The 72,089-nt window shown below is 45.8% G+C and overlaps 1 protein-coding gene across 3 annotated transcripts; it reads left to right on the top strand.

Annotated features, from left to right (window-relative positions):
* The first annotated feature begins 29,180 nt into the window (after nucleotides 1–29,180).
* Nucleotides 29,181–53,832, top strand: LOC144611554 (serine/arginine-rich splicing factor 3-like). 3 transcript variants are annotated; one of them, XM_078430705.1, is made up of 6 exons: nucleotides 29,181–29,250; nucleotides 35,430–35,645; nucleotides 37,055–37,198; nucleotides 47,428–47,520; nucleotides 49,519–49,560; nucleotides 50,029–53,832. In XM_078430705.1, exons 2-6 carry the CDS (start codon nucleotides 35,437–35,439, stop codon nucleotides 50,054–50,056), a joined length of 516 nt encoding a protein of 171 aa, XP_078286831.1. In that variant the 5' UTR covers nucleotides 29,181–29,250; nucleotides 35,430–35,436; the 3' UTR covers nucleotides 50,057–53,832. The 3 variants fall into 3 exon arrangements, with proteins under 3 accessions (XP_078286831.1, XP_078286833.1, XP_078286832.1); XM_078430706.1 differs by lacking the exon at nucleotides 29,181–29,250 and adding an exon at nucleotides 30,566–30,704; XM_078430707.1 differs by lacking the exon at nucleotides 49,519–49,560.
* The last annotated feature ends 18,257 nt before the right edge of the window (nucleotides 53,833–72,089 follow it).

The following is a 72,089-nucleotide window of genomic DNA, read 5'->3' as shown; positions in this document are numbered from 1 at the left end:
GATTGATTGAAAGATCCAGAATGGAAACAGGCTCTTCAGCCCACCGTGTCCACGCCAGCCATCGATCATCTGCACACTCGTTCTTTGTTATCCCACCTTCTCATCCACTCCCTCCAGACCAGGGGGGATTTCCAGAGGCCAATAAACCTGCAAACCCACATGTCTTTGAGATAAATTCATATGTTCTAGGAGCAGAATTGGGCCATTAGGCTCATCATGTCCACTCTGCCATTCATTCATGGCTGGTCTATCATTCCATCTCAACCCCATTCTCCTGCCTTCTCCCCATAACCCCTGACACCCGTATCAATCATGAATCTATCAATCTCCGCCTTAGAAATGCCCAATGACTTGGCCTCCACAGCCTCCTGTGGCAATGAACTCCACAGATTCACCACCCTCTGACTAAAGAAATTCCTCCTCATCTCCTTTCTGAAGGTAAGTCCTTTCATACTGAGCCTATGACCTCTGGTTCTAGACTCTCCCACTAGTGGAAACATCTTCCCCACATCCACTCTATCCAGGCCTTTCACTGTTCGGTAAGTTTCAATGAGGTCTCCCCTCATCCTTCTAAACTCCAGCGAGTACAGGCCCAGTGCCGACAAACGCTCGTCAGATGTTAAGTGTTACAGGTGAGGTACTAAGGGATGTATCACAGTGTGCATTTAATGGGAACAAAACCATTTTAAAAGGTTTCAATGACCTGATTATCATGAGACACCAATCATCTCTCCCTTCAGCCTTGTTTTAGTGCGGTGTGATGTGTGATTGGAATTTCTCCTCTGAACAAGTTCCATTTCACTTTTATTAGCTCCGACACCCTCTCTACATTCCCGATTGGGGGATGCGTCATTCATAGGGAACAGTGAATTAATCCTCAGAAGCTCTGCCTTTCTCTTTCGCACTCCCACGGTGCAAATTATTTGGCTACAAAACGGTGTACCATTAATCAACAGGCAGAGAGAGGGAGAGAGGCGAGGAGTGAGAAATTGCAGTGAATTGTGGACGCAGCCCAGACTATCAGACGCACAAACCTCCCTCCCTCCCATTGACTCCATCTACACCTCACGCTGCCTCGGCAAGGCCAGCAGCATCATCAAGGACCAGTCTCACCCCGGCCACTCCCTCTTCTCCCCTCTCCCATTGGGCAAAAGGCACAGAAGTGTGAAAACACACACCTCCAGATTCAGGGGCAGTTTCTTCCCCGGCTGTTATCAGGCAACTGAACCATCCTACCACAGCCAGAGAGCAGTGCTGAACTACTATCAACCTCATTGGTGACCCTCGGACTATCCTTGATCGAACTTTGCACTAAACATTTGTTCCCTTATCATATATCTATAGACTATAAATGGATCAATTGTAATCAAGTATTGTCTTTCTTCTGACTGGTTAGCACGCAACAAAAAGATTTTCACTGCGGGTGTATGTCTGTGTTTCAATGTGTGTTTCAGTGTGTGCATGTGTGTGTGTGTGCATGTGTGTGTGTGCATGTGTGTGTGTGCATGTGTGTGTGTTCATGTGTGGGTATGCATGTGCATGTGTGTGTGGTTTTTTGTGTTTGTGTTCATGTGTATGTTAGTCTGTGTGTGTGTGTGCGTGTGTTAATGTGTATGTCAGTGGTGTGTGTACATGTGCGTCTGTTCACGTGTGGGTATGTGTGTGTACACATGTGCATATGTGGGTGTTTATGTGTATGTCAGAGTATGTGCATGTGTGTATGAGTTTATGTGTATGTCAATGTGCGTGCATGCGTGTGCGTGTGTGCGGTGCATGTGTGTGTGTGTGTGTGTTTGCATGTGCGTGTGTAGGCTTCGAACCCGACGGACGAACAACAACCACAAAGTCCTTCCCTATCAAAATGTGTAGGAAGGAACTGCAGATGCTGGTTTAAATCGAAGATAGACACAAAATGCTGGAGTAACTCAGCGGGTCAGGCAGCATCTCTGGAGAGAAGGAATGGGTGACGTTTCGGGTTGAGACCCTTCTTCAGTCTGAGTTACCCCAGTATTTGGTGTCTATCTTCTTTCCCTATCAAAGTGAGTGTAATCATTCTAATTCCTTTACACTGGCCATTTCCCTTCCACTCTTGCAGTCCAGAAGAAGAGTCCCAACCTGAAACATTGTCTGGCCATTCTCTCCACAGATGCTGCCCGACCTGCTGAGTATCTCCAGCACTTTGTGTGTTGCTATGATAACGTCCAAGTTGGCTGTTGCTCATGAAGCCAATAATTTGGCAACCAGAACTGCATGCAGCACTCCAACTGTGCCCGAACTAATGTTTTATAAAGTTGTTCCTTAGAATGCTGCAACTTGTTCTTGCCCACAAATGCCCATCAACTCCCCATTTAATTACTTTTGCTGTTCACCTGCACTGAGAGGTGATGTATAGTTGTTAATTAAGCTACCAGCATGTTATTTGGGACGTGGAAGCAAACCGGAACAGTGATGATATAGAGAATGGATCCAAGTCATTGAGTTGAGCCATACAGCACAGAAACAGTGGTCCAACTCATCCACGCTGAGCAAGATGCCCCAACTAAGCCAGTCCTGCGGCACGGTGGCGCAGCGGTAGAGTTGCTGCCTTACAGCGAATGCAGCGCCGGAGACTCAGGTTCGATCCCGACTACGGGCGCCGTCTGTACGGAGTTTGTACGTTCTCCCCGTGACCTGCGTGGGTTTTCTCCGAGATCTTTGGTTTCCTCCCACACTCCAAAGACGTACAGGTATGTAGGTTAATTGACTGGGTAAATGTAAAAATTGTCCCTAGTGTGTGTAGGATAGTGTTAGTGTGCGCGGATCGCTGGGCGGCGCGGACTCGGTGGGCCGAAGGGCCTGTTTCCGCGCTGTATCTCTAAATCTAAATCTAAAAAAAAAAGTCCCATTTGCTCTATCTCTAAACTGAACTAAACTCGACTAAACTAAACCCAACACACACACACACACACACACACACACACACACACACACACCTTTTAGAGGTTCATAAGTGATAGGAGCAGAATTAGGCCATTCGGCCCATTAAGTCTACCCTGCCATTCAATCATGGCTGACCTATCTCTCCCTCCTGAACCCATTCTCCTGCCTTCTCTCCATAACCCTTGACACCCGCACTAATCAAGGTGTATAAAATCATGAGGGAAATAGGTGGGTGAGTGCATAGAGACTATTACCCAGGAAGACGAACAAGAACCAGAGGGTACAGGTTTAAGGTGAGAGGGGAAAGATTTAATTGGAATCTGAGGGACAAGTTTTGCACACTGGGGGTGGTGAATGAGATGCCAGAGGAGATAGTGGAGGCAGGTACTATAACAACATTTAAAACACCAGGTTTAGAGGGATATGGGCCAAATAAGGGCAAATGGAAATAGCTTAGATTGGGCATCTTGGTCAGCACAGGTGAGATGGGCTGAAGGGCCTGTATTTGTGCTGTATGACTATGACTCTATCATGCACGCGCACGCATGCACACATACACACACACACACATACACAAAATGCTGGAGTAACTCAGCAGGTCAGGCAGCATCTCGGGAGAGAAGGAATGGGTCTCATTCCTTCTCTCCCGAGATGCTGCCTGACCTGCTGAGTTACTCCAGCATTTTGTCAATAAATTGATTTGTACCAGCATCTGCAGTTATTTTCTTACACACACACACATACACACTGGATCAATGGATATTTGTAAGGTGAAGATTGATAGGTTCTTAATTAGTAAGGGTGTCAAGGGTTATGGGGAGAAAGGTGGGAGAATGGGGTTGAGAGGGAGAAATAGACCAGCCATGATTGAATGGCGGAGTAACTTGATGGGCCGAATGGCCTAATTCTGCTCCTACAACTTATGAAGTTATGGACACACATACCCACACATACACACACACACATTTTTCAGAACTGGGGTATGACAGACAGGACCAGCTGTCCATCACGCATGGACTTTGAGAGGCATCTTGAGAAGGCGATGCCAGCACTGAGTAGCAACAAGGCCAAATCACCGGGCCATTTTACAGCACATTCTATTGATGGATCTGGAGTCTTGTCAAAGCCGAGCGACAGAATTCTTTTCCTGAAGAACATTACTGAACCAGCTGGATTTTTCCAACAATCTGTTACTATTTCAGTCATCAATTCTGAGACTCGCTGGTGGGTTTTGCAAATTGCAGATTGTTAACTCGATCTAATTTCCACAGCTGCCTGTGCTAGGAATTGTCACAGCCACTGCAGTGTATACTGTTCTGGTGCCCAGTCCTTGGTGCTGGCTTGGAGGAGAGACGAAGGTCCTTGCAATCTCCTCAGCCTGGCGGAGGGCAAGCCTAATAGCTCTTGCTGGAGGTGCAAATCCATCTTGTCCGCCCACCTGGGTAAAAGATGACTTGTCCACTTCAGGTTCAAGTGCCCCTCTCCAACTTGCCAAACGCAACCACTCAGCATTGCAACAAAGAGAACTAAGGGAAGAGACCCCAACCTGCCTGAATTTTCTTTCGCCTTAAGGTGGGCATAGTGGTGCAGCAGGTGGAGCTGCTGCCTCACAACGCCAGAGACCCGGGTTAGATCCTGACCTCAGCTGCTGTCTGCGTGGAGTTTGCGCGTTCTCCCAGGGTTTCCCTGGGATGCTCCAGTTTCCATAAAGACATGGGGGTTTGAGGGTTAATTGGCCCTCCGTGAGTTGGCCCGAGCATGCAGGCAGTAGAGGGAAAGTGGGTAACATAGAACTAGTGTGTGAAGGTAATTGACGGTCAGTAGGGGTTGCCAACTTCCTCACTCCCAAATACGGGACAAGGTGAAGTCACCGCCCAGCGCCCCACGTGACCTCGCCCAGCCAGCGGCAGCCATTGGTGGAGCGGGAGCACGTGGCCGCTGGCTGGGTGAGGTCACGTGGGGCGCGGGGTGGTGACATCACCCTTTGTCCCTTATTTGGGAGTGAGGAAGTTGGCAACCCTACTAATACGGGACAAGGGCGGTCCCTTACGGGACAAACCAATTAAGCCCAAAATACGGGACGTCCCGGCTAATACGGGACAGTTGGCGACAGTGTAGACTCGGTGGGCCTAAGGGCCGATTTCCATACCGTATCTCTAAAACTGAAAACTAAAACCATCATAACTCACCCTACAGCACTACCCCGAACACTAATATATTGAATGATTACGGCTGCATGGAATCTAAAATAAGGAAATCATGGAGGGTAAAAAGAGTGCAGAAGATGGCTCTGGCATTAACATTAAGGATAAACCCAAGGGATGTTACTTATACTTAAAGGAGCGACTAGGTTTGTATACACTGGAATTTAGAAGGATGAGAGGAGATCTTATCGAAACGTATAAGATTATTAAGGGGTTGGACACGTTAGAGGCAGGAAACATGTTCCCAATGTTGGGGGAGTCCAGAACAAGGGGCCACAGTTTAAGAATAAGGGGTAGGCCATTTAGAACTGAGATGAGGAAAAACCTTTTTCGGTCAGAGAGTTGTAAATCCGTGGAATTCTCTGCCTCAGAAGGCAGTGGAGGCCAATTCTCTGAATGCATTCAAGAGAGAGCTGGATAGAACTCTTAAGGATAGCGGAGTCAGGGGGTATGGGGAGAAGGCAGGAACGGGGTACTGATTGAGAATGATCAGCCATGATCACATTGAATGGCGGTGCGTACAGGCTCGAAGGGCCGAATGGCCTACTCCTGCACCTATTGTCTATTGTCTATTGTCTACATAAAGGGAAAAAGGGTAACCAGTGTCAGAATGGAACTTCTCCACGTGGAGTCTAAGGTAATGGTTAAGGTCCTCATTGAGGTATTTCTCCTCTGTTTTTAACGTGGAGAGAGTCATGAGGACCGAGGAACTTGGGCCAGTCAATGGAAGTGTCTCGAGAGCAGTCAGAGAAGGTGTAGACGGACAAATCTCCCGGGCCTGATCTGAGGACGCTGTGGGAAGCTAGAGAGGAAATTACAGGTGCCCTGGCTGAGATTTATGTGTCGTCAGTAAATATGGGTGAGGTGATGGAAGACTGGAGGGTGACAAATATTGTACCTCTATTCAAGAAGGGCTGCAGGGGAAAGCCTGACAACTACAGGCCAGTGGTCAGGAAGTTACTAGAAAGTATTCTGAGGGACCCAACATTTTGCTTTAATAATGAAGAGAGAGAGAGTCTCCATAGAGTTTTCAAGAACAGAATCGTGTCCTTTCACTCACTGAGTCTATGTTGAATATTACAGTAAGTGCCCACTTAAACGCATCCCACACTACTCTCCTCACTAAGGGCTACTGACTATCCCGCGGTCTAGGCTTAAGCTCAGGGGTGACCGCGCTTTTGCGGTTGCAGCTCCTAGACTGTGGAACAGCATCCCTCTCCCCATCAGAACTGCCCCCTCCATCCACTCCTTTAAGTCCAGGCTCAAAACCTATTTCTACTCCCTAGCGTTTGAGGCCCTCTGAGGGGGCGCTGTGAACTGTTTATGTATGTGCTGTTATGTTTGTGTGCCATTGTATGTTCGTTGTTAGTACCTGAACTGATGTACAGCACTTTGGTCAACGTGGGTTGTTTTTAAATGTGCTACACAAATAAAATTGACTTGACTTGACTTTCCCATCAACTCACCTTCAAAGACGTAGGGTGCGTTACAGTGGCCAATAAAGCTGCCAACCAAGAAGTCTCCGGAAACCAGAGCACCTGGAGGAAACCCACGAGGTCACACAGAAAACCTTTTCAGTCAGAGAGCTGTGAATCTGTGGAATTCTCTGCCTCAGAAGGCAGTGGAGGCCAATTCTCTGAATGCTTTCAAGAGAGAGGTGGATCGAGCTCTTAAGGATAGCGGTGTCAGGGGGTATGGGGAGAAGGCAGGAACGGGGTACTGATTGAGAATGATCAGCCATGATCACATTGAATGGGGGTGTTGGCTTGAGGGGTCGAATGGCCTCCTCCTGCACCTATTGTCAATTGTCTATTGTCCAAACTCCGTACAGACAGCACCCGCGGTCAGGATCAAAGCTGTGAGGCAGCAGTTCTAACAGCTACGCCCCCCATCCCGTGATGTTAGGTAAGGGGCAGGTATTGGTTGGGGTGTACTGAATATCAGCATGCTCCTCTGCGAATGATACCATGGGCCTTTTCAAAGCTGGTAAACAACGATTGTAAAACATAAGCTTCTATGTTTCAGCAAGGCAATTTTGGTTTCAAATAATGTCAGTGGGTGTTCGAGTCATTTTATAAAGTTTTGGAGAGATGTTAATATAATTCAGTCTGACTCCAGGGAAGACGATTGGCAAATTAACACACAACACACTCATTTCGAGAAAATCTAATTTCATCAGCAGAATGAATTAGTGTAATTGTGAAGGCTCACTCCGATTAATTCTGGTCGCTTGCTGTTTCATTCATTTACGGAAAATGAATGTCACTTGCAAGATTGCCATTTACTGCCTTCGTTTATTGCCCTTGAGGTGCCGATGGTCAATGGTCTTCTTGACCTCTTAGGGCGGCACGGTGGTGCAGCGGTAGAGCTGCTGCCTCACAGCACCAGAGACCCGGGTTCGAACCTGACCACAGGTGCTTGTCTGTACGGAGTTTGTACGTTCTCCCCGTGGGTTTTCTCCGACATCTTCGGTTTCCTCCCACACTCCAAAGATGTGCAGATTTGTAGGTTAATTGGCTTGGTATAAGTGTAAATTGTTCCTAGTGTGTGTAGGATAGTGTTATTGTGCGGGGATCGCAGGTCGGTACGGACTCGGTGGGCCGAAGGGCCTGTTTCTCCGCTGTATCTCTAAACTAAACTAAACATTGCCATTGTCTGTGTTACACATAATGCCCAAGTTAGACTAATATCCTTTGCCTGCACATGATCCATATTTCTCCATTCCCTGCATATCCATTTGCTTATCCAAAAGCTTCTTAAGCACCACTATCGTATCAGCCTCCACCACTACCTCCGGCAGCGTGTTCCAGGCACCCAGCATCCTCTGAGTGAAAAAACTTGCCCCGCACGTCTCCTGCAGCCTTTCCCCTTCTCACCATAACGCTACGCCCTCTAGTCTTTGACATTTCCACCCTGGGTAAAGGTTCTGACTGTCTACCCAATCTGTGCCCATCATAATTTTACATTCTTCTATCAGTCCTTGTAGTGATGGTGCTCCCCCAGTGATGATGTAGTGGAAAGTTTAATTTAGTTTTAGTTTTAGTTTTAGTTTAGAGTTGAAAGACTGGATCGACTAGGCTTGTATACACTGGAATTTAGAAGGATGAGAGGAGATCTTATCGAAACGTATAAGATTATTAAGGGGTTGGACACGTTAGAGGCAGGAAACATGTTCCCAATGTTGGGGGAGTCCAGAACAAGGGGCCACAGTTTAAGAATAAGGGGTAGGCCATTTAGAACTGAGATGAGGAAAAACTTTTTCAGTCAGAGAGTTGTGAATCTGTGGAATTCTCTGCCTCAGAAGGCAGTGGAGGCCAATTCTCTGAATGCATTCAAGAGAGAGCTGGATAGAGCTCTTGAGGATAGCGGAGTCAGGGGGTATGGGGAGAAGGCAGGAACGGGGTACTGATTGAGAATGATCAGCCATGATCACATTGAATGGTGGTGCTGGCTCGAAGGGCCGAATGGCCTCTTCCTGCATCTATTGTTTATTGTCTATTGAGATACAGCATGGAAACAGTACCTTTGGCTCATTATGTCCATGCCAATCAGCAATCCCTGCACACTTACACTATCCTACCCAGCCTTGGATAGTTTCAAGATTTCAAGAGAGAGTTAGATTTAGCTCTTAGGGCCAACGGAATCAAGGGATATGGGGAAAAAGCAGGAACGGGGTACTGATTTTGGATGATCAACCATGATCACATTGAATGGTGGTGCTGGCTCGAAGTGCCGAATGGCCTACTCCTGCACCTATTTTCTATGTTTCAATAATCTGGTAAAAGACCCTTTCACCTGCTGTTCCTCCCCCACACAATAACATGGCTGCAAAAATGTAGATTTCTTTGTTTGAAACAGCAATCACGGCGCTGTGCGCTGACGACAGGTGTTGGGAATCGTTTCATCAAGCTTCAGAGAAGTGTAGAACTGCATCAGGCAGACTCCAGGGAAGGAGGTTGGCAAATTGACACACAACACACTAATTTCACAAAATCTAATTCCTTCAGCAGAATGAATTAGTGTAATGGTGAAAAACCTTCCCTAATTAATTCCTGTTAAAGTGCCAATTACTGGTGGCAACCTCTGTGTTATTTAACCCATGGTCCAGTTTCATCTTCACCTCCTGACTTCTCACTCCATTTGCAATATTCCCTTTGTCTCCACTTGCCTGTCAACCCAAAACTCTATCCTTGACCCATTACCCATTCCTTCCCACCATGTGGCGGCACGGTGGCGCAGCGGTAGAGTTGCTGCCTTACAGCGAATGCAACGCCGGAGACTGAGGTTCAATCCTGACTACGGGAGCCGTCTGTACGGAGTTTGTACGTTCTCCCCGTGACCTGCGTGGGTTTTCTCCGAGATCTTCGGTTTCCTCCCACACTCCAAAGACATACAGGTATGTAGGTTAATTGGCATGGTACAAGTGTAAAAATTGTCCCTAGTGGGTGTAGGATAGTGTTAAGGTGCGGGGATCGCTGGGCAGCGCGGACCCGGTGGGCCGAAGGGCCTGTTTCCGCGCTGTATCTCTAAATCTAAAAAATAAATCTAAAAAATATCAAATCCCCACGATTAGGTCACAAAATATAGTCATTGGAATAGACACAAAAAGCTGGAGTAAGTAACTCAGGGGGTTAGTTAGACAGCATCTCTGGAGAGAAGGAATGGGTGACGTTTCGGGTTTAGATTTAGAGATACGGCGCAGAAACAGGCCCTTCGGCCCACCGGGTCCGCGCCGCCCAGCGATCCCCGCACACTAACACTATCCTACACACACTAGGGACAATTTTTACATTTGCCCAGCCAATTAACCTACAAACCTGTACGTCTTTGGAGTGTGGGAGGAAACCGAAGATCTCAGAGAAAGCCCGCGCAGGTCACGGGGAGAACGTACAAACTCCGTACAGACGGCGCCCATAGTCAGGATCGAACCTGAGTCTCCGGCGCTGCATTCGCTGTAAGGCAGCAACTCTACCGCTGCGCCACCGTGAAGGGGAAACGAAAGATAGAGATGGTGATGCAGAGAGATGCAGAACAAATGAATGAAAGATATGGAAAAAAGTCTTGGAGTCGGGGAGTGAGGAATCACAGAGGGGGAGCAGCGAGTAATGGATGTTCCAGGACTCTCTACGGAGAGATATCCTTCCATATCTCTACATCACTGTCTATATCCCTCGTTTCCCTTTCCCCTGACTCTCACTCTGAAGAAGGGTCTCGACCCGAAATGCCCCCTATTCCTTTTCTCTGGAGATGCTGTTTGACCCGCTGAGTTACTCCAGCTTTTTGTGACTATCTTCTGTTTAAACCAGAATCTGCAGTTCCTTCTTATACATAGAAGGTTAAGTTGCTACTTTTTAAAATATTGATTAGATTGGAACATTGTGTACAGTTCTGGTCAAGGTTGTGATTGCACTGGAAAGTGTACGGAGGAGATTCACCAGGATTTAGCCTGGATTGGAGGACTTTAGTTAAGGGGACAGATTGAAACGTCCTCTTCTTCTTTTTTCGTGTCCATCATCCATGTTTCAAATGTTACATCACCGTCATTGTCATCCTGAAAAGGATGCAAGCTTCCGGTGACAATCAGTGGGAGCCATCACTTGTACAGTAGAAGATGGTGGTAGCAGAATTAGCTCAGGACACTTCTAGTTTCCAGTCCCGCGATGTGGATGCTTCTGCTATGGGGCCATTTCTACACTAAACAAGACCCATAGTACATGACACAGTCGCTGAGGTCACTGTTGTCCCGTGTTCAAGTAACGGATGGTTGTTGGGAAGAAGTTGTTCTTCAATCTGCAGGTCACGGTTTTCAGGCTCCTGTACCTTCTTCCCGATGGTAGCAGCGAGATGAGAGCGTGGCCAGGATGGTGTGGGTCAGTGATGATATTAGACAATAGACAATAGGTGCAGGAGGAGGCCATTCAGCCCTTCGAACCAGCGCCGCCATTCAATGTGATCATGGCTGATCATTCTCAATCAGTACCCTGTTCCTGCCTTCTCCCCATACCCCCTGACTCCGCTATCCTTAAGAGCTCTATCTAGCTCTCTCTTGAATGCATTCAGAGAATTGGCCTCCACTGCCTTCTGAGGCAGAGAATTCCACAGATTCACAACTCTCTGACTGAAAAAGTTTTTCCTCATCTCCGTTCTAAATGGCCTACCCTTATTCTTAAACTGTGTGGCCCCTTGTTCTGGACTCCCCCAACATTGGGAACATGTTTCCTGCCTCTAACGTGACCAACCCCTTAATAATCTTATACGTTTCGATAAGATCTCCTCTCATCCTTCTAAATTCCAGTGTATACAAGCCTAGTCGCTCCAGTCTTTCAACATATGACAGTCCCGCCATTCCGGGAATTAACCTAGTAAACCTACGCTGCACGCCCTCAATAGCAAGAATAGCAAGATTGTTGGGAAGAAGCTGTTCTTGAATCGGGAGGTCACGGTTTTCAAGCTCCTGTACCTTCTTCCCAATGGATGGGAAGCGAGATGAGAGCGTGGCCAGGGTGGTGTGGGTCTTTGATGATATTGGCTGCCTCTTTTAGGTAACGCCTGCTATGGATTCCTTTGATGGTGGGGAGGGCAATACCCTTGATTGACCGGGTAGTGACCCCATTCTCTGTAATCTCTTACATCCCTGAGTGTTTGAGTTACTGAACCGGGCTGTGATGCAACCAGTTAGTGTACTCATAGCAGTCAGTCAGTCATACAAATGTGGTTTCAGACAGTCCCAGAAGCACATCTGTGGCTAGTTCATTGTGTTCCATCTTCTACTCACACAAACCTCAAGAGCTTTAGATGAGACTGGTAATTTAGCATCTGTCAGGGGCAAATATTAAATATTCATCAGGCTCAGTTATAACTTACACAATAAAAAGAATTATGTTCAGAGACATGTGGAAGATAATCGTAAAGCCTAATCTTGTGTACGAGCGGACAAAAATGCTTTGATATTCTTCCCCAAAGCTCAGAAGAGTGGTGGAGGGTGGTCAAAGGGATAGTGATGAAGAGTTCATGTTAGGACAGTCAAGCAGGCATAAAACGGGAGGTTTTTATCCTGAGATGTTTGTCAATCCCTCACACGGTGGCACAGCAGGTAATGCCACTGCCAGAGGCACTGGCTCAGTCCCGACCTCCGGCACTGCTTGTGTGGAGTTTGCATGGTCTCCTTGTGGGGTTCCTCTGGGTGCTGCGGATTCCAAAAGACAGCAGGTAGTTTGGCCGTTGTAAATTGCCCTTCGTGTGTGTGCGAGGGGTAAAATCTGGGAAGAGTCGATGGGCGTGAATGGGTCGAGAGGTTAATTGGCTGGTATGAATTGACCCTCGCCTGAGGTTGATTGGCAAGCGGATGGAGCAAGTGACAAAGATTAGGGGTGTCAAAGTGAGTGAAGATTGCATGTTTCCAAACTAATTATCCAATCTCTCAGCAAATCCAACATATCATGTCTTCCTAATTCAAGTCATGTCGAGTTTATTATCGTATGCACTGGTACAGTAGGGTTCAAGTACAAGGAAAATCTTGCTTCACAGGGACATAAAAACATAAATTATACCTGAAATTCTGTAAAACACTTAAAACATTAAAAATCTATATACTAGAACTCTCGTTTGTTTGTCTGTTTGTTCCTGAACTACATCCAAAACGGTACACGATAGCGCGACAATTTTAGGCCCACCTCACTCACCGTCGTCCCTTTGGTAGTAATGGAAGAAGCTTCATTGAAATCAGCGTTATGTTTTTAAAGTTATCACATTTTAAAGTTTAAATCTATCTCCTTTGGAGGGAGGGGGGAGGGAGGGGGGAAGGGGGAGAGGTTTGGGCCCAACGGGTCCACTTGGTCTAGTGTGTTTTAAAAAAACAGTATTAATAAATTTCCATAATGGTGCAAGAGGTGGCCCCTAGTCAATAGTTCTTTTTATTGTCACATATGTCGATTGTTAACAGAGTGAAATTCCTTTTAAACAGTCCAGTAGAGTATCACCATACCCCCGATTAGCAAGTGTACAGGAATAATCTACTGAGCTGCATTCAGGAGGCATTATGTTTTGGCGCCAAGCTCTGGTTCCTATGAGCGGTGCCAGTTCCAGGCAAGTCCCAGGCTGTTGTGGGCCTCCAGCAGTCTCCTTGCGCTGACACCCCTTCCCTCTCCTTTCCTCCCCCTTTGTTCCCCAGGGAGCCGATCTTCAATCTACATTGTTGAGGTAGGATTCGGTTGTACAGATTAGTTCAAGAGCCGGTGGTTTAGAAGGATGAGAGGAGATCTTATCGAAACGTATAAGATTATTAAGGGGTTGGACACGTTAGAGGCAGGAAACATGTTCCCAATGTTGGGGGAGTCCAGAACCAGGGGCCACACAGTGTAAGAATAAGGGGTAGGCCATTTAGAACTGAGATGAGGAAAAACTTTTTCAGTCAGCAGAGATCAGCCATGATTGAATGGCAGAGTAGACTCGATGGGCCGAATGGTCTAATTCTACTCCCATAACTTGGGAACTTATGAAGTCACCCAGTTATAGAAAGGACGTCATTAAGTTGGAAAGTGTGCAGAAGAGATTCACCAGGATGTTGCCTGGGCTTGCATAATAAGAACATAGAACATAGATTTTTTAGTTTAGTTTAGAGATACAGCACGGAAACAGGCCATTCTGCCCACCGAGTCCATGCCAACCAGTGATCCCCGCACGCTAATGCTATCCTACACACACTAGGGACAATGAGGGGAAACTTTTTCAGTCAGAGAGTTGTGAATCTGTGGAATTCTCTGCCTCAGAAGGCAGTGGAGGCCAATTCTCTGAATGCATTCAAGAGAGAGCTAGATAGAGCTCTTAAGGATAGCGGAGTCAGGGGGTATGGGGAGAAGGCAGGAACGGGGTACTGATTGAGAATGATCAGTCATGATCACATTGAATGGCGGTGCTGGCTCGAAGGGCCGAATGGCCTCCTCCTGCATCTATTGTCTATTGTTTGTAGTCCCTGGTGCTGTTAGGCAGCAACACTATCAGCTGTGGCATTGTGCCAACGTACTGTGTGTGCATGTATGTAAGACGGTTTGTGTGAAAGGATGAGCATGTGTGTGGGTGAGGTACAGCACTGAGAGATACAGCACTGAAACAGGTCCTTCAGCCCACCCATTCACACTAAATTTATTCTACCCACATTCCCATTAAACTCCCCCAGACTCGACATCTCACCCTCACAACAGGGGCAATTAATATCAGCCAATTAACCTCCCAACCTGCTAATGTAACCCCACTTTTTAAAAAGGGAGGGAGAGAGAAAACGGGGAATTGTAGACCAGTTAGCCTAACATCGGTAGTGGGGAAAATGCTAGAGTCAGTTATTAAAGATGTGATAGCATCACATTTGGAAAGTGGTGAAATCATCAGACAAAGTCAGCATGGATTTACCAAAGGCAAATCATGTCTGACGAATCTTATAGAATTTTTCGAGGATGTAACTAGTAGAATGGATAAGGGAGAACCAGTCGATGTGTTTTTCTGGACTTTCAGAAGGCCTTCGACAAGGTCCCACATAGGAGATTGGTGTACAAATTTAAAGCACACGGTATTGAGGGTTCAGTTTTGAGGTGGATAGAAAATTGGTTGGCGGACAGGAAGCAAAGAGTAGGAATAAACGGGTCCTTTTCGGAATGGCAGGCAGTGACTAGTGGGGTACCGCAAGGCTCAGTGCTGGGACCCCAGTTATTTACAGTGTATATTAATGATTTGGACGAGGGAATTGATTGCAACATCTCTAAGTTTGCGGATGACACGAAGCTGGGTGGCAGTGTTAGCTGCGAGGAGGATGCTAGGAGGCTGCAGAGTGACTTGGATAGATTAGGCAAGTGGGCAAATGCATGGCAGATGCAATATAATGTGGATAAATGTGAGGTTATCCACTTTGGCGGCAAGAACAGGAAAGCAGAGTATTACCTGAATGGTGACCGATTGGGAGAAGGGGAGATGCAACGTGACCTGGGTGTCATGGTGCACCAGTCATTGAAAGCAAGCATGCAGGTGCAGCAGGCAGTGAAGAAAGCGAATGGTATGTTGGCATTCATAGCAAGAGGATTTGAGTTAGAGGGAGTACAGAGAAGGTTCACCAGATAAATCCCTGGGATGGCGGGACTTGCATATGAGGAAAGACTGGATAGACTGGGCTTGTACTCGCTGGAATTTAGAAGACTGAGGGGGGATCTTATAGAAACATATAAAATTCTTAAGGGGTTGGAGAGGCTAGATGCGGGAAGATTGTTCCCGATGTTGGGGGAGTCCAGAACCAGGGGTCACAGCTTAAGGATAAGGGGGAAGTCTTTTAGGACCAAGATGAGAAAACATTTCTTCACACAGAGAGTGGTGAGTCTGTGGAATTCTCTGCCACAGAAGGTAGTTGAGGCCAATTCATTGGCTATATTTAAGAGGGAGTTAGATGTGGCCCTTGTGGCTAAAGGGATCAGGGGGTATGGAGAGAAGGCAGGTACGGGATACTGAGTTGGATGATCAGCCATGATCATATTGAATGGCGGTGCAGGCTCGAAGGGCCGAATGGCCTACTCCTGCACCTATTTTCTATGTTTCTATGTTTCTATGTTTTCTATGTATATCCCCATCACTCTACACACTAGTGTTAGCTTACACAGACCATTTAACCCTGCGACCACATGCCTCTCGGATGTGGTAGGAAACCGGAGCATACAAAACCTACTCGGTCGCAGGGAGAAGGGGCAAACGCACACACACACAGCACCCGAGGTCAGGTTTGAACCCGGGTCTCTGATGCTGCGAGGCAGAGTCTCCCGGCTTCACCACTGTGCCGCCCATTCTGGTGACCGTCAATCAGTCCAGGGACTCTTGTTTCCATAGTTTCCCGACGTGGCAACTCCAACAGCCTGACCGCGGGAGAAGACGGCATGGGAAGAGAAAAAGACATTCTGGCCTTCCATCACAGCGAGGAGAGGAGACTCACTGTGATGGATGTTTCTTTTGTTTGGTGTTGGTTTATGATTGTATGTGTTATTGCATTTTAATTGATTATTCTTATTGGTCTTATTGTTGAACTGCGGGTAATTTTTCATTTCACTGCACATTTACGTGTATGTGACAAATAAATTGACTATTGTGAATCTCAGGGTGAGATGGAGGCCATCTTGTACTAGCCAACCCCATGGTTTGGAGAGAGGGAGTAATCCCTAAGATGGAAAAGATACTGGGTATCCAAACACCTCCAGCCAACGTCACGGTGTACCTTTGTTTGGCATCCTCTCTGCAGCATGTATGGAGTGGCAGAGTGTTATCGAGTCATTTATTGCTATGACATGATGATCAATGCCTCTATTACCTGAATGGTGGCCGATTAGGAAAAGGGGAGGTGCAACGAGACCTGGGTGTCGTGGTACACCAGTCATTGAAAGTAGGCATGCAGGTGCAGCAGGCAGTGAAGAAAGCAAATGGTATGTTGGCATTCATAGCGAAGGGATTTGAGTATAGGAGCAGGGAGGTTCTGCTGCAGTTGTACAGGGCATTGGTGAGACCACTCCTAGAGTATTGCGTACAGTTTTGGTCTCCTAATCTGAGGAAAGACATTCTTGCCATAGAGGGAGTACAGAGAAGGTTCACCAGATTGATTCCTGGGATGGCAGGACTTTCATATGAAGAAAGACTGGATAGACTCGGCTTGTACTCGCTGGAAAAGGACAACTTTTTCCTCACAGAGGGTGGTATGTAATGCAACAAGCTGCCAGAGGAAGTAACTGAGGTGGATGATCAGCCATGATCATATTGAATGGCGGTGCAGGCTCGAAGGGCCGAATGGCCTACTCCTGCACCTATTTTCTATGTTTCTATGTTTCTAACTTGGGATTAGGTCCACAGGAACAAAAGAAACAGAACGCTGGAAGAACTCAGCAGGTCAAGCAGCACCTGTGGAGACAAATGGCGTAGGTCGACGTTTTGGATCAAAACTCTGCATAGTTCCTCAAGCATTGACCTTCAATGTCTACTCCAGTGCGAATCAATGTTGGTAGTGTGAAAGGATGCTGTTCTCTTCTCGATCCTTGCCTTGAGACTGCAGCCGGTGTCAAAGGACAAATGATGAACATCACGCTACTTGGACGCTGTTGGCCTGTGAGGAACAATGCTGCCCTCTCCTGGTTGGGCAGTCAGCAGCAAACTGACCACAGTCCTGGTCAACCTCCGATACTTAACTTTTCTTAATACTTCAGGAGCAAACTCTGCAGATGTCGAAATTGTGAAATAAAATGCCGGAACTACTCTTCAAGGTAGGCAGCATCAGTGGAGGGTGGAACAGGTGTGCAGGAAGGAACTGCAGATGCTGGTTTACACCGAAGAAAAACACAAAATGCTGGAGTGACTCAGCAGGTCAGGCAGCATCTCTGGATAGAAGGAATGGGTGACGTTTCGGGTTGAGACCCTTCCTCAGACAGTGAAGCAGACGTTTGGTTTTGCAATAATCTGTTATGAGTGATGTCCTCAGTTACACTCCAAGTCATAGAGTCATACAGCATGAAAGCAGGTCCTTCATAAGGTAATAGGTGCAGAATTAGGCCATTCAGCCCATCAAAATTGATCCACCATTCAATCATGGCTGATCTATCCCTCCCTCCTCACCCCATTCTCCTACTTTCTCCCCATAATCTCTGACACCCGTACTAATCAAGAATCTATCTCTGCCTTAAAAATATCAATTGACTTGACCTCCACAGCCTTCTGTGGCAATGAATTCCACAGATTCACCACCCTCTGACTAAACAAATTCCTCATCATCTCCTTCCCAAAGAAATGTCCTTTAATTCTGAGGCTATGACCTCTAATTCTAGACTCTCCCACTAGTGGAAACATCCTCTCCACATCCACTCTATCCAGGCCTTTCACTATTCGGTAAGTTTCAATGAGGTCTCCCCACATCCTTCTAAACTCCAGCGAGTACAGGCCCAGTGCTGTCAAACGCCCCTCGTATGTTAACCCACTCATTCCTGGGATTATTCTTGTAAACCACCTCTCATTCTTGTAAACCTCCTCTGGACCCTCTCCAGGGCCAGCACATCCTTCCTCAGATATGGTGTCCAAAATTACTCACAATACTCCAAATACGGCCTGACTAGCGCCTTATAGAGCCTCAGCATTACATCCGTTTTTGTATTCAAGCCCTCTTGAAAAAAATGCTAGCAAACCAACTCATCCATGCCTGCCCAGATACTCCATCTGAGCTAATCCAATTTGCCCCATATCCTTCTAAATGTTTCCTATCATTTATCTTATGGATGTAGTCTTGTGGGAATGCGTTGACTGACAACATATCTGAACTGCTGTTGTGAAGCGTGTGGTCTTAGCCAGATTTAGCAGTCAAGTCAAGTCAAGTCTTCTTTCGTGTCCATCATCCATGTTTCAAATGTTACATCACTGTCAATCGTCTGTCCTGAAAACGGGGCAAGCTTCCGGCGACAATCAGCGGGAGCCATCACTTGTACAGTAGATGATGGTGGTAGCAGAATTAGCTCAGGACACTTCCAGTTCCAGCCCCGCGATGTGGACGCTTCTGCCATGGGGCCGATTTAGCAGTCAGAAGTCATGCATAGATCTGATCCGAGAGGATCAGTGAGAGTCAGTGGAACCAAAATTAAACTTTTCCTCGATTCCTGGCCAACATTCTCCCTCAACCATCAATAGCATAACATTAATTATGGAGTGGTACAGCATGGAAAATGGCCCCTTGGCCCACCTCATCCATACTAACTAAGGTGCCCTCCGAGTACCATATGCAATAACAACATTTAAAATATTCAGAAAATCTTGTGTATGAAATCATGAGGAATTGGCCCTTATCCCTCTAAACCTTTCCTATACATAAACCATTTAGTCATAGAGTGATACAGCGTGGAAACAGGCCCTTCAGCCCAACTTGCCCACACCCAGCTGCACTAGTCTCACCTGCCTGCGTTTACTCCATATCCCTTCAAACCTGTCCTATCCATGTACCTGTCTGTTTCTTAAACATTGGTATGCTCCAAGCCTTAACTACCTCTTCTGGCAGCTTGTTCCATACACCCACCACCCTTTTGCGTGAAAAGGTTACCCCTCAGATTCCCATTACATCCTTCCCCCTTCACCTTAAACCTATGTCCTGTGGTCCCTGATTCCACTGGGCAAGAGACTCGGTGCATCTACCCGATCTATTCCTCTCATGATTTCATACACATGATTTTCTGAATGTATTTTAAATGTTGTTATTGCACTCGCCTCTACCACCCCCTCTGGCAGCTCGTTCCATATACCCACCACCATGTGTGTGTAAAACGTTCTCCTCATTGTTCCCTTTAAATCTCTCCCCTCTGACCTTAATCCTGTGTCCTCTAGTTTTAAACTCTCCTTTCCTTGGAAAAAAGGATGTGACCATCCACCTTATCTGTGCCCCTCGTGATTTTATAATCCTGATTAGTTAGTAATAATGAACTGCACCTTATAGTATTGGCAGTTTATGAGATCACGCTGTGAAAATAATGATAGGCCCATTATCCTAAACTACAACAACTCATTATATTTGAAGATATATTTACGAAAGATTTTAAGTGTGATATTAATTGGGACTTGAGATGAGAAATATTTTTCAATGTAATAACAAGAAATTGCAAATGCTGGTTTATACCAAAGATAGACACAAAATGCTGGAGTAACTCAGCGGGTTTAGTTTATTAGTTTATTGTTTAGTTTATTACTTTATTGTTACGTGTACTGAGGTACAATGAAGAGCTTTTGTTGCGTGCAAACCAGTCAGGGTTAGGCAGCATCCCAGGAGAAACATGGATAGATGACATTTTGGGTCAGATGAAGGGTTCTGACCCAAAGCGTCACCTATCCATGTTCTCCAGAGATGCTGCCTGACCCGCTGAGTTACTCCAGCACTCTGTGAAACGTCACCTATCCATGTTCTCCACAGATGCTGCCTGACCCGCTGAGTTACTCCAGCACTCTGTGAAACGTCACCTATCCATGTTCTCCACAGATGCTGCCTGACCCGCTGAGTTACTCCAGCACGCTGTGAAACGTCACCAATCCATGTTCTCCACAGATGCTGCCTGACCCGCTGAGTTACTCCAGCACGCTGTGAAACGTCACCTATCCATGTTCTCCACAGATGCTGCCTGACCCGCTGAGTTACTCCAGCACTCTGTGAAACGTCACCTATCCATGTTCTCCACAGATGCTGCCTGACCCGCTGAGTTACTCCAGCACTCTGTGAAACGTCACCTATCCATGTTCTCCACAGATGCTGCCTGACCCGCTGAGTTATTCCAGAACTTGGTGTCCATCTTTAGAAATATTTCCTCCCTTATTTCAACGGCGGTGCAGAGCTCAGTGCTGCCATCTGGTGTTCAAATCCTCTCTGCTTCTGGCGACACAAGAGAATGAAGATGCTGCAAACTAGAGAAACATACTGGTGGAACTTAGCGGATCAGGCTCTGGACAGACAACATTTCGGATCTGCACCCAAAATATTGACTGTCCACTCCCCCACAGATGCTGCCGGACCCGCTGAGTTCCACCAGCAGTTTATTTGTTGCTCTTCCCTGCTTCTTTCAGATACAAATATATACAACTTCTGATAGTGTAAGAAAAAGATAGTCTGAAGAAGGGTCTCGACCAGAAACATCACCCATTCCTTCTCTCCTGAGATGCTGCCTGACCCGCTGAGTTACTCCAGCATTTTGTGAAATAAATACAACTTTTGATAAGCGAGCACCCTTGGGTCTTCGGTGGTGCAGTTTTGTGCTACTGGACATTATACATGTAGGAGCCATTTACGCTTAATTTAGTTACTGTCGTTGTATTATGGTTATGTTTAATATTTCTAGTTTCTGTCTTTTTTGCATGCTTGTGGGTGTGATTTGATACGTAATGGGGAGTGTCCACATCAGAGGAGGCTAGCTTAGCGACAGAGATTGTGGGTCACTTTAGTCTCGGAGGATGGAGAGAATAGTTTTTTACCACACTCACGTCTGCCACGCTCACGCCAGCCACGCTCACGCCAGCCACACTCACGACTGCCACACGCGCGCCAGCCACTCACGACTTCCACGCTCACGACGGCCACGCTCACGACTGCCACACGCGCGCCAGCCACTCACGACTGCCACGCTCGCGCCAGCCACTCACGACTGCCACGCTCGCGCCAGCCACTCACGACTGCCACACTCGCGCCAGCCACTCACAACTGCCACGCTCGCGTCAGCCACTCACGACTGCCACGCTCACGACTGCCACACGCGCGCCAGCCACACTCACGACTGCCACGCTCACGACTGCCAAGCTCGCGACTGCCACGCTCACTATTGTCACACTCACGACTGCCACGCTCGCGCCAGCCATTCACGACTGCCACAAGCGCGCCAGCCACACTCACAAGGACTACACAGTAACGACTACATGATTTTTACTGTATTGTTTGAAGAAACAGTTGATAAGAACAAAAAGTTTTGAATTACTCTTTTAATTTGTGCTACTTTAATAAAGGCCATTTAATCAAGAAACAGCGTTTGGAAGATTCGTTTTTGTTATCTCAGAGTGCGGTGTGTGCGTAAGGTGTACCTCCATTCCATCCCCGAGGAGTGATGGCTATCAAAGTTGGACTTTGAGAAGGTATAGAAACTGCCATTACAATACATATTAATACACCAATGCACCTTCACAGTGATGGAATCATACAGCACATAAGCAGGCCCTTTGGCTCATCATATCCAGCAATCCCATTTCCAGCACATGCCCTATGGTTCATTGCTGCCGTACCTTGGTGATTCAAGTGCATTTAATTCACCTTATTTTAGATGGTTCACAGGGGCATTAAGGGCAACAAGGTGGCGCAGCGGTAGAGTTGCTGCCTTACAATGAATGCAGCGCCGGAGACTCAGGTTCGATCCTGACTACGTCTGTACGGAGTTTGTACGTTCTCCCCGTGACCTGCGTGGGTTTTCTCCGAGATTTTCGGTTTCCTCCCACACTCCAAAGACGTACAGGTATGTAGGTTAATTGACTGGGTAAAATGTCAAATAAAAAAAAATTGTCCCTGGTGTGTGTAGGATAGTGTTAATGTGCGGGGATCGCTGGGCGGCTCGGACTCGGTGGGCCGAAGGGCCTGTTTCCGCGCTGTATCTCTAAATCTAAATCATCAACTTTCTACTGAACCAGGAGGCGTGTGAATGAGATCCAGGTGAGTGCGCACCACCAGACTCAGGAACTACTTCTTCCCCTGTTATCAGGCTTCTGAACGGTCCTTCCACAAACTAGGGTACTGTCCAATTCACCTCTACCCCATTGCAGACACTTGTCTATGGAACTACAATGCTGAGAACTATATTATCCTCTGTATCGTCCCCTTTGCACTACCTATTTTACTTGAGTTTGACTTGATTGGATTTATGTTTCGTATTATCTGTTCTGTTTGCATAGCATGAAATGCAAAGCTTTACACTACCTTGGTACACATGACAATAATAAACCTAAACCTAGCTTCGGTCCGCACTAGCACAAAGAGCACCTCACACCCGATGTCACGGTTCCCTCACACAATCAAGGGTGCTGTTCCAACTGTTCCATTTCTGCTTCATGTTGACTATCTGCTCAACCCAATTCCTAGTGCATGCCCCAGACTCTTCTCATTTCAGCATCCACAGAAAATTGTGGTTTGAAGGCAACAATGGAATTCTCTGTCTCAGAAGGCAGTGGAGGCCAAGTCTCTGAATGCATTCAAGAGAGAGCTGGATAGAACTCTTAAGGATAGCGGAGTCAGGGGGTATGGGGAGAAGGCAGGAACGGGGTACTGATTGAGAATGATCAGCCATGATCACATTGAATGGCGGTGCTGGCTCGAAGGGCGGAATGGCCTCCTCCTGCACCTATTGTCTAACAAAGTAATGGCTGGGCCAGATGACAAAGGGCATGGGCTTGCTTTGACTGCAACACATCCCACAGCCAGTTCAAACTGTTCACAGATACGCTGGTCGAAGCAAGAGGCCAACATGGTTATGTACTGGGTGGCTTTCACCTGCTTGGGGCTGGCAGCTCTCTTATTGTAATTTAGAGAGACAGCATGGAAACAGGCCCTTGGGCCACCAAGTCCACGCCAACCATCAATCTCCCTCCCACACTAGTTCTATGTTATCCCACTTTTGCGTCCACTCCCTACTCACTAAGGACAACAGCTAATGACTTACAAACCTGCATGTCTTTGGGTTGATGGAGGAGACCGGAGCACCCGGAGGAAATCCACATGGTCACAGGAAGAACGTGTAAACTCCACACAGAGAGCACCCGAGGACAGGATTGAACCGGGGTCTCTAGCGCTGAGAGGCAGCAACTCTACCAGCCGTGCAATTGTGCTGTCCCAGATGCCTATGGCCCACCTGATAGACTCAGCTAAAGACCAAAGACCCTTCATCAGTCTGAGGAAGGGTCTAGACCCGAAATGTCACCCATCCATATTCTCCAGAGATGTTGCCTGATCCACTGAGTTACTCCAGCACTTTGTGTCTTTTTTTCTATAACTCTATAACTTCTTGTTACGTGAGACCACACAGACTGAAGCTGTGCAAGGACATGGCACTTCACCACCTTCCCTGAGGAAATGGCCTGGGCATCATGTGCTGGAATTACATCCAGCTTCAGTGAACAACAAAACAATTTTCTCCAGGAACAATGGCTGTTTCTTTCCCTGATGAAAAATTGGGCGTCTCATTTCCCATGGATGGCTGAACTGCTTGAAATCATCAATCCTGAGCACTCTGTCTCGAAAGGGAGTAATTTCCAATAAACTACCTGTTTCTTTTCACCATTTCTGAAACAATGGGAACGACAATTATTTCCAAATCTGCCTTCTGGGTAAAATCTCTTGACGACAAGGAAATGGAAGGCAATTTGTTTCCCTTGTTTTTTTGTTTTACAAGAGAAAAAAAAAATTCCAACATCCAGACTTGTCAAAACCTTCTTCAGGCATGAGATCACAAACTCCCACCTTGTGATTCTGACTTGTCCCTATATAAAGCAGCTAATAGCCTCATTATCTGCTTGCTTTACCACCTCCCTTGTTCCCTGATACACCACCATTTCAAAGTAAAAACCTTAATTCCCTCGTTGCAAGTTTTAAAATAAAGATACAGCATGTAGTCCCACCAAGTCCACGCTGACCATCGATTACCCGGTCATACTAGTTCTATGTTATCCCACTTTCTCACCCACTCCCAACACACTCAGGGCAATTTACAGAGACCAATTAACCTGCAAATCTCCACGTCTTTGGGATGTGGGAGGAAACTGGAGCACCAGGAGGAAACCCATGCGGTCACAGGGAGAACATGCAAACTTTGCACCAGACAGCAACCGAGGTCAAGATTGAACCCGGGTCTCTAGCACTAAGAGGCAACAACGCTAGAAGACAGGTGTCCCAGCCCGGTCATTCCTTCTGCTCCCCGCTCCCGTCGGGCAGATTATACAGAAGCTTGAAAGTGCGCAGCACCAGACTCAGGAACAACTTCTTCCCCTCCAGATCAGGCGTCTGAACGATTCTTCCATACGTCTTATCATCTATTGGTATGAAGTCGTGCAATGGAAAAGCTCAGAGACTGTTTGGCCCACCAAATCTCTGCCAGCTCTGTGGAAGTCACAGTCATACACCATGGAAACAGGGCCATCGGCCCAGCTCGTCCATGCTGACCAATATGCCCCATCTAAACTAGACCCATTTGATCATGCTTGGCCCATACTCCTCTCAACCTGTCCTATTCATGTAGCTGTTCAAATGTCTTTTAAATGTTGTTATTGTACATGCCTCAACCATCTCCTCGGCAATTCATTCCATATCTCCACCACTCTCTGTATGACAAGGTCCCCCTCTGATTTCTATTAAATCTTTCCCTTCTCACCATAAACCTATGTCCCCTAGCTCTTGATTCCCCTATCCTGGGGAAATTCACCCCATCTATTCCCCTTATGATTTTATACATCTCTGTAGGATGTCTCCCTCATCCTCCTGCGTTCTAGGAATTAATAAAGTCCTAGCCTGCCCAACCTCGCCCTATAGCGCAGGTCCTCAAATCCTGGCAACATCCTTGTAAATCTTCTCCACACTCTTTCCAAGTTAATGTCTTTTTTCCCATAGCAAGAGATAAATCCCCTCAACCCACTCCTTTGTTCCTTTTCCCATTATTCTACAATTTTCTTTCCTTCACAAATTCATTCAATTGCCTTTCAAAATTTATTAATGAGTCTGTTTTACCACCCTTCCAGGCATGCATTCCAAGTCTGCATCATTTGTTCCACAAAAATACATTTCCTCCTGTTGTCTCCAATTCTTTCAATGATTCTGCGACCTCGGGACATCAACACTTTGATTGTGTTACTTTCTTCCTATTTCTGAATCTATCTTTATTTTAAACATCTCTGTCAAAGCTCCTTGTGGCTTTCTCTGTTCAAATAATGGACAACTCCAGCTACTTCAGAAGCAAAACAAAACTGTGGATGCTTGTAATCTGAAAGAAAACCAGAAAATTATACAAATATTGAACCTGTCAGGCAGAATCTGTGGAGAGAAAAAAACAGAGTTGGACTGCAGAAAATCTTGAGAGATACATAAAATTACGAGAGGAATAGATAGGGTGAACGCACCTTTTTTAAAATCCAGAGTAGGGGAATCAAGAACTAAAGGGCATTGGTTTGTGAGAGGGGAAAGATTTAATAGGAACTTGAAGGGCAAAGTTTTCACACAGAGGGGGGGTAGATATGTGGAACGAGATGCAAGAAGAAATAGTTGATGGGGGTACAATAACAACATTTAAGATATTTGGACAGGTACATGTATAGGAAAGGTTTTGGGGAATATGGGCCAAATGGGACTAGCGTAGTAGATTGGGCACCTTGGTTGGCATGGATAGATAGGTTGGGCCAAAAAGCCTGTTTCGGTGCTATTTGACTTTATGACTAAGAAAGCTGAGAAATCAAACATATTGTTAAGTTGTGGAGAAGGTAAAGGTATCGAGACAACGAAGGAATGGGATGGAGACCAAGAGGGTCCAAATGGCACGAAGTGGGAGTGCCTGCAGAGAGAGGGTGGTGAAGGCTTATTGATCTCAATTGATGTGATGTTCAAGCCCATGGAACTGAACCTAATAGTACCACCAGTGTCAAAAGGTGGCAGTGTGCAACCAAACCACTGAAAAGCTCTTTAGTTTTGAAAGTAATAAGTGAAATATTGAATAGATATACAAATTTGTCATTTATTACAGTAGTTTGCGATGGAGAGAGGCTTGTGATCCCATTGAGTCCATGTTATTCAAAGTCGAGCTATTGGGACTAATCACTAGCCAGCTCTGTCTTACTCAAGGACATGAAAGCTGGCTGCCTGCCTTTCTGCACTCAGGTTCCAACAAACTCCATCACTCATTCCACCAACTACATTAAAAAAATATTTATCAGCTTGGTGACAGTGACATGCATAACACAGATCAAGAATTGAACATGCTGCACACATCATTGTGTAGAAAAGAACTGCAGATGTTGGTTTAAATCGAAGCCAGACACAAAATGCAGGAGTAACTCAGTGGGACAGGCAACATCTCTGGAGAGAAGGAAAGTGTGACATCATTGTGTAGGAAAGAACTGCAGATGTTGGTTTAAATCGAAGCCAGACACAAAATGCAGGAGTAACTCAGCGGGACAGGCAACATCTCTGAAGAGAAACACATCTTCAGAAACACATCATTAATTGCTGTCTTTTTGATGTTATTGTCTCGTATCTGACTGTTTGCACACGGCCTAGTACGGCACTTCTAATGCACCGGAATGCAAGAGACTGCAGAGAGTGGTGGACTCCGCCTGGTCTATCGCAGGTACAGTCCTCACCTCCATCTAAAGCATCTACACAAGGTGCTTCCTCAAGAAGGTGGGCATCCATCATCGAGGATTCGTATCATCTGACCAAGCCCTCTTCTCACTGCTACCGTTGGGCAGTGGTCCCACACCACCAGGTTCAGGAACAGCTACTTCTCTACAGCCATCAGGTTCTTGAACCCACTTGCACAATCTTACAGTGCCAGGGACCTGGATTCGTCCTGACTTTTGTTTGTTGGAACCTGAGTACCTGCAGATGCTTGTCTGTACGGTGTATCAATGTTCTCCCGTGACCTGCGTGGGTTTCCTCCAGGATCTCCGGTTTCATCGCACACTCCAAAGATGTACAAGTTTGTAGGTTAATTGGCTTGGTATAATTATAAATTGTCACTAGTGCGTGTGGATAGTGTTAGTGTGCAGTTCGCTGGTTGGCGTGGATCGGTGGGCCTTAGGGCCTGTTACCGCGCTGTATCTCCAAACTAAGCCCTCATCTTAAGAGTGGTGGGTGCATGGAATTAGCTGTCACAAATCACGATGAAGGCAGATATGACAGTGGCATTTAAGAGGCTCTTAGATAGACACATGGATATGCAAGGATGGGTGGGATTATGGATCCAATGCAGACTCTGGAGATTGGTTTAACTTAGCATCATATTCAGCGTGGTCATTGTGAGTCAAAGGGCCTGTTCCTATTCTGTACTGTACTGTTCAACATTCTACGTTGTGAGCTTGTCAACAACACACACATTTAAAGCTCTTGGTGAGACTTAATAGTCACACTGAAATGACCTCGTGTGGCAGTTCAGAATGGGGTTCACAGTTGTCAGGATCAACTGGACCTATTCCTGCGCTGAACTGTTCCATGTACCATCGTGCTTTTGTTTTCTAATTGTGTTTTGTATAGGGAGAGGTTGAGTAGGCTGGGTCTCTATTCCTTGGAGCGCAGGAGGATGAGGGGTGATCTTATAGAGAGAGGTGTACAAAATCATGAGAGGAATAGATTGGGTAGATGCACAGAGTCTCTTACCCAGAGTAGGTCAATCGAGGACCAGAGAACATAGGTTTAAGGTGAAGGAGAAAAGATTTCACTACACATTTATGTGTATGTGACAAATAAACGACTATTGACTATTGACTATTGATTTAATAGGAATCTGAGGGGAATCCTTTTCACACAAAGGGTGGTGGTTGCATGGAACAAGGTAGTTGAGGCAGGGACTATCCCAACATTTAAGAAACAGTTAGACGGTTACATGGGTAGGACAGGTTTGGATAGATTTGGGCCGAACACAGGCAGGTGGGACTAGTGTTGCAGGGACATAGAAAAATAGGTGCAGGAGTAGGCCATTCGAGCCAGCACTGCCATTCAAAATGATCATGGCTGATCATCTAAAATCAGTACCCTGCTCCTGCTTTTCCCTCCACATCCCTTGATTCTTTTAACCCTAAGATCTAAATCTAACTCTGTCTTGAAAACGTTCAGTGAATTAGCCTCCACTGCCTTCTGTGGCAGAGAATTCCACAGATTCACAACTCTCTGGGTGAAGAAGTTCTTCCTCATCTCATTCCTAAATAGCCTACCCCTTGTTCTTAAACTGTGTGACCCCTGGTTCTGGACTCCCCCAACATCAGGGGAAGGTTTTTCCTGCATCTCGCCTGTCCAATCCCCTAAGAATTGTATATGTTTCATACAAGATCCCCTCTCATCCTTCTAAATTCCAGTGAATACAAGCCCAGTCGACCCATTCTTTCATCATATGTCATGATGGCCGGTGTGGGCACGACGGGCCTTGTTTCCACATGGTAGTACTCTATGAATTTTTTTTTAAAATGTTTTCTTTTTCCACAGTCTTGAGGAATTTATATAAAATGGTTTTTTTTTTGTCTGGGCCGAGGTGGATACTGCTGGAAGGACAATTCTCGCTGCGCCTCTAGCTCACCGTGTTGTGTGGACGCCAGCGGCTGCCCTTCGCGGCCTTGGTGCCATCATCCGCCGCCATTTTAATGCTGGGGTCCCGCCTTCTTCATACGTCACACGCCGGCCACGACTTCCGATTGGTGGGGGTCCAGGCCGGAAGATGGGCGGTCGGATCGGCGATTGGCTCGCCCTCCTGCCCATCACAGGGGAGCCCCGGGCTGATTGGCCGGTTTGAAAGCCGGCGCGGGCCGAGCGGCCGTCCGTCGGCGCGGCCGCCATTTTGTGGCGACGAGGAGGGAGCGCGGGAGGCGGCGAGTAGAGGTGAGGGAGAGGGTGAGGAGGAGGGGGAGGCAGGCTGGCAGGTTGAGGAGGGGGAGACAGGCAGGTGGAGGTGAGAAAGCACAGCCACAGGGAGGTAGAGGCGAGAGTGAAATCAGGACACAGGCAGGTGGAGGTGAGAGGATGAGGAGGCGGGGAGGAGAAGAGAGGGGGAGGAGAAAGGCAGGTAGGTGGAGGTGAGAAAGCACAGCCACAGGGAGGTAGAGGCGAGAGTGAAATGAGGACGCAGGCAGGTGGACGTTAGGAGAGGGTGATGAGAAGGTGAGGAAGGCAGGTGGAGGTGATGGTGATGGTGATGAGAGGAGGATGTGACAGGCAGGCGAGGACGAGGAGGCAGGTGGAGGGGAGGGTGACGAGAGGCAGGTGAGGGTGAGGTAAGGGTGATGAGAGGCAGGTGGGGGTGAGGTAAGGGTGATGAGAGGTAAGGGTGATGAGAGGTAAGGGTGATGAGAGGTAAGGGTGATGAGAGGTAAGGGTGATGAGAGGTAAGGGTGATGAGAGGTAAGGGTGATGAGAGGTAGGGTGATGAGAGGTAAGGGTGATGAGAGGTAAGGGTGATGAGAGGCAGGTGGGGGTGAGGTAAGGGTGATGAGAGGCAGGTGGGGGTGAGGGTGAGGTAAGGGTGATGAGAGGCAGGTGGGGGTGAGGTAAGGGTGATGAGAGGCAGGTGGGGGTGAGGTAAGGGTGATGAGAGGCAGGTGGGGGTGAGGTAAGGGTGATGAGAGGCAGGTGGCGGTGAGGTAAGGGTGATGAGAGGTAGGTGGCGGCTAGTGGAGGTTTCAAAGGTCTTTTATTGTCAGGTGTACCAATTAAGGTACAGTGATATTCGAATTACCATACAGCCATACTAAAAAAAAAAGCAAAGGGTGAGGGGAGGGTGATGAGAGGAGGAGGCAGGCGGAGGGGAGAAATGAGGGGCTGTGAGAGGAGGAGGCAGGCGGAGGGGAGAAATGAGGGGCTGTGAGAGGTGGAGGAGGTGAGACAAGTGTGATGAGAGGCAGGTGGAGGCGAGGTAAGGGGGATGAGGGTGAGGAGGTAGGCAGGTGGTGGCGAGTGGAGGGGAGAAATGAGGGGGCGGTGAGGAGCGTGAGGGGGGGCTGGGTGAGGAGGGCAGGCAGGTGTTAGAGGCAAGGGAGGGTGAGGTGAGCAGGGTTGGAGGAGGTTGAAGAGAGGAGGAGGTGAGGGGGGTTGAAGAGGGTGATAGTGAAGAGAGCAGGGTGAGGGGGCGGGGGAGAGAGTTGAAGGAAGGAGGAGGACGGTAAAGTGAGAAGCGCGAGAGGCGATGGGTTGAGAATGAGGAGGAGGGTTAAGAGGGAGAGATAGACAGGAGAATGGGGTTAGGAGGGAGAGATAGATCAGCCATGATTGAAAGGCGGAGTAGACTTGATGGGCCAAATGGCTTCATTCAGCTCCTCACATGAACATATGAGAACAAGGTGAGGAGGGCAAAGAGAGGAGGCTGAGGAAGGTGGGCGGAGGGGGAATGTAAGGAGAATGAAGAGGGTGGGGTGATTAGTACGAGTGTCAGGAGTTATGGGGAGATGGCAGGAGAATGAGGTTGAGAAGGAAAGATAGATCAGCCATGATTGAAAGATGGAGTATAGACTTGATTGGCCAAATGGCCAAATTCTGCTCCTCTTACTTATGAAAGCTAGGTGAGGAGGGAAGGGCAGGGTGAGGAGGGCAGGGATGAGATGGTGCAGGGGAGGTGTGGGAGATGGCGGCGGTCACGGCGAAGCGAGGGATGGCCGCGGGCTCAGTGTGGTCAGAGCGACACAGCGCAGGCCCAGCAGTGTCGTCCCCCCACTCCTTCTCCCCTCCCCTTCTCCTTCTCCCCACTTCTACTCCGTCTAGCCCTACTCCCACCCCCCACCTCCCTTAATAATCCCTCCTTCCCCCTCCATATCCCTACCTGTTCCTCCCTCTCTATGCCCCCAACAGTTTCACCTCTCCCACCCACTATTTCTGTTTATTTGTGCTTTACTCTTTTTCAGTTAACCAGTTCTCAATCCATGCCAGTAAATTACCCAATATACCGTGTGGTTACTTACAGTGCTTTGGGTGGTGCCTTATCATAAGTCTTCTGAAAGTGCAAATACACGTCAATCGATTTTCATTTATTCTGCTCTTAACTATTTTCCAAGTGCTCTGTTAACAGTTCTCCAATGATGTGTTCCATTTTTTTACCTTCTAATGTTCGATCACTGGTGCCGTTTGGTAATTCCCTGTTGTCTGCCTCGTTTCATAAATGTTGTTGTTATCTTCCAATCTGGCAATCATCCAGAATCCAAAGAACTTGGAGAGATGACAACCAGGTTATACTCTTATGTATGGAGACACAAGCAACTGCAAATGCTGGAACCTTGAGCAAAACAAAGTGCTGGAATAACTTGGTGGATAGGTATTATGGGTTGTGGCCTGAAATGTCACCTGTCCATTCCCTCCCCAGATGCTGCCTGACTCCAGCACTTTGTTGTCCACTATGTAGAAAGCCCAAAATCTAGGAAGCATATCAATAGCGTCCGATTTACCATTTTTTGGTCCAGTTAATTTCTCCAATATTATCATCTCACCCATGCTAATTTATTTGAGCTCCTTGTATACTTTATGCCTCCTTTAATTTTCAATGTATTCTTTGCAGATGAGCACAAAATATTTAATTCCATGCCGCATCCTTGTTCCCATGAAATTTAACTATAAGTGACCCATGTTGACTTGAGCTAATTGTTTTTTTTTGCATTTCTGTGGTTGCTTTTAGTCCATTATATCTGTTTTGCTAGAGAATTTCTATTTTACTTTTCCTTAAAAATGCTTTCACCGTACTGTATTGTTTACAGTTTAGTTTATTGTCACGTGTGAAAGCTTTTGTTGCGTGCTATCCAGTCAGCGGAAAGAAAATAATTCAATTCTTGTGATAACAATGAACTCCAGGTGCTTGTTAATACCCAAGAAAGACTCAAAATGCTAGAGTATTTCAGCGGGTCGGACAACACCTGGAGAACATGGATAGGCAATGTTTCAGGTCAGGACCCTTCAGTCCCAACCCGAAACGTGCCTATCCATGTTCTCCAGAGATGCTGCCTTATTCCAGCATTTTGTGGCTTACTGAATTCTTATTTTTACCCCAAAATCATTCATTACCAATGTCAAGCCCTTTTTTCTTGATCTAATGTTGTCTTGTGATAGCCAGGGCTGGGTCCCACTTCTATTTAGGTTTTTATTTGTCAGAAGAGCTACATTAATTGTAAACCAACTTATTTCCATAAATGTTAGCTGTATGTCATTTATTGTAATGTACTTTCCCAATGCACTGGAATAGCTTGTAATTTATAGATTCTCATGGTTCCTTCTCTATTTCCTCTACATTTATTATGTGACGGTATATTTTAGTTTTGGAGATGCTGCATGGGGTCAGGCCCTTCGTCCCACTGAGTCCTCGCCGAACATTGATTCATTCCCCTCTTTATTGTCCACTCCCTAGACATTTGGGCCATTTTTTTTACAGGGGTCAATTAATCTACAAACATGCATTACTTTGGGATGTGGGAGGAAACCAGAGAAAATGCGTGCAGTCACAGGAAAAACATGCAAACTCCTCTAACGCTATGAGGCAACACTCTACCAGCTGCGTCCGTGCTGGTCTTGTACAGCATTATACAGCCGTTTAGCTAATGTTTCCGGCTTTCTTGTACAACTAATATACATCAACACTAAGATTAACCATGATCATCTGGGCAGACCTACACTTATGCAAGCCTTTCTTGCTAACAGCCAACAGTAGGCACCACATCAGTGATTCCAGAGGGCAATTGGTAATTGAAGAAACTTGCATTCAAAATCAAGTTCGACTTTTTATTTGTCATATGCACGAGTATGAACTAGAACAGTGAAATTCTTACTTGCTGCAACTTTACAGGCACATTTAGCACTTTGGGGTAAATTGGGATGGCCCAAAGTGGATATCAAGCAAAATTGAACATGCTTCTCAGTGGTGTTGAGAGTGTTGTGGTCTTTATGGGCGAGATGTTTTAAGGAATGATGTGGAAAGCATTCAGGGGATTTAGTCCAGAAACTAGACATTATTGGACTGGGAACGAGTTTGATTTGCTAAGCAGAAGTGTGATGGGTAAACAGAAGCTAGGATACCAGCAGCAGAAAGAGTTGGTGTAATTTCTGAAATATATGGTTGCACAGTTTCATTTGTAGAGCAATTTGATACCAAGTCCCGCAAGTTAATTCTCCATGTATGTCGCTACATGTTGGAGCTAAGCATTCGTTGCCATGGTGATCAAGTAAGGACATTGGTTATAATGTATTAGCTGTACTCCCTGCTTCATGCAGTTCAATTAGCAGTTTTCCTATATGATGTGATTTTTAAAACACCGCTGATTCTGTTGGAGTCCCCAAGCAGTCAGCTGTGAGGCCTTGGTTCGTTTGTCTTGGCATGGAATTCTTGATCAACTGTTTATCAGGTTTATTTCCTGAAGTATATGTTGGCTACCTTGTAAATGTTGGTTTTATTGTCTATTATTATGTACAGCAGGAAAGTGGTAGTATTGTATAAAACTTGTAGGGGCAGTACTGAGATCTTGGAACTTGCATTATTAATTTTAAGGCTTGAAAATAACAATAGTTCCCTGGGTAATTGTTTTCAATTTGGTAATCAGAGACCAAAATCTATCTATTTTAATTAAATACTGGGCCCAAACCTCTCCTGCATTGGTGCAGCACCCTCTCTTCCCCCTCTCTCCCTCCCCCTTCCTCCCCCCCCCCCCCCCCCACTCCATCCCCCTCAACCTCCCTTATCCTCCCTCCCTTCCCCATCCCTCCCTAGGAGATAGATTTAAACTTTAAAATTTGAATAACTTAAAAAATATAACACCCATTTCAATGAAACTTCTTCCATTAGCACCAAAGGGACGATGGTGAGTAAGGTGGGCCTAAAATTGTCGCGCTATCGTGTACAGTTTTGGCTATAGTTCAGGAACAAACAAAGGAGAGTTTTAGTATATAGATTATATAGGAGATGGGTGGAGATGAGCTCCTGGACAATTCTTTAATCTAATCTGTCGTAGGGGATTTGTTAACATGACTCAGTGGGTTGATTTAGTCAAAAATCTGTTGTTGGTAAGTCAGTGAAATAAATCTTGAAGGTGGAGTACAACTTGCTGACAACTCAGTAAGTGCTGACACTGCTCAATTTCTAGACAGATTGTGTGGGGAAAAGTCTCGGCTCTAACCGATCACCCACATTTTTTCACTAAAGACTCTATAATTGTACACTACTCTTTGATTTTTTTAAAAGAAGTGTTAATAAAGTAGGCGTTAATTGGATTGGATTCAGAAGGTGTTCATATGTTGCCTGACTTGAAAGAATTATTCAGTCCCTGTTATCTCAGCTACAATGCATTTCATTTTGACAACTTTTATTTCAGTCTATTGCTGTAATGATAAGCATGTCATTAAAAGTGAATCGGTGTTGAATGTATAGTAATAAAAAAATAACCAGTAGGATGAGACATTATTTTGCTTTGTCAAATCTGGGTCGAAAGCAATGCTGTAACTGTCAGGTTGCACCAAAGGCCATGCCACTCTTGTCAGAGTTTCCTGGGATTCCTCACATATGTCTGAATGTTACAATGGCATAAAACAAGTGGAAATCAGCATTAGAGCCTGTGGCAAGCAACCACATTTACCCTTGTTCTTTGGATAAGGTATTCTTCATGAAGTATTCCTTAAGATTTCCATGTTTAAAAATTAAAGCTTTATTTTTTTTAATGCACACTAGTTACCATAAAGATGCATTCAGAGATACAGTAATGACACACTAAGTCTCAGGATGTGAAATAAGCATGCCTGTTGCCCCTCATATTAATGTAACATTCATTTTGTAATTTAGCTTGAAGTTATATTAATGAGATATTTTGAAGAAACAGTTTAGATCTAGATTGGACATAACTGAAAAAATGTGCTGAAGCTCATGTTTAAATTAATCTTTTGCTGTAACAGATAAAATACAAACAGCATATCATAGTATATTTAAGTTTATCAATTTTCTTTTTTTAAAACCTTTGGACAATTGAAAACCCAAGTAAATAATGTGATATTAGTGATGAGGCTCTTAATGCTGGATTTGTGTTCTTGTTTTTAAAAAAATCCAGCTGAGCAATGATGCGTCGTGATTCCTGCCCGCTTGACTGTAAAGTCTACGTGGGTGACCTGGGAACCAATGGGAACAAGACAGAGCTGGAGCGCTCATTCAGCTACTATGGACCTCTGAGGAATGTGTGGGTTGCACGGAACCCCCCTGGCTTTGCATTTATAGAATTTGAAGACCCCCGTGATGCAGCAGATGCTGTACGAGAGTTGGATGGCAGGTATGGAACTGGTAATAAGCTCAGCCGTTTAAACGCAATATTCTTGATGATCTGCCACTGCTGTTATAAGATGCACAAATGTACCGTCAATATGATATTGCGAGGGATTCATAAAATCACATTTACACAAATGTTACTCTCTTGGGTCTTGCATGTAATAGCTTCCAATCTCCCGATTCTAAAGAATGTCTTGCCAATTTTCTCTTGTACCAGTTCGGCAGATTTTGAAATTGCTGGCTATTATCAGGCATTCTGCATTGAACATCCTCCACGATGGTAACATTAAAAAATCCACCAGTGGTGCGCATAAGGGCCAACAGTCTTGGGTGTGCATTTCCCGTTACATTTACAATTCAAAGACAATTTAGATCTGTATGTTCTTTGTGTTGAAATTGATGAGCTCTTGGGCACTTATGTTGGCCATTAAATGGTTGATTGAAATTTGATAATAGGAAAGGTTGGAAATACACGGACTTTGAAATACAGAGGAAAAGTTTGAGTGAGGAGCGATAGAAGGAAAGGTCAACTTAAAGGTTTGGGAGGAAGGAGTGATTGAATGCCAAGATGGTGATGATGCAATAAGATGTAAAGTAATAAAGGATCAGTTGTCAACCAATGAAACAGAATCATTATCTAAAATTACCTCAGTTTGAAGAAGTGTTGGAAAATAACTGCAGATGCTGGATCAAATCGAAGGTATAGACAAAATGCTGGAGTAAATTAGCGGCTCGGGCAGCATCTCAGTCTGAAGAAGGGTCTCGACCCGAAAAATCACCCATTCCTTCTCTCCAGAGATGCTGCCTGTCCCGCTGAGTTACTCGAGCATTTTGTCTCTATGGTTTAAACTAGCATCTGCAGTTCCTTCCTACACATTAGAACAAATTGTGTAAATTTTACCAACATCCCTACACTGCCTGAAATCTGCAGTAAGCCTAATAACCAGCAATCACAGTGTACTGCAGAGTTTGAGTAGACATTATGTCCAACACAAACATCATGGGCCAAAGGGCCTCTTCAATGTTCCATGGTCAAAGTTGTCATTGATAATACCATTAAATGGCACTTGCTCACCAACATCCAGTTTGGGTTTTGCTAGGAACATTTCATGCCAGACCTCGTTATATCTTTGGTTCAAACATAAATTAAAGAGGTAAATTCCAGAGGTGGCATCTACTTTTTACTTTAGTCTTCAATAAACCTCTGCAGTGCTTGGTGGTGTTTCTGTCTATTGGGATGACTTAAGCGGATTTTGGAAGCAGTCTTACCTGATCAATTTGCAATGTATGGCATTGTCTTTTAGGAATAATGGGTGCTCTGTCTTGTTGATAGTAAGTTGTCCCGGAGAAACAAACACTTTTTCATTTTGAAGGTTCTTGCTCTGACAGTTCACCTCTTACTGACTATTATAGAACTTTGTGTGGAGTTCGTGTCCGAGTGGAGCTGTCCTCGGGTGAAAGGAGGAAGCGTTACCGCGGCCCACCGCCACCCTGGACCAGGCGTCCGCGTTACGATGATTCTCGCTATCGCAGCCCACAAAGGCGACGTTACTCTAGGTGAGAGTGAACCCATTCATGGTAACGTAGGCTCTTTTTTACCCCAACCTTGTGTGAGCTGAAACAGAGATGGGGCGCACCCCATGTGTGAGGTCCCTAATCTGTAGGAGGTTACAGTGGGTCCTCTGGTAGGGATTGACAAGGCTAAGTATTTTCTAGCTGCTAGTTCGCCATATTTTTGTAATTCTGAAAATAGGAAGACCAGGCAAGTTAATATTAAGATCTAAATGTTTTGGCACTGTTACACTGAATCCGCCTTGCTACATTGTCCATGTGTGTCCTTGGCTTGCACTCTATGTATCTTTGAGAACTTACATTTCTCTGTATTATAATGGGAGATGTCAGCAAGTGAATTCCTTGGAATATCTGAAATTCATTTATTTTTATTTTAGTGGTTGCTGTGTTTTGTAAATAGTTTTTTATTACACATTGTACATCTTTAAAACCCCCTAATTACCTTCTCGGCTGTGTTGTCAGCTGCCCCAGTCTACCCTTCGATCCCATTGATTATCAGTTGAAGGTGCCAATTGGACAACTAACTTAAACGCATGGGATAATTCGACACATTGAAGCATGTAACTAAATTTCATAATTGACACCAGAAATTTACAAATTGCCTCGAGTATATTATGAAGAAATAGATTGAACTGAATTTAGAGACCTAGAAAGGAGCCTATCTGTAACAAACTGCTAATAAACTGTAGTGAACTGTTTGCACAACAGGGATACTACTATACCAAGGCTCAATCTAGGTTGAACAAAAATAATGCATTCAGAATACTTTCTATTTAAAACACTAATTGATTAACTTATCATACATATGACATCCAGATTGAAATAGATCCTATAAGCACATTGTATAGTAAAGATTAGATTAGACTAGTTTATGGTCATACATCAGGGTGCCATGAAATTCCTTGTTTACATGAAGCTCATTGTTATTCATAATGATAATGATAAATACAACAATGAATATGTGCAAAACAGAATGGTGGGAAACTGTAGTGCAAAACCCATGTAGTGCAAAGGAACATTAAAGTACAACTGCAGAATAACCAAATGAGGTAGAGTAAGTGTACATGGCAGCACCTGAGGGAACGCAGTGTGGAATAGGTGATTGGCTCACAAATCAGAGCAGTGAATGAGGTGGTGTTTGCTGCAAGTCTGGACACCTGAGCTTCCAAGCTCCTGCATCTTCTCCCAGAGGCAGAAGAGAGAAAAAAGAATGGCCAGGGTGACAGACACTTCAAGACTTCCTGATGCAATACACTGAGGATGGACTGGGTAGAGGAAGTGGCAATCCTGTGATAGACTGAGCTATGTTCACCGCTCTCTGCATGTTCAAACAGTTAAGAGCAGAGCAGTCGCCATACCAGACTTGTGATGCATCCTGTCAGAATACTTCCCATAGCAGATCTGTAGAAATTTGAGAGAATCCTTGTGGGCATGCCGAATCTTCTCAGACGCATAAGAAAGCAAATACACTGATGCTCTTTCTTGATCACCACCTCTGTGCGATGGGACCAAGTTAAGTGCTGGTGATATGGATGCCTGTGAACTTGAAGTTGTCAGCCTCCTTTACAGCAGCTTTGATGAAAGAAGAGTTGTGGTCACTCCCTTGTTTACTTTGGTCAGCAATCACATTCTTGTGCCTTTCTGATACGGGCGTGTTTATTGTCCTGACACCAAAGCACAAGGCTCTCTGTTGCTTTCCTGTACTTCGTCTTATCAATGCAGATCTGCCTGGCTGACAACATTGGTATCATCAAATTTAAAGATGGAGTTGGCATTGTACTTGACCACATTGTCATGAGGGTGCAGGGTGTAGAGCAAGAGGGTGAGCACATGGTCTGAGGGGAACAAGTGTTGAGGTTCATGATGGAGGAACTGTTATGACCCATTCTAATGACCAAACCAGGTGTGCAGATCAAGACGTCCCAAAGGCTGTTGCAGGTGTAGCCCCCAAGGCATAGGGTATGATTAGTATTATGGTGTTAAAGGCTACGCTGCAGTTGATGAACAGCATCTTGGCATAGGTGTCCTTATTGTCAAGGTGAGCCAGGGCTAATTGTATTGCAAGTGATGGTGTCCTCGGAAGACCCTATTTTACCTGCATATGAATTGCAGGGGTTTAGGTTGTCTGGAAGAATGGCGCTAATAGGGTCCATTACTAGTCTTTCAAAGCACTTCATTGTGGTTGATGTTGGGGCTACTGGTAACGGTAGTTGTTGAGGCTAATCACTTCTCTTGGGAGCTGGAATGATGGAGATTTCCTTGAAGCGGATGGAGACAGTAGACGGTTGAAGTGAGAGGTTGAAGATGTAGACGAAGGCTGTGGCCAGTTGATTGACATGTGATTTCAGAACCCGTCCACTGACTCCGTCCAGGGAAACAGCTTTCCGAGAGTGTTCGCTCATCGAAGCAGACTGGTCTGCCACTGAAATGTATGGAACCAAGTCGGCAAGGGGTGGGGGCATCGCTAGGCGAAGCTTTGTTTGCCTGTTCAAAACAGATGTAAAGGGCACGAAGCTCATCTGGCGGAGATGTGTCTTTGCCACAGATTGCTCCCAATTTTGGCTTGTAGCCTATGGTATTCTCACCGGCCACTGTCGCCCGGCATCAGCTTGATTAAATTAAGCTTCCAGTTTGTTTTGGAATTCTCTCTTGGCATCCCCGAGTCTTGCAGAGTTTATACCTGGCCTTGCAGGATCATACTCTTTTAAAGCCTCGAATCTGAACTTCAGAACTCCTTGTTCATCTCAGGAATGTGGTTAGAATAGACCCTAGTTGTCTTTGTTGGAAGGCAATCATCAATGCATTTCTTGACAAAACCGTTGATGGCAGGTGTACTCATTCAGGCTGGATGAAGCAGTCTTGAATGTGCTCCAGTCCCAACTCAAGGCAAAGTAAAGTAACGCAGACTACAATGAAAATATCTAAGGACCACAGTAAATAACTTCTGCAAAGTCTTAAAGCTTTGGGTAAGGTCCTCAGTACCACCTCAGCACTGCGTTATTGTTTTATGAAGCTGTGAATAACAATGTTTGATCTTAATTATGTGGATTGAATTTTCATTCAATATAACTAATGAACTCGGAGCAATTTCAAGGCAGCAGATGTTAGAATCGTAAATCACAGTCAGTTAGATGCTTTGTTATCATCAGGATCCTAAAGAAATTACTGCCTTGAAGATGTTCTCTTGTGTTTTGTAACATAATGTTTTCTCAGCATTTACTCATTCTTTGATGTTTCTGGCATAATTATACAAACCAATTAATGCCTCCACAAGGACAAATTATTCAGCATGCAGTTCACTGTGATAGCTCGCGGATGGGCTTACTGCAGATTTAGGGCATTGTAGGGATGGTGGTAAAGTTAACAAGTCTTGTTCTAATGACCATTAAAATTTTGAAAGAGTAGGAGCTAATAGATTTGTTTGTCCTCAGTTCCAGATAGCTTCTTGATGAAGTGGAGGCGTGATGATTGATAGGGGAGGATAAGATGAGTCACTTTGTACACAACCCTTCTTGAATTCTCTTCCTCCATAAAACCGGTTGCAAGACTACTGATGCAGGAAATTATCTGAGCAAAGAAAAATAGCTCCAAAAAAAAAGATCTGCTCCCTGCGAACCTGCAAATAATTGCAGCATCAGCATAGGGCAGGGCATAACTTCTCAGGAGCAAAATATAGCAGATGCTAGAAATCTGAAGTAAAACGGAACGTGCTGCAAGCACTGTAAGTCGAGCAGCATTTGTGGAGAGATGGGAGAGTAAGCACATTAACTTTCAAGGCCATTGGCTTTTCATGAGTTTGCGATCAAAGGCAATGCAAGGTCAGAGTTGAAATGTGAATTGTGTTCCCCCTCTAGATGTTGCCTGGCCTGCTCAGTATCTCCAGCATTTTGCTTTAAACCAAATTCCCACCTTGCCATGAATGGCCTTGACAAGAATTATTCCTATTGCTATGATTGCACCTTCTGTTAATTAGGGTTTTCTATTTCTACTTATTGTACTTTTTTCAGTAGAAAGTAGGAATGCTTTGCAAAGCCTCTTCACCGTTATATTTGAACATAAGTTCCCCATCTTTCCTTCCTGTGTAGGAATGATTTCCTGTTCTGTCCCCATCTCCTTCCTCAACAGCAGAGGGCATACCTGAGATCAGAGTCTGACAAAACAATCTTCACTGCATTTGTTCTATTCATTTAACATAGAATGAGAAAGAATTGTTACAACAAAACTGCATTAGGAGACATTGGATTGTTAGGGGAGCCTTTAACACTCTTTTTAAGATTGTTTAAAATAACCTTGACACATTCCTTTGTTTTCACCATTTGCAACTACATGTTGCAGTGTCTTATTAAGATAAGTTTTTTTTAAATACAGTAGCTGATGTATTTAATGACGGTTCAGGAGGTCATATTCATACTAGTTTTTAAAATATAATAGGCTGCAACATTGCAGGGATGAGGAGTTTATTCTCTATATATGCTTTAAGCTAAATTAATATTTTTGTACTTGTTCCTACTAAAAGGTTCTTAAGTAGTACAGTGTGCACTTCTTTGTAATTGCTTTAATGAATGGTATTCAAAAATAGTCTGATTTGAAACAATCAGTTGAAGTTTCATTACATTTAAATGTTAAGACACAATCCCAAGTAAGATTTCTTTGTGGTGACCACTCTCTTACGAATACTGACAATACAGGTTGCACGCAAATTCTTCTGCCTTCAAATCATTTGTGCATCTCGGGTGCATCTGGCTATCCTGTTGGAAAAGGTCGCTGGAGAGTAAACAAGGCCACCAGCCCTGGCTTTGACTCGTTCCTTTCATGGAAGCTGTTAGGCCAGTTGGAGATTTTTTTTGCCCCAGCTAAGGATAGTTAAGTCATTTCACAGCAGGTGTTAACTTTGAGGTTTTGTATCACAGTGGAACCGGTTAGCTTTCGACTATTTTTATTTTGCATTTAGAGATGGTGTCACAGTTATCAATCTTGGCACAGTCCTTAAGAATTCATTTGGCCCTGTTGGTCACTCAATGATTCTGAATCAGTGCTGAGTTAGGCCATTTTTGACAAGCCTGCTATTTCATATGGCTTTTTTAAATTCATCCCAAGGACGTTAGTTGGAGAGCATTTAATTGCTTGTCCTTAATGGTTTCTTTCTTGAAACATTGCAGCCCTTGAGGTATGGGTATACACACAATGCTGTTTGGGAGAGATAGCGTTCCAGGTTTTGACCCAGTGACATGTGGCTATTTGAAAATAAAAGTAAAATTTGTTTTAAGGTACAAGGTCACTTTGCTTAGGTTTGTGACTGCCCATCAACACGGGTGTAATGACCCTCTCTGAAATGTTATAGGGGAGTTGGGAGATGTTTGGAGCTTTGTAGATTCAGGGAAAATCTAATGTTTGGGCTCGACACTGATAATATGACTGCTTGGCTTCTTAAAAATGACAAACAATTTTTTCTTTGTTTTTCATATATTCAGTGTTGGATGATGTTTTAGAATCTAATACTGGTGTGTGTATTAAAAAGTTAAGTTAAATGAAAATGCATCATGATTGGTTAGATAGTAACTGGTGTTTCTGTGCATTTTTTTTTCTTTTGATGAAATGTGCAGTTGAAACCCACGCACTCACCCCCTGCCCCCTTTCAGAGAGCGTCCACTTCTCCGAGTCTACATTAGCCAATCAACTGGTTGTGTCTACATCAGGGGATCAGCGCGTCCCAATCTAAACGAACGGCTCACACTTCAAATGTCCAGCATTCACGTGTGTCTGAGTGTGTGCAACCGAATGACCAGCCGCTGGACCGACAAGCTTGGGTCTTTTCCTGCGTACCCCAGCACGCTGATCATAAACAACCATCCCTTCTCTACTGTTTCTGCCGGCAGCCATAACGACCAAACAGCCAACGGGGGAAAAAATTACCATCTGAAATGCTCTCGATCCATCAGTGGGGTGTGGTTGTCCGCCAGCCTTTGCAAACCCAAGGCCTGCATCGGCAGTAAACTGGTACCAACGCACTCTAAAAGGGGCTGCTTCGTTTGGTCTCCGTGCCATTACACAGCAGATAAATTAACACCATTTTTTATTTAATTCTACACTTTACATCGTGCATGAATCCAGATGGTCAGGGCCCCCTTTTTCCTTCCCACCACCATCGCCACACGACACGCCCTGCAGATGGCTGTTGATTTGCTATAATGTTGACCATCCTAGTAAGTTTTATCTGCCTTTTACATTTTAAATTGAGAATTCACTTTTGTGTTTTCACAATCCCGCCCCTTTGGGTTTTCCAATCCCTTCCACTCTTGGCTCTTTGATACTTCTATTGGACTGATGCCTGCAACTTCTGGAATGTGAACCAATTGCTGATATGTTGAGTCTGTGTCTGACCGGTTAATTAGTCTCTTAAGGAAAACAAAACACTTAAAACGCACACCATTCTTAAACAGGCTTTGCACTCAAGATAATCCTCCTCTTGAATGCAAGTGGGTCTGCTGTGCATTTCTAGTTTTGTTCTATTTCAAATTGTTAACTTAGTCCTCCAATTATTTAGAAGTTTATATTCTGGCATAATATGCAAGTCCAAAACCCCACCAACTAAAGCAAATCTGAAGTTTCACTTTGATTGCTGTTACTTAGTGACTGTTTTTGGCCACTCCAACAGATCTGTAATAAAAATAATACTGGTTCATTTAGCTGGAACATGTATGTTAATTTTTCTTCCTCCCACTAAAATATATGACAAGGAAATATTTTCAAGTGATTTAATTATCTCAGTTTCTATAGAAGGGCAGGACAACCCCATATGTTGTTCCTGAAATGTTTTTTCTGAAATGAGGATCTTGTTAGTTGAGAAAGCGCTAATGCCCATATCTCTCGTCAGTGCCTCGTGCAGAATGTTTGAATGTTCTGGAGCATGTAGCTTGGCCAGTATTGATGGACCGTTGCCCCCTGCTCCTCCGGTAGTGACAAAGGAACAAAAGGTTGGCTTTGAGCCGATCCAGATAGGGAAGTTAATTAGGCTTGATATTGCCTCCATATGCCCGACCTAGAACTGCATGCAGGAAGGATAAACTAGCTTTGGAAATAGCCTAGAAGACTTTTGCTTGGCTAATTTCTGAAATTAGAATGTTGTGCTACCACAAATGCTGGAAAAAATAAATAAATCAGATTTTAATCCTTAGGAGCGTAGAAAAATAAAGGGAGATATTATTGAGATCCGAAGAAGGCAGAGTAGATGTTGAGATATTTCCATGTGTAGACACAATGAAACCCATCACTGCAATATGTAGTTGGTGGTTATTATTGCCTGGATGTCAGTGGCCACTGCATATCTGACAGTTAAGTAACAGCTCCTTCTAAATCGATCTTTTTAGTAATAGGGCATTTTGTTCATCAACTCATTCATCAGCACATACCTTCATAATCCAGATTTTGCAGGTTGCAATTTGTTTTATATTAAGAATCAGTCCTTCAGCTGGGAGGGCAGTGTAGCCCAAATCAAAGATTTGTTGGGCTGCTTTCAGTGCTGATTGGTGTTGGGCCACAGCATGATTCTTTAGTTCTAACAAGTTAATTTTTCTTAGAAGTAACTTAATATTTTGCCATGGTGAAGGTGACTTCCAGTAATTGGTTAAATGGCCGGGTGTGATAATGTGTTAAGAGATTGACCCAGATGTCGGTAAAGGCCATCTGATGATATTGGTGTTGGAAGTGGTTGTTGCGGGAAGGTGTCCTTGCTGCCTTTCCAAACAAGGTGAGTGCGTGTGTTATGTTCACTGCTTGCAGGTGCTTGTAGTCATGGTGAAAGTGACCTTGATTAGGGAATGGCCAGTTGACCATCAGATCCTTGTGCTTGTGTTTAATGAGGAGGTGGGGGAGGGGAGTAGACATTTGCACTGTTTCATGGCTCAGGTGGTCCACTTCACAGGCTCATATTGATACTTCCACTGATTTGTTCAGTGTTATATACACAAATAGGGTAGAAAGTTGGTTAATATTCCTATAATATGTTGATGTTTCAACATAAATTCCAAGAAATATAGTACGCATGGAGTTTCAAGTCAGAAAATTGCAATTTACTTGAAGATCCTGCTGATGAAAGAGTAGATTTAAGGTTTTGAGAGAGCATGGGGAAAGTGCACATACAATAATATCTACAGTTAATGCTGAAGTCCGTGGGATAATCATGAGAATCTTGAGCCTGAGATCCTGCATGTGTGGAGAGAATGATCTTTCTTTCATTTGGCAGTGTTCTAATATCTACATTTTATTCCGAAAAAGGAGTTTGCCCAACATAAATCTTGGCTCATTTAACTTGCTTTTACTTGTTCATTTTTCAGGATACGGGCATTGCTGGCAACCCAGCATTTATTTTCCAACTAGTTGCTTCTGAAGGTATTGGTGTGACAACCTTTGGTCCGCTGCAGCCCTCCTGTTAAAGGTATTCCCATAAAACACATGGATAGGGATTCCTGGATTTAGATCCCGTCATGCCGAAGGAATAGCCGAACTGTTCCCAGTCAGGATGGTGTCTGATTGGGATGGGAAGCTGCAGATGCTGGTGGTATCTCCACTGCGCCCGCTGTCCTTGTCCCTCGTGTTGGTAGAGCTTGTGGGATTTGCAGATGCTGTTGGAATAATTTTGGTGAATAACTTCTGTGTGTTGATAGCATGTACTGCAGCCACTGTGCTCGGGAATGCACAGGTAGAGTGGCTGGGATGCCAGACAATCTGTTGTTTGTTCCGAGTGTTACCAAGCTACTTGAGATCTGTGGCATTTCATTCAACCAGGCAAGTAGAACAAATTCTAAATGGTGTAATGTAGATGGTGGAAAGGGATGGCACCGATGTGAATCAGTTGCCTCAGGATATCCAGTCTTTGACCTTTCACTGAACTCCAGTACTGATATGGCTTATGTAGTCGTGTTTTAGTGTGTGACGATTCCCAGAATGTTTTAGATTTGGATTTAGAGATACAGCGCGGAAACAGGCCCTTCGGCCCACCGAGTCCGTGCCGCCCAGCAATCCCCGCACATTAACACTATCCTACACACACTAGGGACAGTCTTTACATTTACCCAGTCAATTAACCTACATACCTGTACGTCTTTGGATGATAATACTATTGAAGAACCTCAAGGATAGGTTGTTAGTCTCTGATGATTATTGCTTAAATTATTGTGACACATGATTTGTGTTTTGGTAGTTTGATTTATCAAAAGAGCTGGGGTGTTTAATGGACTGTCACAGAGGAGTGGTAAGCTGGTACACTGCTTTGTTGAACGGACTGTCACAAAGGAATGATAAGCTAGTGCACTGCTACGTTAACAGTGAGCTTGCTTTGAATTTACCCCATTTGTCTAAATTGAAGGTAAAATACTCTTATGTGGAAGGGTAAAACACAGTGCTGAAGTAACTCAGCAGGCCAGACATCATCTGTGGCAGAAATGGATAGACAACGTTTCAGGTCAGGACCCTTCAGGCAGCAGAGGGTTGGAGGGAGACAGGAAGTTGGTCATTGGCTGTTACATATGGAGTTGTAACAATTGGCAGTGGAAGCCATTGGTCTGCATCTTTCCACCATTTCATTTAAAGGAGAGAGACTTCAGAAGTGAGTAGACTCAGGGCTAATGTCATTTAAAATTGATCCACTAGTTCCTCAATTGGTTACTGCCTCTTCAAGGTCCGATTGACTACACTGCACACTGGTGTTTGTTATTGGAGTTAAAGGGGAGGGCAGTCAGGATTTGCGTTTCACCCAAAATATTAACATGTAAGTGCCAATGAAATGCTCTACATGGTGATGGTGCTCTTCTGGAATAACATTTTGATTAAATATCATCTCAAAATGGTTGCCTCACCACGATAACTTGGTTAAATCTGAAGTACATGTAATGAAGTGGATACATTTTCTACATCGTGGATTTAAGAGATTTGCTTCCCTGTGTATTTTGTGCATCGGGAAGACATGTTCATTCTTTTTAAGTTGACAAATTCTGTGCATTTGTTCACAGACTAATTCAGAAAGTGCACTAACATCATTTAGTGAGAGTAAAATGGTTGCTATGTGATTCTGGTTTGTATTAAACTGGCTTGATATTTTTCATTTTTGATGGTGTTCCCCCCTCACATTTAATAAGATCCATCTAGTGAAATTTGTGATGCCTTGCTGCAGTTAGCTCAAGAGTCTGTTTACCTTTAATCCGTTTGCTCCGCTATAGATCTCGGTCCAGGGAGAACAAGCATCGTGAGCGTTCAATTTCCAGGGACAGAGAAAGACGAGACCCATCGAGATCTTTCTCCAGGTCGCACAGGTTAGTAGTGTTAAATTTCTTAATCGGATTTCCTCCCTAATGTAGTCTCTTTCAGTATTGAGTTTGCAAGAATTCAAGTAATATTCTTGCAATGGGCTGTATTTGGGCACAAATTGGGATCTTCAGTTGGCCATGCCACCGTTGAGTTGGAAGGGAATGCCTGAATATTGTTATATGGTAGCCTCCTCCTCTACAACTCTATCGCTGTTGAAGTATGTGAGATATAGCCCACTTTCAGTCATGCAATCTGAAGCCGAGTGATAAAAAACAAAGAGAACTAAGGGACGGGAGTTCAATTAAACCAAAACATATGGTGTTTATTATGCCAAAGTTTGCTTAAAACCCTTGTTCCAATTAATTTGCATAAGAATTTTTGAGAATATTTGAATTACCTGAACGCTTAGGAATAAGCGGATTGAATGTTCGAGTCGAAGGCATTCTTTGAAATATGGGTCATGTTCCACTGCTGCTAATCTTAATTAAATAAAGGCAGTGTAACCTATTCTCAGAGCACTATCAGGTTTGTATCAGGCAGACGACTGTTGTATTCTCAGGACTTTCTTAAGATACCTACTCTACCTGTAAACTTGCACACCTGCTTGTCAAAAAGAATACTGTTTACCGTATAGGCTTAAATTCTGGCATAAATCTGTGCTAATATCGCTACATATTAAAGACATGTATCTGTTAGATTTGTGGATATGTCATTTTAAAAGAAATTACAGTCAGGTGTCATATAGTTATGAACTATAACTGCTCATAAGTTATAGGAGCAGAATTAGGCCGTTCGACCCAATGTATTCAAGAGAGAGCTAGATAGAGCTCTTAAGGATAGCGGAGTTAGGGGGTATGGGGAGAAGGCAGGAACGGGGTGCTGATTGAGAATGATCAGCCATGATTATATTGAATGGCGGTGCTGGCTCGAAGGGCCGAATGGCCTCCTCCTGCACCTATTGTCTATTGTGTCTACTCCGCCATTCAATCATGGCTGATCTATCTTTCCCTCTTAACCCCATTCTCTTGCCTTCTCTCCATAACCTTTGATCCCTTTCATGTAAATGTAAGTGATTGTAAATTGAAAATTCAAAATATGAGATGACCAGCACTGTTAAAAAAAACACAACTCAAAACATTAAACAGCAAAGAAATTGTGTTGTATTTGAAGTGGAATGTTTTTGACCCCATGGCAGCTTAAATTTGTCCCTGACCACTGATTCGATAATTGTTGAGCAATTTGTTGCTGATATTGCGATAAATAACATGAAAAGGGACTGTTACAACAAACAGATAGCTGCATGCCATTTAGCAAATTGTGACTGCTTCTGTAATTATAAACAATTGATGAATAGTGGGGAGGACAGAGAAAATTAAGAGTTTAGTTCTAATGCACAGCATGAAGATTATAAGGTTACTTATGCAAAGAGAAGCATATCCCATGTGGCGGTGATAATTTGGGAATCTTCCAAGTTTATAGTGAATGCGGCAATAAGCGGAAAACAGCATTCATTTTGTGAACACATTTGTTGCTTGAAAATTAGGTTAGTTGTTTGTTCATTGAGTCCTTAATGCTTGACCCTGCAGTGGTGTAGGCTGAACCACCAAAGCTACAGTATGAAGAAGGGTCTCGACCCAAAACCCATCCCTTCTCTCCAGAGTTGCTGCCTGTCCTGCTGAGTTACTCTAGCATTTTGTGTCTATCCCCAAAGGCTATCTTTGGCAACTGCCTTCCTTCGCCTTTCCATTTGTGACTGTGCTTTTAGCTGTCTGGTCCATAAACACTTGAAGTAAGTTTCTAAACCCCTCTGCTGCATGTTAAAACTAACACAGGCATTTAATGCACATCCCTAATTGCCCCCGGAGAAGGTAATGGTGTGCAATTTCCTTGATCCACCGTCGTGATGCTACCTCTACATTGCTGTTGTTGGGAGTTCCATTATTTGGGCCCAGTGTCAATAGAGGAACATTGATTTGTTTTCTTTTTTTTGGTTGTCTTCTTAGCTTGGAAACTGCAGAGCTGAGAAGTACTGGTGTAGAGGCCAGGTAAATTGCTGTAGTGCATTTAGTATATAGTTGCCTCTAATCAAGCTGGATCCATCTTTAAACCACTTTGTTGAACTATCAATATTTTTCTGATAGTTGCCGAACACTTCATACGAATACTTCTCTGTATTATAATTGCAAAGCACAGCTCCTGCAGATTTGGCATCCAAAGGTCACCACATCAACCACAAACAGTTAATGTCACTCCAGTTGCCCATCAATTAATAATTAAGTCAAAGATCAAAATAACAATGATCGTCCAGTAAACTAGCGGCTTTTAGGCTCAGCAGTAAATTGACTGATTATTCTCACAGAACTGAGCGCTATGTGAAGTTTAGAAGACTTGAGGTCTTTATAATACTTCACAAGGCTAGGAGTTTCTCAAAGTTGTGGTGTAACTTTTCTTAAGCCTCTTCTATTTTATGCCTGAACTAATTTATTCTTTCTCTCCCCCCCACCTCACGACAGTCGCTCCCGATCCATTGAGAGGAAATAATATCTACGGTGGAGACGGCCTCTTCTCTCCTCTCCTCTGGCCTCTTGGAGATGAAGGATGCCTGCTGTGCTCCTGAGATTCTGCAACTGGTGAAGATTGCAAAGCAGCAGAATGGGGTCGGGAGATGAGGCTGCTGTTTCTTTTATTCTGGTTTGAAGGGTGAGCTTTAACAAGCTCATCAATTTTTGGGACTTTTTTTAAAAACAAAAACAAAAAAAAAACTTGTCATGCAAAAAACTATAAAACATGCTACTAATCACCAGAAAAGGGGGGTCAAACCAGCGTTAGAGCAGGTAACAAAACCCCCTTTTCTTGTAAGTCACCACTGTAATTACTTTACATACCCAATGATGTCAACAGTTATTCATTGAGTCCCTTTATGCTTTTATTAGTTAATGTCTTGCATTGCAATGTAAAGTTATTGTGACTGAAAAGGGAGTGCTTTCGCCAAGATGTAGGCACTGCTTAATAAACCGCACCTCATAGTTTCAAAACTCAATTCATTTTACAGAAGGTGTGAGTGAGGAAGGAGTGGACAGTTTAGAGATGGGCGCATTGTCAGGTCAGTCTTTATCTTGGGCTTAGTAGGTGGTGAAATTGCTTGGGGACAGAGACGCAGAAATCCAGTTTTAGAGAAGGGAGGTTTTTGTCTGCTTACTGGAGGTTGTTCATTGTGAGAAATTATTTGGGTAGTTCGGGGTAGGGACGGCGAAAGAACCAGTGACCTTAATTAATTGATGCACAGCTGAAGATAGACACGAAAAGCTGGAGTAACTCAGTGGGACAGGCAGCATCTCTGGAGAGAAGGAATGGGCGACGTTTCAGACTGAAGAAGGGTCTCGACACAAAAAGTCACCCATTCTCTCCAGAGATGCTGCCTGTCTCGCTGATTTACTCCAGCTTTTTGGATGAAACCAGCATCTGCTTCCTGCCTGCATTTGATGCACAGCTGGTCAGGTTTGATTAGCAACCTGTACATGATGGGGCCCATGTTATTGCTGCTTGAGTGTTATGGTGGCCGGACCCTGCACAACTAATTGTGTTTGTCCTTGTAATAGGACTCTGGTTGCTGCTGATTCAAACGAGAAGATAAAACCTGCTGTACAACCGGCAACAAAGTAAATGGCAGCCTGGGTGGGGTGGGGTGGGGTGGGGTGGGGAGGTGTTTGTCTACTTGCCAGCAGTAATCTGTCCAGCTTTCCCACATTTTGAAGGGTTCATCCAGCCTTGCTCCAAGACATTTCCATGAAATATGACACAATGTAGGGGTGTGGAATAGATTGCGCTGGCCACTTCTGCCCCCTTGTTTCATTTCCTTTGGTGGTGGATGCTTTTGAAGAAAGCATTCATTCTACACAACTCATTTCATTTTGCTGATAACTCCCTTGGTGTATAGCTTATTCTCTGGTGTTCTGGAGATAAATAACGGTGTATCCCAAAGCTCTGTCAATAAGCATACAACCAAAGAACTAGAAATATCTAGATTTCCCTTGACATATCTGACCTCTTCACTCTTTGTTTTAAAAAACCCACTTTACTCTGAGTATTGCAGCCTGCCTATTTGTTTGCAGTTGTTATTGTCTTCATGGTGGTGCTCACCTTTCTAGTTTATAAAGCCTCAAAACTATCTGGCAAAGTGTCTGGTCATCCCACTCTTGCTGGCCTGATACACCTTGCCCCGTGCTATGAAATTTGGTTTCAATAATCATTGCCTTTCGTGACCAGATGGTTGCATTTAACTATCTGCTGTACATTTTCTGCTGAATGGGTGATGTCTGTGTTATTATTACATGGGAAATGATGCCGGGGGCAAGAGACATCTACCGCAAGTACCATGCAAACACCGTGACTCTTCATGCGTGTTTGCATTCATTTATTACCGGAGTTTTAGTGTTGTGATCAGTTTAGTGGTACATTATTGCAACAGGGCATCTGAGCCTACCGACTTGGCATGATGAATTTGAGAAACATTCCTACTAATATAAAGAAAAGCCTCTCACATTCTCAGTTGTCTGAGCCTTCACAATCTAGTGTGTTGCTGTCTAACAAACAGAATTTTTATTATAGGATGTCACAACTGCTTTATTGACAGATGCATCTTGTTCACTCGCGTCCTTATTGTTTTTTATTACATACTTTAAAATACCAAGAGTGAGTTGATTCACCAAAGTGTCCGTCTGATGTGAAGTGAAAGGGGCGTGGAAGTTCGTGAACTTAGAATTTTGTTGCTGAATCTAACGTAGACAGCTCTTTATCCCTTGTGTCTAATTACCAATTAATTCTCCAGGTGAATGAGAATTCCGTTTGGTCCAGTAGATATATCTGGCAGGTTTGTAAGAATGGCAATATTTATCTCCCTACTTGTTACTCCAATTAAGTCTATTCCTCGTTGGATATATATTTCTTTTGGAATAAAAAGATTCCAAAGGAATCTAAAGGATCGGTTGCTGCACTGATAATCCAGGCCTCGTTCTCAAACCTTGACTTACTTTGCACGGCTGCGATGAGCTACTCTTCTGAAGTAGCCTAACTCCAGAATTGAAGAAAAGCAACAAGTGTTAGATGAAGCTTTAGGCTCCTCCGTGTTAGTTACCAGAACTCTGGCACTCTGAAACCTCTACATTTCTAGGGAAAGAGCAATTAATATTTTTTTACATGGTGCAGGGACTAATACCCTTGAAAAGCCAGTTAAGTGTTACCTAACAAACAACTAGAAAGCCACCTCAACTATTTTTTTTTAATGGATCAGTCAGAAAAGCCATAGTTCTGGTGTCTAACTTGTAATTCCAAATGCTCTGTTCTGTACCTGGTTGTTTTGGAATTAAATGATAAAAATGCTATAATGTTTGAGGGTTTTCTGTGTTTTTCAGATTTAGCAATAAGATCAGCAGTCCACTCTAAAGGTTCTCTAACAAAAGGCACTATGTGAAATGTTTTAATTTTAACATATGCGTACATTCCCATAATCCTGTGTATTGCTTCACATTAATCCAAAGGCCACCCCTAACTAAACCAATCTTTGCATGCAACTCCGGAAGGTGTCATTTTACAAAGAGTCTGTACAAAGATTCAATATGTGCGTGTAGGCATTGTCTTAATAATGGAGTGTAAACAAATTATCTGTAAACAAGTTTACCTTTGTCAAGACGAGGGATTTGGGGGGGGGGGGCGGGGAGATTGCATTTGTGAAGCCATGCACTGCTGAAAGACTGGTGCCACAGTGAAGATTTGGTTTAAAGGCATTAATTGGGAAAGAGATCTGTTCACAGGTTCATTACCCCTTGATTCCAAGCTTGCTTACGGTTTAATAAGACAGTGCTTGTTCTGTTTTTCAAAACGCACTGCTTTGGAAGGTATTGCAATTCCCGGGAAAGGATTTTGAAATGTTTTGTGCATTTGAAACCTGTACCCCGAGACACCTTAACCTCCCTCTGAGAAGTTTCTGTGTCAAAATATCCAGGTGCACGTTGGCACAAATTTCTTGCAGTTGGACAAGCTGTTTGGCTAAACCGATTCTCTTCATTAAGTTATTGCAGGAGCTTTAGAATGCAGCATTAATCGCCCCTTGTGTAACACACCAGTACCTGGACTAAGAAAATGACTTGTGATAGTATAGCTGAGAATATTTTGTGGCATCTGCAAACTACAGCAGGACTCTTCTGAAGCCACTGTGGACATCTGCAGCCAAAACTGTCAGTACATGACTTTTTTAAAAAAGAAAATGACTTGATACTAGCTGGATTGATGTTTTGATTGTATTTTTTTGTTCGATGTTTTTGTCAGATTTCAATATAAAAGTTATTACAATCACTTTTGTCTTTTCTGATATTGTTTGTTCAATAGAACAGATTTATTCCATGGATAGAGGATCTTGAGGATAATTCCTCATATAGTACTTGTATTGATTTAACGACCGAGTTGTATGTTCAATCATAGTCATACAGGACGGAAATGGTCCATGCTGACCAAGAAGCCCCATCTCAGCTAGTTCCATTTGCCTGCACTTGGCCCATGTCCCTCCAAACCTTTGCTATCCATGTACCTCTCCAAACTTTTTTTAACTGCTGCATTTGTACCTGCTTCTACTTCCTCTGGCAGCTTGTTTGATATACCCATCGACCTCTGTGTGAAAAGGTAGTCCCTTCTTCCTCTCTCAACATAAACTTATGCCTTCTAGTTCTTGCTTCCCATGCCCAGGAAAAATACTTGGCATTCACATAAATCCATTCCCCTCATGATTTTATACACCTCTATCAGATCACCCCACAGCCTCCAGCGCTCAAAAGAATACAGCGTTGCTGCCTTGCAGTGCCAGGGAACTGGGTTTGATCCTGACTATGGTCCCTGTCTGTACGGAGTTTATACATTCTCACTATGACCACATGGGTTTTCTCCGGGTGCTCTGCTTTTCTCCCACTCTCCAAAGATCTATGGGTTTGTAGGTTAATTGGCTTTAGCGAATTGCAAAATTGTCCATAGTGTGTAGGATAGTGTTGGTGTATGGGGGAGGTCAGCACGGACTCGCTGAGCCGAAGGGCCTTTTTCCGCACTCTATCCCTAAAGTCTAAAGACTAAAGCCCTAGCCTGCCAAACCTCTCCTGATAGCTTAGGGCCCAGCGGCAACATCCTCGCATGCTGTTTCTCGGATCAATCCCATTTCCCTTCCTGTTACATTCCCAAAAGAAAGGAGGGTTTGCAGGGATAAGTGGTGGAAGCAGATGGATGGGGCTAACTGCATTGCTCGCGCTTACAGTAGCGTGATGGGTCAACGTATTACCGAGAGCTTGCCCCTGGAACCAATGAAGTATATTTGATTTGCTTCAGCTAAACAGCAAGCAGTTTTAGACAATAGGTGCAGGAGGAGGCCATTTGGCCCTTCGAGCCAGCACCAACGCCATTCAATGTGATCATGGCTGACCATTCACAGTCAGAACCCCGTTCCTGCCTTCTCCCCATACCCCCTGACTCTACTATCTTTAAGAGCTCTATCTAGCTCTCTCTTGAAAGCATACAGAGAATTGGCCTCCACTGCCTTCTGAGGCAGAGAATTCCACAGATTTACAACTCTGAGTGAAAAAGTTTTTCCTCATCTCTGTTCTAAATGGCCTACGTTCTAAATGGCCTACCCCTTATTCTTAGTTTTAATCGGAGGTGATTTGTGGATTGGAAGAGATTGTTCAGCGCAATGTGTACATACCACGGTGGAATCCGAGGAGCTATCCAGGCACCTCAAGCAAGCAAGTCGTTTATTTCCAATGAGCAGACGATACTTGGCAGCAAGACAGACACGTCCATGGCAGCTGCAGTAGTAACAGGGTTTATTCTTCAACTATCTCCCTTCTCCATGGGATCTGTAGCACAGATGTACACTTAGTTCCACCATTCATAAGTCTTAGGAGCGGAATTAGGCATTCGGACTGTTTCTCTAGCCACAGACTGACTAAACATGTGTCCAAACCAGTGACAATGCACCTGGTCAACTACCGAGCCTTGCACTCCAGTGCCAAGTGCAGCTCATAGAAACGTAGAACATAGGTGCAGGAGGAGGCCACTTGGCCCTTCCATTCAATATGATCATCGCTGATCATCCAAAATCAGTACCCCGTTCCTGCTTTTCCCCCCATATCCCTTGATTCCGTTAGTCCTATGAGCTAAATCTAACTCACTCTTGAAAACATCCAGTGAATTGGCCTCCAGGGAAGATGTCACAATGAAACCCAGTAAATAATTGTAACGTCACATGAAGAGTCATATAATGTGGAAACAGGTCCTTTGGCCCAACTTGCCCACACCGACTGACTTGTCCCACCTGCCTGCGTTTGGCCCATATCCCTCTAAACCTGTCTTATCCATGTACCTGTCCAAATGTTTCTTAAACATTGTCATAGTCCCTGCTCTCAACTAGCTCCTCTGGCAGTTTGGTCCATTCACCCATTTGTGCAAAAAAAAGTCCCCCCTTATGTTTCTATTAAATCTTCCCCCCTCATCTTAAACCTGTGCCCTCTGGTTCTTGATTCCCATGCTCTGAGCAACAGTATAGTGGCTTACAAACCCCTTCAGGGCACTTTATAACCGTTGAACAAAAAACAACCTGTTGAAGGAGACTGAAGAAGAGTCCCGACCTGAAACGTCACCTTTCCATGTTCTCCAGAGATGCTGCCTGACCCGCTGAGTTACTCCAGCACTCTGTGAAACGTCACCTATCCATGTTCTCCAGAGATGCTGCCTGACCCGCTGAGTTACTCCAGCACTCTGTGAAACGTCACCTATCCATGTTATCCAGAGATGCTGCCTGACCCGCTGAGTTACTCCAGCACTCTGTGAAACGTCACCTATCCATGTTCTCTAGAGATGCTGCCTGACCCGCTGAGTTACTCCAGAACCTTGTGTTGCTTTTGCGTCAACCAGCATCTGCAGTTCCTTGTTTCTACCGCTGATGGAGCTCAGTGGGTCATGCAGTATCGATGAAAGAAAATTAACTGGGGATGTTTCCAGTCGGGACCCTTCTTCAGACTCCTTACAACCATTAAGTTAGTTTTGAATGGTTGCCACTGTTGTAAAGTACGGAATACAGAAGTCAATTTTGAGACAGTGGACTAAGGAACAGCAATGTGATATTGAGCAGATGATCTGCTCTGGTGAGCTGGAAAGATGAGTATGGGCCAGGACATCAGTGAGAATGTCTACACTCTTGAAGCAGGGCCATAAAGATCCTTATGTTCAGAGTCGTAGAGCTGTACAACACTGAGATTTAGCCCACCTTGTCATTGGCGTCCAAGTTGGCATGTTGGGCTAGTCCCATTTCATAAGTACGGGTGTCAGGGGTTATTTGGAGAAGGCAGGAGAATGGGGTTAGGAGGGAGAGATAGATCAGCCATGATTGAATGGCCGAGTAGACTTGATGGGCCGAACGGCTTTATTCTGCTCCTATCACTTATGAACTTATGAAAGTTTGAGGAGCAGAATTAGCCTGATTCGACTCCTGTTCCTTATGAAACCCACGTGGTCACAGGGAGAACGTACAAACTCCATGCAGACAGTACCTGAGGTCAGAATCGAACCCGGGTCTCTGGCACTGCGAGGCAGCGGCACTACCCGCTGCGCCACCCTGCTACCCTACGATGTTTCTGGATGTATTTAGAGCTGATTGATGCAACCACACTCGGGCGAAGAATAAACAGTAAGATTGGAAAGATATTAAAAACTTTAATCTAAAGTTTTCAACCAAATGCTTCCAAAACAAGTGTCACCACAATGATACCACCCACAAGAGAGAGAAACAACGTCGTTTCAGCAAGGTGCCCTGGGAATTAATTCAAGAGAGCTACTCCGAACACAATCAACACACACACATGGTACTGAAGACAAATGGACCCAAAGGATGGGTACACATTGACCTTGCAAGACAGGGATAGTGAAGTTTGGCTTTCAACCTTTGTCAAAACCAAAATAAATTGCAAGAAAGCACTTTATTCCCAGCTCATGGGATGCTTTAGATCTGTTTTTTTTGCATAGGTTTAAACACCTGCCTTCTCTGCTATGTTTTTCTGCATCAAATCCACCTTCCTCATATCAATAGTTAAAAGATTTCAAACTGCTTTCCCACCCTTCATGTCCCTCACTGATTCATATCTTTCTCTTTATCGATTTTGACCTTTGACTGTTTCTTCTTATCCTTCTCCTTATCGCGTGGCCTCTTCTCCTTGTCCTTGTCCTTGTTCTTCTTCTCCTTGTCCTTGTTCTTCTTCTCCTTGTCCTTGTCCTTCTCCTTGTCCTTCTCCTTGTCCTTCTCCTCCTTGTCCCCCGTCCCTTTCTGCATCCGGTCTTCCAGTGCTTGTAGCCTCTTCTCTTCCTTCTCCTTCAGCTTGGCCTCCTTCTCTCTCTGCTTCTCCTCCTTTTCCCGTTGCCTTGACTCCTTGCCCTTGGGCCCCTTGTCCTCGCTCACTTTCCGTCCCTTATCGTTCCTCTCCAGGCGCTTCTTGTCCTGTTTCTCCTTCGTCTGCCTCTCCTTTTCCTTCTGCTTTTCAATTTTCTCCCTCTCCTTGTCCTCCTTGTCTTTCTGCTTCTTCTTGTCTCTCTCACCTTTCTCCTCCTTGCCCTTCGACTTATCCTTCTGCCTGCCATTGCCATTATCAGCCCTCCTCTTGTCACTTTTCTCCTTCCTCTCCTCCTTCTGCACCTCCACCTCACTCCCCTCGTCCTCGTATGATGGGGCACGAGGTGACGCTGGCTTTCCCTTCTGACCTTCCTGTGGCATCTTCTCACCTTTGGAACCTTTCTCACCCTTGAAGAAGTTGAAACCTATTGGCCCTGTGAAGAAACACAAATAAATCCACTCAAGTATCAGAAGACTTTCCAGACTGTCATTGATGGCACAAAATGGTTGGCTGCCTGGTTCAGCTTAGAAATGTGGCATGGAAACAGGCTCTGTTGCCCACCAATTCTACGCCGACCATCAAGCACTCAAGTTGTATGTTATCCCACTTTCCCATCCACTCCTTACACACTAGGGTACATTTACAGAAGCCAATTAAACGACATATCTGCATGTCTTCTGGATGTAGGAGGAAACCGGCGCACCCGGAGGAAACCCACCAGGTCACGCGGAGATGGTGCAAACTCCACACAGTCAGCATCTCTGGTGCTATGAGGCAGCAACTCCACCAGTCTAGTGTTAGTGGGCAAAACTGATTTCAACACTACAATGAACCTAAATAGAGGAACCTAAATAGTGGCCCAGCGGTAGAGTTGCTGCCTCACAGCATCAGAGACCCGGGTTCGATCCTGACTGCGGGTGCTGTCTGTACGGAGTTTGTACGTTCTCCCCGTGACCTGCGTGGGTTTCCTATGTGGGCTCCTGTTTCCTCCCACACTCCAAAGACGTGCAGGTTTGTAGGTAAATTGTAGGGCGGCACAATGGCGCAGCGGTAGAGTTGCCGCCTTACAGCGAATGCAGCGCCGGAGACTCAGGTTCGATCCTGACTACGGGCGCCGTCTGTACGGAGTTTGTACGTTCTCCCCGTGACCTGCGTGGGTTTTCTCCGAGATCTTCGGTTTTCCTCCCACACTCCAAAGACGTACAGGTTGTAGGTTAATTGGCTTGGTAAATGTAAAAATTGTCCCTATATTAATGTGCGGGGATCGCTGGGCGGCGCGGACCCGGTGGGCCGAAGGGCCTGTTTCTGCGCTGTACCTAAAGATCTAAAATTTGCTTCTGTAAATTGTCCCTAGTGTATAGGATGGTGCGGAGGTACGGCGTGATCGCTGGTCAGCGCGGACCTGGTGGGCCACTGGGTCAGTTCCCACGGTGTATCTCTAAAGTCTAAAGAGGACTTTCCCAAAGTTACAGGCAGTGAAGCCCCAAAGAAACTTGGGATCCGCATTGCTCAATAAATAAAATCTCACGTGTTTACATAAGCTGCATAAAACACACAGTACCGGAGGAAATCAGTGGGCCAGGCAGCGTCTGTGGAGGGAACGGAAAGATTACATTTTTGGACAAGACCCTTCCGAGTGATTTTTTGGGAGATAGGATCGAGGTATTTGGAGATAAGTTTGGTGGGGCAGGAGCAGGCAGGAACATGCATTTTAGGACAGAGATGGAAATGGCCAGTGTAGGCTTGGAAAACCAGAGGGTTGGAGGCTGTGGTGGGGATATTGCCAGAGGCCATGAGATGGGTGATGGTTTAGGAGATGTGGCGTGCAGCGTAGGTTCACTAGGTTAATTCCCGGAATGGCGGGACTGTCGTATGTTGAAAGGCTGGAGCGATTGGGCTTGTATACACTGGAATTTAGAAGGATGAGGGGGGATCTTATTGAAACATATAAGATAATTAGGGGATTGGACACATTAGAGGCAGGAAACACGTTCCCAATGTTGGGGGAGTCCAGAACAAGGGGCCACAGTTTAAGAATAAGGGGTAGGCCATTTAGAACGGAGATGAGGAAGAACTTTTTCAGTCAGAGAGTGGTGAAGGTGTGGAATTCTCTGCCTCAGAAGGCAGTGGAGGCCAGTTCGTTGGATGCTTTCAAGAGAGAGCTGGATAGAGCTCTTAAGGATAGCGGAGTGAGGGGGTATGGGGAGAAGGCAGGAACGGGGTACTGATTGAGAGAGATCAGCCATGATCGCATTGAATGGCGGTGCTGGCTCGAAGGGCTGAATGGCCTACTCCTGCACCTATTGTCTATTGTCTATTTGTCCTTTGGCATACCCTTCATTCATTTGTTCTTTGTACTTCTTCATATCTCTCGTTTCCCTCTCAGTCTGAAGAAGGGTCTCGACCTGAAATATCTATTTCATTTTTCCAGAGATACTGCCTGACCCACTGAGTTACTCCAGCATTTTGTGTGTATCTTCCGTGTTAAGTCACAGATTGGGCCGTTTTTCCCACTGAAAGCAGGCCATCTTTAAAGTATGAAGAAAGACTGGATAGACTGGGCTAATACTCGCTGGAATTTAGAAGACTGAGGGGGGATCTTATTGAAACATATAAAATTCTTAAGGGGTTGGAGAGGCTAGATGCGGGAAGATTCTTCCCGATGTTGGGGAAGTCCAGAACCAGGGGTCACAGCTTAAGGATAAGGGGGAAGTCTTTTAGGACCAAGGTGAGAAAACATTGCTTCACACAGAGAGTGGTGAGTCTGTGGAATTCTCTGCCGCAGAAGGTAGTTGAGGCCAGTTCATTGGCTATATTTAAGAGGGAGTTAGATGTGGCCCTAATGGCTAAAGGGATCAGGGGGTATGGAGAGAAGGCAGGTACAGGTTACTGAGCTGGATGATCAGCCATGATCATATTGAATGGCGGTGCATGCTCGAAGGGCCGAATGGCCTACTCCTGCACCTATTTTCTATGTTTCTATGTAAACGTGCTCTACCATTCTCAAGCCCCAAGCCCTCCATGAATGCAGGCCCTTTGGCCCACTAATCACCCGTTCACACCAGTTCAATGCCACCCTACTTTCTCATCCACTCCTTACACTCTAGGGGCAACTTACGGAGGGCCAATTAACCTACAAACTCGCACGTCTTTGGAATGTGGGAGGAAACCAGAGCACCCGGAGGAAACCCACGAGGTCACGGGGAGAACGTGCAAACTCCACACAGACAGGTGTGGATCACGAGGTCAGGATCGAACCCGAAACTAGCGCTGTAAGGCAGCAGCTCAACCCGCTGCACAACCTGCCGCTGGTTCATGTTACTAGGTTAGCTCTGAGGGCCGAATGGTCTCCTGTTCCCAGAGCATCCTCATATTTACTTCTGATAAATATTCAGGATGTTTTGAAATAAAGTTCAGTGCATGGGACTGGATGAAATAATCCATTAGGTCTCAGTTTAGTTTAGAGTTACAGCCTTCGGCCCACTGAGTCCACATCGACCCACTATCATCCATTCACACTAGTTCTATGCTATCCCACTTTCGCATCCACTCCCTGCACACTCGGGGCAATATACAGAGGGGCAATTAACCCGGAACCAGGCCAGGATAGAGTGGATGTGGAGAGGATGTTTCCACTAGTGGGAGAGTCTGGGACTAGAGGTCACAGTCTCAGAATTAAAGGACGATTCCTTTAGGTAGGAGATGAGGAGGAATTTCTTCAGTAGGAAGGTGGTGAATCTGTGGAATTCACTGCCACAGACGGCTGTGGAGACCACGTCAGTGGATATTTTCCAGGCGGAGATGGACAGATTTTTGATTAGTGTGGGTGTTGGGTGTTAGAGGTTAGGGGCGAAGGCAGGAGAACGGAGTTGACAGATCTACCATGATTGAATGGCGGAGTAGACTTGATGGGCCAAATGGCCTAATTCTGCTCCTAGAACTCGCGGTGTAGATGCTATCGATGGTGGGGAGGGCAGTGTCCGTAATGGACTCGGCAAAGTCCACCACTCTTTGCACCAGAGGTGATAGGCACAACCAGGTATTTATGCTGAATACTACAGCTACCAATGTCTTCAGATGTTAAACTCTCATGGGCAGCTCTGATAAAGCTATTCCTACATTACCCAAACAACTGTGGCACAGCGGTAGAGTTGCTGCCCTACAGCGCTTGCAGCACCGGAGACCCGGGTTCGATCCCGACTACGGGCGCCGTCTGTACGGAGTTTGCACGTTCTCCCCGTGACCTGCGTGGGTTTTCTCCAAGATCTTCGGTTTCCTCCCACACTCCAAAGACGCACAGGTTTGTAGGTAAATTGGCTTGGTAAATGTAAAGTCTGTCTCTAGTGACACCATAAATCATTCCATTCTCCTCACCCGACTTGAAACCTCCTTTAACATCACCGGCACAGCCCTATCCTGGTTCAAATCTTACCTCTCTGACAGGCACCAGTTCATCTCCATTAACAACTGTAAATCCCCCACCGCTCCCCTCCCCCAAGGTATCCCCCAAGGCTCAGTCCTTGGCCCCCTCCTCTTCATCCTCTACCTGTTCCCCCTTGGTCAATTAATCCGCCGTCATGGTCTCAACTTCCACTGCTTCGCCGATGATATCCAGCTCCTCATCTCCACCAAGTCAATCTTCACCACCACACACTCTACACTGACAAACTGCATCACTGAAATAAAATCTTGGCTTCAATCAAATTTCCTCAAACTCAACTGCAACAAATCTGAAATCATCATCATTGGTCCAAAAACGCTCACCAAATCCACCCAAAACTTCATCCTCAATATTGATGGTCTCCCAGTATCCACCTCCCCTCACATCCGGAATCTTGTAATCATCTTTGATCAAACCCTCTCCTTCGACAAACATATCAAACACATCACAAAGACAGCCTTCTGCCACCTCAAAAACATTGCCCGTCTCCGTCCATGCCTCTCCTCCACAGCTGCAGAAACCCTCATCCACGCCTTCATCACCTCCCGTCTGGACTACTGCAACAGCCTCCTCTATGGCGCACCCTCAAAAATCATCAGTAAACTTCAATACATTCAAAACTCCGCTGCCCGTCTACTCACCCACACCCCGATCCGTGACCATATCACCCCCGTCCTTTATAAACTCCACTGGCTCCCCATCCCCCAGAGAATCCAGTACAAAATCCTCCTCATAACCTACAAAGCCCTCCATAACCTGGCCCCATCCTACCTGACCGACCTCCTCCACAGGCACACTCCCACCTGCACCCTCCGCTCTGCTGCTGCCAATCTCCTATCCCCCCCACATCCGGACCAAACTCAGATCCTGGGGGGACAGGGCTTTCTCCATCGCTGCTCCCACCCTATGGAACTCACTACCCCAAACCGTCAGAGACTCCTCCGCACTCACCACATTCAAAACATCACTGAAGTCTCACCTGTTCAGTACTGCCTTCAACCACTGAAGGTCACCCCACCTTCTGTCTCCTTTCTCTGTTCGTTTACTTATTTATCTATTTATTCACTTCCCTATGTTCTCTAAATCCCTGTAAAGCGTTTTTGAGTGTATGAAAAGCGCTATATAAATGTAATGCATTATTATTATTATTATTATTAGTGTGTATAGGATAATGTTAATGTGCGGGGATCGCTGGGCGGCACGGACCCGGTGGGCCGAAGGGCCTGTTTCCGCGCTGTATCTCTAAACTAAATTAAACTTGATTTCATTCTCAATCAAACGCCTTACCTCGAGTTTTCTTCTTTCTCTCTGGCCTGTTGGGCAAAGATCAATTTTTTAAAAAATATAACCAAAAATCAATTTATTCAAGCATTTACAACACTGTTTACAATACTAAATAATTCAAAACAAAACCCACCGCCATTGTACAAGATAAACAAATATTCTGAAATAACTATTTCCCCATCCTTATTAAGGATATATCCCCCCTCCCCCCACCCCACCCTCTCCCCTACGCACAGGGTCTCCAAAGATCAATGGCGGTTAAGAGAAATTTGCATTTGGAAATTGTGCACAAATAATGATTGATATAAATCGGTAACCATCAGGGGTTAGGGTAGAGCAAAGAGACTTATGCAGGGCTGACGGTGACCAGTCAATATCCCAGACCAGCCTGGGATGGCGGGACTGTCGTATAAGGAAAGATTGAAAAGACTCTTGGCTTGTATTCACTGGACTTTGGAAGGATGAGAGGGGAATCTTATAGAAACGTATAAAATTATAAAAGGACTGGACAAGCTAGATGCAGGAAAAATGTTCCCAATGTTGGGCGAGTCCAGAACCAGGGGCCACAGTCTGAGAATAAAGGGGAGGCCGTTTAAAACTCAGGTGAGAAGGAACTTTTTCACCCAGAGGCTTGTGAATTTGTGGAAGGAATTCTCTGCCACAGTGGGCAGTGGAGGCCAAATCACTGGATGGATTTAAGAGAGAGTTAGATAGAGCTCTAGGGGCTAGTGGAATCAAGGGATATGGGGAGAAGGCACGCACGGGTTATTGATTGCGGACGATCAGCCATGATCACAATGAATGATGGTGCTGGCTCGAAGGGCCGAATGGCCTCCTGCATCTGTTTTCTATGTTTGTATAACACAGAGACACAAGGAACTGCAGGTGCTGGAATCATGAGTAAAACCCAAAATGCTGGAGTAACTCAGCAGGAGGAGTTACCTCAGGAGGACATGGATAGGTGACGTTTTGGGTCAGGACCCTTCTTCAGACTGATGGAGCAGAGACGGCGAGATGGGTGGAAAAGGGAGGTTGGGACAGGACAAAGCCTGGCAAGTGATAGGTGGATACAGGTGAGGTGAGGGGGAGGGGTGATTGGAAGATGAGTGGAGTAAGTGACAAAGGTTGGTGGCGAAAAGGAGACAAAGGTCGTCAGATAAGCAGAGACGAGTGAAAAGTAAAGCTGGAGGGTGGGATGTGGGTGGAAGGGGATGGTGCTTGGTCACCCACCCCACCCCCCCCACCACCCCTTTGCCTTCCAAGTAGCCGACCCCTTTCCCCCCCCCGACCTCTGTGCCCACCTGTATCTCCCACTATCACTCCCCTTTGCCCCCAACACTCTCCCACCTCCCACCCCCTTCCACAAACATCCCTCATTCTAGAGCAGACAACCGTGGACATTATTGGCCCAAGGGCCCACATCAGTCTGAAGAAAGGCCTCGACCCGAAACGTCACCCAATCCTTCTCTCCAGAGATGCTGCCTGACCCGCTGAGATACTCCAGCATTTTGTGTGTATCTTCTCATTAAACCAGCATCTGCAGTTCCTTCCTACACTATACCCCTGCTGCATTGTTAAACTATGTCCTAAGTTCTACAATCTATGCTCTACAATCTACGTTTTATGTTCTGATCCACGATCTGTTTTCTACGAACTAGGCTCTACTTTCTCCTCTCTATGTTTTAGGCTCTGCTCTACCTTCTGCTTTCTACCCTCTACATTTTACAACCCCGTACAACGTTCTGTTTTATGTCCTGTTCCATGCTCTATACTCTACTCTCTACGATTCCCGTTCTGTTCTGCAATAGACAATAGACAATAGGTGCAGGAGGAGGCCATTCGGCCCTTCGAGCCTGTACGCACCGCCATTCAATGTGATCATGGCTGATCATAGCCTTCTCCCCATACCCCCTGACTCCGCTATCCTTAAGAGCTCTATCTAGCTCTCTCTTGAATGCATTCAGAGAATTGGCCTCCACTGCCCTCTGAGGCAGAGAATTCCACAGATTCACAACTCTCTGACTGAAAAAGGTTTTCCTCATCTCAGTTCTAAATGGCCTACCCCTTATTCTTAAACTGTGGCCCCTTGTTCTGGACTCCCCCAACATTGGGAACATGTTTCCTGCCTCTAACGTGTCCAACCCCTTAATAATCTTATACGTTTCATAGAAACATAGAAACATAGAAAATAGGTGCAGGAGTAGGCCATTCGGCCCTTCGAGCCTGCACCGCCATTCAATATGATCATGGCTGATCATCCAGCTCAGTATCCCGTACCTGCCTTCTCTCCATACCCCCTGATCCCTTTAGCAAAAAGGGCCACATCTAACTCCCTCTTAAATATAGCCAATGAACTGGCCTCAACAACCTTCTGTGGCAGAGAATTCCACAGACTCACCACTCTCTGTGTGAAGAAATGTTTTCTCATCTCGGTCCTAAAAGACTTCCCCCTTATCCTTAAGCTGTGACCCCTGGTTCTGGACTCCCCCAACATCGGGAAGAATCTTCCCGCATCTAGCCTCTCGAACCCCTTAAGAATTTTATATGTTTCTATAAGATCCCCCCTCAGTCTTCTAAATTCCAGCGAGTACAAGCCCAGTCTATCCAGTCTTTCTTCATATGAAAGTCCTGCCATCCCAGGGATTCGATAAGAGTCTCTCTACACTTCCCGTTCTGCTCTAGGCTCGATCCCCTATGATTTACATTCTGCCACATTCTAAGAATAAAGGGGAGGAATTTAAAACTGAGGTTTTTCCTCACAACCCAGAGAGTTGTGAATTTGTGGAATTCTCTGCCACAGAGGGCAGTGGAGGCCGATTCACTGGATGAATTTAAAAGAGAGTTAGATAGAGCTCTAGGGGCTAGCGGAATTAAGGGACATGGGGAGAAGGCAGGCACGGGTAACTGATTGTGGATGATCAGCCATGATCACATTGAATGGCCGTGCTGGCTCGAAGGGCTGAATGGCCTCCTCCTGCACCTATTGTCTATGTTTCAATGCTCTACGCTGTACTATTATGATTCACGTTCTGTTCTATGCTCTCTACATTTTACTTTCTGCTCTACGGTCTACTTTAGGAGCTGCTGCATGCGGAGGGGAGAGGGAGGGGGGAGGGAGGGAGGGAGGAGATCGGAGGGGAATGGGGAGGGAGGGAGGGAGGAGATCGGAGTGGGGAGGGAGGGAGGGAGGGAGGAGATCTGAGGAGATGGGGGAGGGAGGGAGGAGATTGGAGGTGATGGGGGAGGGGGAGGGGGGAAATCGGAGGGGGGAGAGGGATGGAAGGAGGAGATTGGAGGTGATGGGGAGGGGAGGGGGAGATCGGAGGGGGGGAAGGGGAGGGGGGAGATCGGAGGGGATGGGGAGGGAGGGAGGGAGGAGATCGGAGGTGATGGGGGAGGGAGGGAGGAGATTGGAGGTGATGGGGAGGGGAGGGGGGAGATTGGAGGGGGGGAGAGGGATGGAGGGTGGAGATCGGAGGGGATGGGGAGGGAGGGAGATCGGAGGGGAGGGGAGAGGGAGGGAGGGAGGTGATCAGAGGGGTGGGGGGAGGGAGGGCGGGAGGAGATCGGAGGGGATGGGGAGGGAGGGAGGAGATCGGAGGGGGGGAAGGGGAGGGGGGAGATCGGAGGGGATGGGGAGGGAGGGAGGGAGGAGATCGGAGGTGATGGGGGAGGGAGGGAGGGCGGGAGGAGATCGGAAGTGATGGGGGAGGGAGGGAGGAGATTGGAGGTGATGGGGAGGGGAGGGGGGAGATTGGAGGTGATGGGGGAGGGGAGGGGGGAAATCGGATGGGGGGAGGGAGGGAGGAGATCGGAGGGGGGGAGAGGGATGGAGGGAGGATATCGTAGTGGAGGGAGGGATGGGGGAGGGAGGGAGGGAGGAGATCGGAGGGGAGGGGAGGGTGGGAGGAGATCGGATGGGAGGGAGGAGATCGGAGGGAGGGTGGGGGATACCCACGGTTCGACGCGAGGCCAGGGCTCTTGCTCCTGGGTGAAGTCAGGGATGCTCTCGGTCTCCTCCCCACTGTCGGCAGCTTTGCTGGAGGCACTCTTCTTGCTCCTCCGGCTCTGTGTCCTCTCGCTGCAATCCTCCGGCTTCTCAACCTTCTCGACCTTGTCGCTCGCCTTTCCTTTCTTTCCCTTCTCCACCTTCTCGCTCTTCTCGCTCTTCTTGCTGCTCGCCCGGCTGGCCTCGTAGTACTCCCTCATGCCCTGGGCCACACAGTTTAAGAATAAGGGGTAGGCCATTTAGAACGGAGATGAGGAAATACCTTTGTCAGTCAGAGAGTTGTGAATCTGTGGAATTCTCTGCCTCAGAGGGCAGTGGAGGCCAATTCTCTGAATGCATTCAAGAGAGAGCTAGATAGAGCTCTTAAGGATAGCAGAGTCAGGGGGTATGGGGAGAAGGCAGGAACGGGGTAACTATTGAGAATGATCAGCCATGATCACCTTGAATGGCGGTGCTGGCTCGAAGGGCCGAATGGCCTACTCCTGCACCTATTGTCTATTGACTCCGCGCGACGCTGAGATCGCACCAGGCCGGGGGGAGGAAGGGGGGGGGGGGGGGAGAGACAAGTTAGTTCACCAGTCATAGCAACCCCACCGTGTTCAACTCTCCGACACGCGAAGGCAGACACTAAAAGCCGGAGGGAGTAGCTCAGCGGGACAGGCAGCATCTCTGGAGAGAAGGAACGGGATTCTCTCCCTCAGAAGGCAGTGGAGTCCAATTCTCTGGATGCTTTCGAGAGAGAGCTAGATACTCTTAGTGACAGCGGAGTCAGGGGGTATGGGGGAGAGGGCAGGAACGGGGTACTGATTGTGAATGATCAGCCATGATCACATTGAATGGCGGTGCTGGCTCGAAGAGCCGAATGGCCTCCTCCTGCACCTATTGTCTATTGTCTATTGAGATGTCTGAAAAAGGGTCTCGACCCGAAACGTCACCCATTCCTTCTCTACAGAGATGCAGCCTGTCCCACTGAGTTACAATAGACAATAGGTGCAGGAGGAGGCCATTCGGCCCTTCGAGCCAGCACCGCCTTTCAATGTGATCATGGCGGATCATTCTCAATCAGTACCCCATTCCTGCCTTCTCCCCATACCCCCTGACTCCGCTATCCTTAAGAGCTCTATCCAGCTCTCTCTTGAATGCATTTAGAGACTTGGCCCCCACTGCCTTCTGAGGCAGAGAATTCCACAGATTCACAACTCTCTGACTGAAAAAGTTTTTCCTCATCTCATACTCCAGCTTTCTGTGTCTATCTTCGGTTTAAACCAGGATTTGCACTTTCCTGCAACCATCATGTTCTTGAACAGACCCGCATACCCCTAGTCCTACCTTGGCAACGGGATGCTCTGGACCACCTGTGGGATAGTCTAGGGCCAGAGGTCACAGCCTCACAGGTCAAGTACGGTCTTTTAGGAAGGAGATGAGGAGAGATTTCTTTAGTCAGAGGGTGGTGAATCTGTGGAATTCTTTGCCACTGAAGGCCTTGGAAGCCATGTCAGTGGATATCTTTTAAAGCAGGGATCAATAGATTCTTGCTCAGTACAGGTGTCAGGGGTTATGGGGAGAAGCCAGGAGAATGGGGTTAGGAGGGAGAGATGATCAGCCATGATTGAATGGCGGAGGAGACTTGAGGGGCCGAATGGCCTAATTCTACTCCTATCATTTATGACCTTAAGACCTTTTGCATTAATATGGACTTTTTTTTTCAAAGTTTCATAAGTGATAGGAGCAGAATTAGGCCATTCGGCCCCTCAAGTCTATTCCACCATTCAATCATGGCTGAACTATCTCTCCCTCTCAACCCCATTCTCCTGCCTTCTCCCCACAACCCCTGACAGCCGTACAAATCAAGATTCTGTGGCAATGAGTTCCACAGATTAACCACCCTCTGACTAAGGAAGTTCCTCTTCACCTCCTTTCTAAAAGAGGGCCCTTTAATTCTGAGGCTGTGCCCTCTGGTCCCGGACTCTCCCACCAGTGGAAACATCCTCTCCACATCCACTCTTATCTACGCCTTTCATTATTCTATACGTTTCAACGAGGTCCCCCCTCAACCTTCTAAACTCCAGCCAGTCGCGGCACAGTGCTGTCAAACTGGGTGAAGATGGGCTCATTCATGGTGCAACCTGCAAGCCAGGAGTGGCTTTGGAAGCCGGGGCTCGAAGTGTCCGGGGAAATGGGTGGGTGAGTGGGTCGGCAGGTCCGCCCACCCTATCCAAAATCCGTCATAAAGGGGTCTGTTAAAACAACGGTTTCCTGCATCTTCCCTTTTCGCTCTGCCCATTGTACTTGAGTTAGACTTGAAAAGCTTTGCTTTGCGCGCTATCCAAACAGATCAGATATTCCACACGGCAACACAATCAGGCCAAACTCAAGTACAATAGGTTGAGCAAAGGGGAAGATACAGAGAGGCAGAGTAGAGTTCTCAGCATTGTAGCGCACCAGTTCCACAGACAAAGTCCAATGTCCGCAATGGGGTAGAGGTGAATCGGACAGTGCCCTAGCTTATGGAAGCCATAGTCCAATGTCCGCAATGGGGTAGAGGTGAATCGGACAGTGCCCTAGCTTATGGAAGGGCCGTTCAGAAGCCTGATAACAGAGGGGAAGATGCTGTTCCTGAGTCTGGTGGTGCGCGCTTTCAAGCTTCTGTACCTTCTGCCCAAAAGGAGCAGATCTGTGGAATTCTCTGCCTCAGAGGGCAATGGAGGCCAATTCTCTGAATGCATTCAAGAGAGAGCTAGATAGAGCTCTTAAGGATAGCGGAGTCAGGGGGTATGGGGAGAAGGCAGGAACGGGGTACGGATTGAGAATGATCAGCCATGATCACATTGAATGGCGGTGCGGACTCGAAGGGCCGAATGGCCTCCTGCACCTATTGTCTATTGCCTATACCAGAGCCTCAGAAGGAGAGAAGAGCAGTGAAATGTAACGCCAGAGGGAGGGATATAGGTGGAAGTAGATGGCTCTACATTCTCGTTTCCACTCTCCCCACCCTCCCCTTCATTCCCAATCTCCTCCCCATCGCCTGCCCAAGGACTTACCGGTGACATCTCAGGGGATTCCAGTTGCCAATCGGAGAGCTCAGTAGCCGAGGTCTCAGCACTGGCCTGCTCCAGGATGCACTCGATCTCGGGGGTGACGGCCTCGTATCCATACACCTCCTCAGGGTTGGTGCGGAGCAGGTTCACCAGCTTCATCCAGCGCTCAAACACTTCGTTCTCGCATTCTGGGTGAATGTAGAGCTGGAGGTAGAAGGCCCGGCCATTGGCCAGCTTCAACCTCAGCCGCCGGTTGTAGACATCATGGATGGAGATGCTGACAAAGCTCAGGGGGAAGAGCCTGGAGGAGAAAGAGGGGCTGGCGGTTAATTCACAAACGACCTTTGCTCAAAATGGACCTTCACGCAAGATGGCGCCCAACCCAGGATGACTATTTGCATGCTAGCCTCAGAAGCAGATCTACAAACCTGGATTGCAACCTCTCCACATTCTTAAACCTCTTGATACACTGTAAATCGCTCAATAGACAATAGACAATAGGTGCAGGAGGAGGCCATTCGGCTCTTCGAGCCAGCACCGCCATTCAATGTGATCATGGCTGATCATTCTCAATCAGTACCCCGTTCCTGCCTTCTCCCCATACCCCCTGACTCCGCTATCCTTAAGAGCTCTATCCAGCTCTCTCTTGAATGTATTCAGAGAATTGGCCTCCACTGCCTACTGAGGCAGAGAATTCCACAGATTCACAACTCTCTGACTGAAAAAGATTTTCCTCATCTCTGTTCTAAATGGCCTACCCCTTATTCTTAAACTGTGGCCCCTGGTTCTGGACTCCCCCAACATTGGGAACATGTTTCCTGCCTCTAACGTGTCCAACCCCTTAATAATCTTATACGTTTCGATAAGATCTCCTCTCATCCTTCTAAATTCCAGTGTATACAAGTCTAGTCGCTCCAGTCTTTCAACATATGACAGTCCTGCCATTCCGGGAATTAACCTAGTAAACCTACGCTGCACGCCCTCAATAGCAAGAATAGGATGACTATTTGCGTGCTAGCCTCAGAAGCAGATCTACAAACCTGGATTGCAACCTCTCCACACTCTTAAATCTCTTGATGCACTGTAAATCGCTCAATTGAAGGATGAGAGGGGATCTTATAGAGACGTATAAAATTATAAAAGGACTGGACAAGCTAGATGCAGGAAAGAGGTTCCCAATGTTGGGGGAGTCCAGAACCAGGGGCCACAGTCTTAGAATAAAGGGGAGGTGAGGTGAGAAGGAACTTTTTCACCAAGAGAGTTGTGAATTTGTGGAATTCTCTGCCACAGAGGGTAGTGGAGGCCAATTCACTGGATGAATTTAAGAGAGAGTTAGATAGAGCTCTGGGGGCTAGTGGAATCAAGGGATATGGGGAGAAGGCAG

This window comes from Rhinoraja longicauda, chromosome 40, assembly GCF_053455715.1.
Source record: "Rhinoraja longicauda isolate Sanriku21f chromosome 40, sRhiLon1.1, whole genome shotgun sequence".
Lineage (NCBI taxonomy): Eukaryota > Metazoa > Chordata > Chondrichthyes > Rajiformes > Arhynchobatidae > Rhinoraja > Rhinoraja longicauda.
This window is presented reverse-complemented; position numbering and strand designations above follow the sequence as displayed.

Excerpts from the sequence above, each read along its gene's own strand:
- LOC144611554 (XM_078430705.1), top strand. The coding sequence starts at position 35,437 with ATGATGCGTCGTGATTCCTGCCCGCTTGACTGTAAAGTCTACGTGGGT. Across the intron at positions 35,646-37,054 it reads GTACGAGAGTTGGATGGCAG|AACTTTGTGTGGAGTTCGTG; the intron begins GTATGGAACTGG and ends TGACTATTATAG. Across the intron at positions 49,561-50,028 it reads AGTACTGGTGTAGAGGCCAG|TCGCTCCCGATCCATTGAGA; the intron begins GTAAATTGCTGT and ends ACCTCACGACAG.